General features: G+C 36.5%; 6 protein-coding genes across 9 annotated transcripts; 3 read left to right on the plus strand and 3 right to left on the minus strand.

Moving 5' to 3' along the window:
- Nucleotides 1-15,153: 15,153 nt before the first annotated feature.
- LOC144999928 (Thioredoxin superfamily protein) lies at nucleotides 15,154-16,321 on the plus strand. The gene is made up of 3 exons (XM_078959076.1): nucleotides 15,154-15,517; nucleotides 15,616-15,705; nucleotides 16,101-16,321. Exons 1-3 carry the CDS (start codon nucleotides 15,233-15,235, stop codon nucleotides 16,182-16,184), a joined length of 459 nt encoding a protein of 152 aa, XP_078815202.1. The 5' UTR covers nucleotides 15,154-15,232; the 3' UTR covers nucleotides 16,185-16,321.
- Nucleotides 16,322-27,111: 10,790 nt separating this feature from the next.
- Nucleotides 27,112-28,275, plus strand: LOC145001284 (Pleckstrin homology (PH) domain superfamily protein). Its single transcript, XM_078960653.1, has 2 exons — nucleotides 27,112-27,541; nucleotides 27,791-28,275. The coding sequence occupies exons 1-2, from the start codon at nucleotides 27,221-27,223 to the stop codon at nucleotides 28,148-28,150; spliced, it is 681 nt and encodes a 226-aa protein (XP_078816779.1). The 5' UTR covers nucleotides 27,112-27,220; the 3' UTR covers nucleotides 28,151-28,275.
- PPK1 (putative protein kinase 1) lies at nucleotides 28,159-31,412 on the minus strand. The gene is made up of 5 exons (XM_078960652.1): nucleotides 31,015-31,412; nucleotides 29,484-30,613; nucleotides 29,168-29,368; nucleotides 28,917-29,078; nucleotides 28,159-28,826 (listed from the first exon to the last, which is right to left on the minus strand). Exons 1-5 carry the CDS (start codon nucleotides 31,169-31,171, stop codon nucleotides 28,281-28,283), a joined length of 2,196 nt encoding a protein of 731 aa, XP_078816778.1. The 5' UTR covers nucleotides 31,172-31,412; the 3' UTR covers nucleotides 28,159-28,280.
- An 8,850-nt stretch (nucleotides 31,413-40,262) lies between these two features.
- Nucleotides 40,263-42,695, minus strand: FBP7 (F-box protein 7). The gene is made up of 11 exons (XM_078961531.1): nucleotides 42,577-42,695; nucleotides 42,307-42,393; nucleotides 41,916-42,028; nucleotides 41,699-41,815; nucleotides 41,517-41,613; nucleotides 41,337-41,410; nucleotides 41,191-41,244; nucleotides 41,002-41,103; nucleotides 40,838-40,896; nucleotides 40,539-40,752; nucleotides 40,263-40,458 (listed from the first exon to the last, which is right to left on the minus strand). Exons 1-11 carry the CDS (start codon nucleotides 42,584-42,586, stop codon nucleotides 40,399-40,401), a joined length of 987 nt encoding a protein of 328 aa, XP_078817657.1. The 5' UTR covers nucleotides 42,587-42,695; the 3' UTR covers nucleotides 40,263-40,398.
- Nucleotides 42,696-46,307: 3,612 nt separating this feature from the next.
- Nucleotides 46,308-49,662, plus strand: LOC145003327 (Intron maturase, type II family protein). The gene is made up of 3 exons (XM_078962460.1): nucleotides 46,308-46,428; nucleotides 47,024-47,165; nucleotides 47,253-49,662. The coding sequence occupies exons 2-3, from the start codon at nucleotides 47,063-47,065 to the stop codon at nucleotides 49,514-49,516; spliced, it is 2,367 nt and encodes a 788-aa protein (XP_078818586.1). The 5' UTR covers nucleotides 46,308-46,428; nucleotides 47,024-47,062; the 3' UTR covers nucleotides 49,517-49,662.
- Nucleotides 49,663-53,160: 3,498 nt separating this feature from the next.
- On the minus strand, nucleotides 53,161-56,416 carry LOC145000572 (filament-like plant protein). Of its 4 annotated transcripts, none has more exons than XM_078959818.1 (6): nucleotides 56,205-56,416; nucleotides 56,015-56,118; nucleotides 55,362-55,516; nucleotides 55,097-55,283; nucleotides 53,758-54,986; nucleotides 53,161-53,638 (listed from the first exon to the last, which is right to left on the minus strand). In XM_078959818.1, the coding sequence occupies exons 3-6, from the start codon at nucleotides 55,467-55,469 to the stop codon at nucleotides 53,249-53,251; spliced, it is 1,914 nt and encodes a 637-aa protein (XP_078815944.1). In that variant the 5' UTR covers nucleotides 55,470-55,516; nucleotides 56,015-56,118; nucleotides 56,205-56,416; the 3' UTR covers nucleotides 53,161-53,248. The 4 variants fall into 4 exon arrangements, with proteins under 4 accessions (XP_078815944.1, XP_078815943.1, XP_078815942.1 ...); XM_078959817.1 differs by having other exon boundaries at nucleotides 55,362-55,519; XM_078959816.1 differs by having other exon boundaries at nucleotides 55,362-55,519; nucleotides 56,015-56,416.
- Nucleotides 56,417-57,653: the final 1,237 nt, after the last annotated feature.

The raw sequence follows: 57,653 nt of genomic DNA on the forward strand, positions 1-57,653 counted from the left end.
ATAATAATAAAAAAAAAGTACATGAACTTTTACATTAATAATCATTCAAAGAGTCGATATTTTTTGTACATAAATAATCAAAGTTACTTGTTTATTGGACCGAAGATTTGAGCAATACAATTGGTATGAAAACTTGTTGGTTTCTTATTAACATAAAAGTTGACTTCACTAAATATCGATCAACTAAAAGCAAGCACTAAAAATCTTTATAAAAAATTGCGATAACCATATCTCTTATATAGTGATGGTTTATTCAAAGAGCTGAAATTGTTACAAAATATTTACCAACAAAATATAATACAGCTAATGCAATACTAAATTTCTTAAAAAAGAGAAAAACTTATATAGTTTTTGTGTATCATACAAAATTTTGTTGATTGCTCTCAATAATAATGCATTAGCGGAAAGAACTATTTCAAAACTAAAACAAACTAAAATGTTTAAAATCTTATTTGCGATCTATATGCCTCAAAAAATGATTAAATATTTTGATTTTGATTTTGAATGAGAAATATTTTCTTGAAAATATTAATTATTAAACTATAATCAATGAATTTTTTAAATGTTAAAAGATTGATAATTAAAAAATAATTTTGTTTGTGTTGAGGTTTCAATTTATTACTAATCAATAAATACATGCAAATAATGCTAATATAATGCTCAAGTAGGAAATGTATGATATGTTGGTTATCAATTTTAAGTTTTAAACTTAACAGTAAGGAATAATAATAATAATAATAATAATAATAATCTTGATTTCTGCATAAAACCTATGAAACGTCAAGGTCAAACATGTGTAGTAAAAACTAACAGCGTAACAAACATAGGTAATATACTATAACACTTCCTCAACTTAAGGTTAGAAAATCAGGGTATAGATATACTTGGATCAATGAGAACTGTGAAACACTTTCAGATTAAAGCATTTCAAAGGTACACTTAAAATCTCTAATCAGATGAAACCCACTATTTTCTAGAATTGAAAATGAAGAAGATGTTATGAAATTTGTACCCAAAACTGATTTCGAAGTTGATCATATAACAGGAACTAACTTCCCGTCTTAAAACTGTCATATGGTAGTTGCAAGAAAACAACTTCATGTCCAAAAACTGTCACATTACCTATCACTAACTAAACTAAAACCCGGGCTAAAAATGGATCCCGCAAATACGAATTCATGTCCAAAAAGTTGTCGCCCCTTGGACCCCGCACTCAGGGGCGCTGCCCCCGAACTCCCGTTAGTTCAGGGGCTTCACCCCTAAATAGCAATATACTTTCAATAAAGACAAAATTAAACAAATGTGCACTCCGTACTATACCGATTTGTTCAATAATTGTCAAAGTGATATTGATCAACAAATTAACCCCATTACACTTAAATAATATTAGTGATGTAAAATCACCATCAAACCTCCCCTATTTAAGTGTAATATTGATTAACTTAAAATTAAAATCATAACAACAACAAACCGATACAAAAATGAAATATCGTGAAGATTGAATTTCACATTACTATATTACTCATTCCAAATATTCGAATATCATGGTGTTACTATGGATTGAACCCTTTCTATTCTAAGTGAATACATGAAGATAATATGCACAACAATTTACATTCTCAAAGTTCTAACTTGACACTGTATTTTACTAGCTTATGTCCTATCCTTCATAAGCATATCAAAGTCAAATCCCAACTTCTTGAAGCAGCAAAACTTCATGCTTATTTAAGTAGTTCTTTTGTTTTTGCACCTGCAAATGCAATTTTTAAAGAACTATTAAGAAATAAAATTTCAACCTCCTTAACTTGTAGTACTGAACACATACATTGGGATGATGATAATAATGTGTTCCAATCTTCAAATATAAAGATTTCCACATTGAATTTAGCATCTAATATTGCATTAGATGGGAATTAGGTATCTTAATATAAAAGATTTTAAGTGGAATTTAAATCATCCCTACAGCAGCCTTGTGCATAAGATCTCTAGCTAACCCTTTGGTTAAATGATTGGCTAAGTTCAACTAAGTTTTCACAAACTCCACAGATATCACACCAGTCATGATGAGCTCACAAATCATGTTATTTCTAACACCTAAATGTCTAGACTTCCCATTATACACTTGACTATAAGCTTTATCCAAGGTTGCAACACTATCACACCTCATAGATATGGTAGATATTGGTTTTGGCCAAGTGGAATTTCAAAAATCAAATTCCTTAGCCACTCAACGTCTTTACCGGCAACAGAAAATGCAACAAACTCATATTTAATGGTTAAGTTAGTAATACAAGTTTGCTTCTTGGATGCCCAAGAAATTGCACCTCCTCCAAGAAGAAACACCCAACCACTTGTAGAGGAGTGATCCTGTAACGATCCAAAAATCACAACTAAAAATTTCCTTTAAAACATTACTAAAACCATATTTATAAAACCATAACATAAGTCATATCATAAATTCGGTGTATCAATTCAAAACATGTTCTTATTATCAGAGTAAACATCCCAGGCTGACTAACTATGGTGTGTGTCATGCGATCACCCCGAGCTCTTCCCTCCGCAGGGCCGACCCAACTACATGGGCAAGTTGGGCTTAGGCCCAGGGCATCAAAAAAAATGTGGGCATATTTTTTATACAGTTAGTCATAATATATGTATGTAATTTTGGCCCAAAATTAAACCCAATTACTCCAATAGTCCAATCCAATAATAATCAACGTTAGGGCATTACCGATTCAGCAATTCTTGACCTTGAGCGCCAAGTGGATTAGCACAATCGTCAGTTGAAGACTTGAAGCAGTCGGGAGATGAGGAGACGGTCGACCAACGTTCAAATGGATTCAACGTATTTGTTGTGTGGGCATCACCGATTCAGCCGATACGTTCAATCAATAAATCTTGACCTCTCAATTTCTTATTCAATCTTCTTCTCAATTTCTTATTCAATCAATCAATCTTCTCTAAAACTCATAGCCTATACGTTCAATCGATCTTTCAACATCTGATTTTTGATTCGATAATTTCTAATTACCGACAACAAACGAAGGGCGGAAGGGAAGTAGGGAACCAAGAAGGCAAGAAATCAAGCACAACCCGTGAGGCCGTGACCGGAGATACAATCTGATTGCAATTTCTATTCTTCATTCTGATAAACTCAAATTTTGGGTGAGTTTTCTTAAATTGACTATGAGTCTGTGAGTTTTCTTCAATCATTGTTTCTTTTTTCTTAATAAGATTAATTGAATATTGTGATTTGTTGTTTGAGTTGCAGATTTGGAAATTGGAATTTTCAATTGTTTTCAAATAGAAAACGAAGTGAACCACAGTTTCTGAATTCTCTTTTCAGTTCTCATTTTGTGCTCTTTAACTTATTAGGGTAAGATCTCTATTTTTCTTTAAATGATTTTTTTATTTCTGTATGAACATCAAACTTGTTGGGTGCTGCATCAATCTGTCAACTCTAAATATGGTTTTTACCGTTTGTTTTAGGAGTTAGGAATTTTTTTTCTTACCTGTTGGATCTGCTTGATTACAATAAAAAAAAGGTAATCTTTTGTTTGTGAAACAAATAAAGGCATCAAATTCTGTTGTTGGTATATGGGATTTATGGAATTATGGTTTACTTTAGGTATAGTTTCTGATTACTATAGTCTATGGTTTGTTTATGATACAAATTTCTGAAATAATTTTCTAAAGTTTTGTTTTTGTTTCTGTGATGTGAATCAGGACTTGGGACTTGGGAGGCTGATTTTTGTTTATATTGAAATCTTGAAAGGTATATATTTATTTCATTGTAGTGTTATTAGTTAGTAGTTGTTGAAAATGGATTTGTATTTCTAATTGTATGTTTTAATTTTCAGATTATCGGCATCTTCAAAGTGGGAAATAAAAACGAAAACTTTGGCCAAGTTGTATCTTTCTTTGCTTAGCTTTTATAACTAGAATTATTGATTTTTTTTTTTGCTTAGCTTTTATAACTAGATTTCCTGATTTTTAAATATGTTTCCCCGAAAACAACCATCGGGTGCTCAAAATAGAAAACGAAAAAGAAAAGAACAAGAAGAGGCTAATCAATTAAGAGGGTCTTTAAATAAAAATTTTGTTAGAAATCAAAATTCTAATGATCCGGTTAATAATTTTAATGTTACACCTAGTACTTCCAATGATTCGGTTGATATTTCCAATGATTTTGAAAAAAATGATTTTTTTGATAAAGATAAACCAAGTGATTTTAATATTTTTGATCCTAGAGTATGGGATGATTTAGATTAAAAAATAAAAGATTTACTAATAGAAAAAGGGTCAAATAGAGAAGTTGATACCAACACAATTTTTCCAAAAGATTCACTTGGTAGACATTTTTCATTTGATTTTTTCACTCGGAAATTAAGAAATGGTGATTCTTTTGATAGAAAATGGTTAGTGTATTCAAAAGAACTTGATAAAGTTTTTTGTTTTTGTTGTAAGTTGTTTAAAACCATTCGAACTAAAAGTAGTTTGGCAACCGAAGGAATTAAAGATTGGAAGCATCTTAGTGAAACATTAAAACAACATGAAAATAGTTCCGATCATATGGATAATTTAAGAACATGGAATGAAACGCGAATTAGGTAAATAAAAACGAAACAATTGACAAAGAAATTCAAGAAATGATAAATAAAAAAAAAAGATACCGAACACTGGAAAGAAGTTATGGTTAGAATTATTTCTATTGTAAAATGTTTAGCAAAAAATAACTTGGCTTTTCGTGGTACAAATGAAAAAAATTATGAAAACTCAAATAGCAATTTTTTAAGTGTAATTGAATCAATTGTGGAGTGGGATCTGGTAATGAAAGAACATTTTCGAATGATTCAAGACAAAGAAACACATAATCATTATCTTAGTCATAAAATTCAAAATGAATTAATTGAAATGTTAGCATCCGAGGTAAAATGTGCAATTATAAAAAAAAAAATCAAAAGGGCAAAATATTTTTCTATAATTCTTGATTGCACTCCGGATGCTAGTCACCAAGAACAAATGACTTTGATTATAAGATGTGTAGATTTGGAAAGTGTTCCATTAAAAGTTGAAGAGTTTTTTTTAGAGTTTTTAATTGTAGAAGATACATCCGGTCTAGGTCTTTTTAATGCTTTACAAGATGCCCTAAAATCTCTTGATTTGGATATTAATTATGTTCGTGGTCAAGGGTATGATAATAAGGCAAATATGAAAGGTAAACACCAAGGTGTTCAAAAACGATTGCTTGATATAAATAATAGAGCTTTTTATATGCCTTGTGGATGTCATAGTTTAAATTTGGTTTTGTGTGATATGGCAAATTCTTGCCAAAAGGCAAAAACTTTTTTTGGTACATGTCAAACGATTTATAATGTTTTTTTCCAATTCAACCAAAAGATGGAGTGTTTTACTTGAGTTTGTTGATGATCTAACACTTAAATCATTATCAGCTACTCGTTGGGAAAGTCATATTGAATGTGTTAAAGCAATAAAAATACAATTTTATCAAATAAGAAAAGCTTTAAAATAACTATCTATAATAAGTGATAATGGACAAGTGTGTAGAGATCCTGATTCACTAGTAAATGGTGAATTTTCTAGTTTTGAATTTATTTTAAGTTTAGTTATATGGTATGATATTTTGTACAAAATTAATCTGGTAAGCAAAAAGTTACAATCCAAAGAAATGCTTCTTGATGTTGCTGTAAAAAATTTAGAGGGGTTAGTTAATTATTTTGAAGAATATAGGGAAAGTGGGTTTGACTTTGCTATTAGTGAAGCAAAAGAAATAGCAAATAGTGTTAAAATTAAACCCGAATTTCCTCAAAAACGCAATAAAAAAAAGAAAACAACATTTTGATGAAATTCCAAATACTGAAAGAGAACACCAATCTTCTCAAGAAGCATTTAAAAGGGATTATTTTTTGATTCTTGTTGATATGGCTCTTGTTTAAAAGGGATCATTGGGCCCACTAAAGCCCAACTACCAACTGGGCCCTTTAAGGCCCAAATTCAAAACTGGGCCTACAAAGGCCCAAACCCAACTCCTTGGGCCCAACTGGGAAAATTCAATCAGATTTGTCCACTCATGGCCTAAAACAGAATGCCCAAACCCCAAACCAAGTCCAAGACCAAAAGCCCAAAAGTCAACTGGTGACACGAACGTTGGGCATTCCCTTGTGGAGCGTTGGGCGTTCGTCAACGGACCATCCATCGGGACACTAGGCCAGAACGTGCGGCGTTCCCCATCCCTATGGATGATGTTCCCGGCCAGAAACCAAAAACACCCCAAATGACTTAATTCTTAAGTCCAAAGCTCAAATCTTCAAAATAGCTTCCTATTAGAGTCTTAATGCATAAAGTCCTTGACTTGGCATATTTGCATGGCCCCAAAAGGACCCAAACATCCATTAAGGCTTCTAATCCATAAACCAAGACCCAAAACCTTTGCATGGTTGGTCCTCAACTATCAAGTTGCCATTTTTATGACTCGAGCAACTCAAAAATGTGAGGATCTTCAATACTAGGCTCTTGGAGTAGCTCAAACTCCCAAAGAGCATCCATATGATCATAAGAAGCCCAAACCAAGCCCTAATCTAGATCTTAAGCTATAAGATAACAAGGTAGAAACTTTATACCTTCTGAGGCTTGCAAATGAGCTGGAGAACCTGGATCTAAAAGCTTCTCCTTGGGTACAGAGGCTCCAAGATGGTCACTCTCATTTAAGAACACCAAAACACACTCAAAGATGGTCTTCCAAACTCACACACTCACAATTAGGGTTAGGGTTTCGAAAAGAGGCTTAGGGTATTGTAGAGGCTGAGATAATGAAGAGCCTGATGGGTTTTGAGCATTCTAACACTTCCTAAGTGTACATGCAACCCTAATAAACCTTGGATCTATGTTTGTCTAAGATACATGCAAATAATTATTTTTCCAAGGTTCATATCCTAATTAGCATGGCATGGGGAACATGAATCAAATAAAGCTAGTAGAAATACTTACCTTGTAGTAGTAGTAGTTGATTGCTTGGAGTTTTAGAGCCCAGCACCAATAGTGTGAATGCCTCAAATGGAAATCACAAATCACCACAAACTTGGAACTTTGAGAGAATAGTCACTACTATCTTGAAATCGGCCCTCACCTCAATAAGTGTCAACTAGTGTGATTTCAAGAACCAAAGCCTCCTTTATATAGTGTGGTGGATTAAGGTTACATCCATGTAAACCCTAATACCCATGTCTCTTCATTTCCATGAGATCCATGGGTTAAAGCTCCATGGAGTATCCATGGACATTTCCATGCAAGCCTAGCCTATTCCAAATAAGCATTAGCACACACTATATAAATATAGAAGCCCATATTTAATTAGTAATATCTTTGATCTCTAAATTAATCCTAGATTAATTATAGATCAATACTAATTAAATAATATGATATTATATTAATATATTAGAACTTATAATATATTAATAAATCATAACTTGTACTATTCTCAAATGTTATCCATAAATTGTTCGGGTGAAGTGCAACCCAAATGGACCATGCCGGGTCGGGTCAAGTACATACCAAATATAGTTATGGACTTAGACACTATATCCAACAGAGCCTTGGGTCTTAAGTTGTTTAAATAGTTCACATTTAGGGTTTTGAGTGCAGACGGCGAACACGATGCGTTCCTCCTAGGAATGCCCTACGTTCGTCTTGGCATCCGCGTCCAACTTTATGCACTGAACGTTGAGCGTTCAAGATATGAATACCCGCGTTCGAGCCTTGCCGCCAACACCAACCTAGCAATTAAAGTCCTAGGCTTGAAAAACTTACATACTTAGTTGATTCAAGCTTATGCATGCCCTATGAAACTTATAATTCCCGAAATGTTACAAATCTCCCCCACTTAAACTAGACTTCGTCTTCGAAGTCTGCCGCCACAAATCCATTCGGATCCCACTCACATGTCACTTCTGCAAGCCTTGCTACCTTATATCAGATGTCACCCCTACAAGGTGAAGCCTAAGGAGTACTATGACCTTGATAAAACTTTGGTACATAACTCCCACCAACCAACGATGATTCTGCACAGAAGACAATCTTCCCGAGATAATCGAACCCGAACCAAAATTCCAAACTGGAGAAAACAAGCCTTGAACTCCGGAAAAACCACCTCTACCTATCCGAAATTTGAAATCTATAGTGGTCCGTGTCCCTGACAGATTGCCCACGCATAACCATCTACCCATGTTTTGAAAACCGGACCGGACCGGCCGGTTCGACCGGTTCAACCGGGAACCGGTCCCGGATCCGGTTTTTAAATGCCAAAAAACCGGTATTCATTTGAACCGGTGAAAACCAGTAAAAACCGGTTGAACCGGTCAAAACCGGTCCGGTTGAACCGGCAAAACCGGTCAAAACCGGAGATTTAAAGAAATATATATTTTTTTTATTTTTTGTATTTTTTATATAATTAAATATAATTATGACATCGTCCGGTTTTCCCGGTTTTTGAGACCGGTCTGACCGGTTGGACCAGCTGAACCATCGAACCAGTAAGACGACCGGTTCGGTCTCCGGTCCGGTTTTCAAAACATTGCCATCTACAGGACAATTATACTTGACAGAAGGCTCAAATAATCCTTCGAGTAGAAGATTCATCCCTGCAACGGTTAAACTCAGACGAGAGCTACGCAACAGGGTCAAATCAATTACTCTGAGATTGTTTAATCCAACTATAAGTGTCTTCGCTCTTTTGATCCACAAGCTACCCAACACACAAGAATCCTCACATCACTACTTCTGCCCGAACATCCCACTGCCTCCTATCTACTTTCCGAAGGAACCAAGACCTCCCAGGTCCAAAATTATCTGTCATCTATCTGGAATACTGGATTCCTGCCCAGTTGCTGAACCACTGAACACGAGTCCCTCCCCGCAACTTCTGAAGAAAACTTCAGCTACCGAGACTGCCCTATCCGTATTGCCACTCTTGGCTCTATAAAACCTGGGATCCTTGACCCCATTCCTTGACTCATCGGTCACTTCCAGGTCCCTCCTGAAATGATATCAGCACACGGGCCTCACCCACGGGTCCCACCTAAACTGTACTACGGAGCGGCCTAGCCCACAGGTCTCACCTATCCAGGGCTGCACAAGCCCGACTCCACCTCAAATTCCCACTACCTATCCTTTCGTAAATCTGATCTTGTTGTGGCCTTTCCATAATCCTAGGAACCGACCCACACAAACCTAGTTAATCTGACTTAACCTGTAAATTATACGACTTATCCCATAGTCTAACAACACTTCCTTACACTATCTGCGTGTACGAAGAATGTTATAGTTTCCCCACAGTCATACAACACTTCCATGCTATCTGGCTTATGGTGAACGCTATGGCCATCCCGCAGTCTTACAACACTTCGCACGCTAACTCAACCGTTGGCCATGGTCTTACCAAGGATTACCAATCTGAACACATCCAAAGTCAAGCACTCATGTGATTTAGCATCATGATTAAACCCGCATCCTGATAGGAATTCACAACCTGATTCCCCAACACCAGTTATCAAACACTAAAAAGACGTAAACCCAACGTTAGGGGAGTTTCCCAAACTCCCAACCTACACCCCTCGACTCAAATAGGCACTTGGGTCATCGTCCGCCCCAGTGGGAATATAAACTCATCCTAGTTTCGCATCTACTTCTGTTCCTAGATACCTAAAAGATTCTCCCCTACTTTAATTCAACTAACATCTTACAACACACCAGACTGGAAGGATTCCAAACCCTTCTTACCAACCAATGATCAATCTACTAGAAACCAATACTTACCTCTGTTAGTGTTCCCAAAACTAACCAACACTAAACCAGTACGACTCTTGAAGACTAACAGAGCACCTCTCGAGTACCAATCATACTTGCTACAACTACAGCATCTTGAGAAACCATTATATAAGGAGGCGACCTCATACTACTACTCTAAGACTCATGGTATGCAGATAGCATATAATCCAAATACAAGCAACCAATGCAAGACAATAACACTAAAATCATAAATAAAACTGAAAATAAAGTAAAAGATACAAACATGTAACATCGGAAGCTGCTCGTGCCTCCTCCATAATCAGTTAGAAAGCCCTGCTCCTTACCGTATGCACCTCTGCCCAACCCTGATGGCCGTCAGTGATCCTCAATGTTGTAGGGCAGGTGGTATCACTTGTCCTACTGCAACCAGACTCATACATTGTGTAACAACTGAAAATTTCAACAAATTTTTAACTTTTCAAAAACAACCCATTTTAAGAATGTTATTACAAAAAGTTTTTCAATACATTTGTTATCAGAGTAGTCCCAGATCCACATCATAAAACACAAACACGAGGAGCGGTACGATCACGCCTTTGCCTTGCCACAGTCTCCTGAAGAACCTGAAAAACATTAAACCACAACTGTAAGCCCGAAAGCTTAGTGAGGTACCCCCAAAATACCAACCACACATAACATACTATATCATATCGAATCACATAATAGCCATGTATATCGGGTCTACTGTGTGACTGGTCCGCCGTACTGGCCAACAGTCCACCTAGTCCACCCTTTGCGTCTAGCCATATACATCGAGTCTGCAGTATGGTTGGTCCGCCCGCACCGGGCCTTCAATCCACCTGGTCCACTCTCTGAGTCTACAGTATGATTGGTCCGCCCACACCGGGCCTTCAGTCGGCCTGGTCCACTCTCCGAGCCTCGGCACGTCTGGTCCACCCTCGTGGGGCCTACAGCCTATTCGGACCGTTCGCTGGGCCTTCGGAATAACCGGTCCGCCCTGGGTATGTTGGCCTACAACACAAAGCAGGTCCCGCCTCAACCCAACCCCAGTCAAACAACCATGTGCACATAAACATACATTCATATAACAATTCATATTCAATTAAACCGATCTAGCAGATCACGTAACACAACATACTCTAAGCAGGATACCGCCCTAACCGGTCACTAGCATAACATCATCCTATATACCAGGATACCGACCTTAACCAGGTCTCTAACGAATACCATCCTAACTACCAGGATGCAAACATAGTAAAACAGCAACATAACAACAATACACGGATTACAATCCGATAAAGGGTCGGCCTTGGTGCCTTAGACCCTGTTGATATAGTGAGGATAACTCACCTCGCAACTGCTGACTGGAAAGATAAGATCGAGATGCTCCGACCACTGACACGATCTCCACCACTGGCTAGCACCAACACTGAACTCAAAACAAAAGCCAACAATTACCAAAATGCCCTTAGAAGTCAACTGGTCAACTCTTGTTCAAAGTCAACCTTCTGGCTGACCCTACTCGCCGAGTCCCCCAACACTGAAAAGGACCCCCTTCCAACTCACTGATTCATTCCTTGACTCACCGATTCTTAGCTTAACCAGGAAAGGCTAAGACCTCAAGAACAGACTCGCCGAGTCCAAGGCTATCTTCAACCAACTCGCCGAGTTGTTCTTCAAACTCGTCGAGTTCCTACCCGCCTTCAAGCAACTCGCCGAGTACACCCTTGTGACTCGCCGAGTACCACTTGTTCTTAACCCATACAGAAGCCTTTCAGGCCATGCAATTGATCCAAAACGTAGATCTACCCTTCTACAACCCTTCCATCACGTAAAGTGGCAAACTTTACGTGAATCCAAAGAGATCTAGGCATTTTACACTCTAGGGCTAGGGTTTGGGACAAGATGGATTCACCAATCATTCAATAACAGGGACTTTAATGCACCGTATACCTTCTCCATTCCAGATCTGAGGTGGCAACCTCAGATCTACCCTTCAAACTCTAAATACCACAAGCCAAACTTTCCATACAACCCAAAAATGATGGATCTAGATGAATAGCAGCCCACAAAACGAGATAATACCTTAAAGGGGAGCCCCAACAGTAAGGAAATCTGAATCTAAGCAAATCCCTTTGCTCCAAGCCTCCTAACTCTCCAAGATCTTCCTCCAAATCACTTTTCCAAGGCTCAAAAGCACTAAAATCCTTCACAATCACGCTTCTAGGGTTTTATGGACTTCAAGGGAAGGTAAGGAGGCTGGGGAGAGGGTATAATGTCCTTTATATAGGGCTCATTCCCCGAAATTAGGGTTTTCTTCACACAACGCCTACTCGCCGAGTCCAGGTTTGGACTCACCGAGTTGGCCACTTAACATGCGACCTGAGTCGCGACCCTACTCGCCGAGTCCACCCATGGACTCGCCGAGTTACCCTTCAAATTTACACTTTGAACCCCGAACTTGCACTCCTGGACTCGGGATGTTACACATTGGGCATTCTTGTGGCCCCGCTGATTGCAATGAGAGCAGATCAAATTTGATCTCTGGGTGGTGGTAGCAGTACAATCCATGTTGTAATGACCAATCCGGTGGCACTTGAAGCAACCAGAATCACCACCACTACCAATCCTACATGCACATCGTGTGTCCTACTGCACTTACCACAGCGGCTACTATCCTGATGACCCATCAATCTTGAATCTGATACCTTGGGCCTCTTGCCTGACCCCGTAGATATCTGAACCTCGTTTGGCTTCATTTTCCTCTCTACCTCTAAGTCGATCTCCCTCCCCCTGGCTCGAGCGATCATATTCTCCAGCATCTTTCAACTGGACCGACTCACAAGTTGTCTGATGTCTCTCCTCAACATCTCATGATATTGGGTCTTCTTCATCTCCTCATCTACTACATATTGCGGAACTAGAAGGGCCCTCTCCCTGAACTTGGAGGTGATCTCCGCCACCATCTTCGTAGTTTGCTGGAGGTCCTAGAACTCCTATGCTAGCTACTGCACCTCAATCACTGGTGCAAACTTGGTGTTGAACCTAGCTGAAAAGTCACTCCATGTCATCACATCAATAGCAACATCGTCTCCAATATATATATATATATATATATATATATATATATATATATATATATATATAATACCCATGCATCATCGTCTCCGATATATGAATCTTGCTATATATATATATATATATATATATATATATATATATATATATATATACCCATGCTCTGATAAATACTTGTATTATCTGCTCGAGCCGCATCCCATACAATCCTTCGTCGTTTTTGTCATAACTTTCATGTTTTAAGTCATATTAAGTCGACTATTTTGGATTTAAATCATTTTAGTCTTAAGTTCAAACCAAACTAACTTAAACATTTAAATCTTGCACCGAAATAGGACATAGACTGCCAAATAGTATGCTACTTAGAACATAAATAACATTCTACTTTTAACTTACGTCAACATAACTTGCATGTTACTATTACATCATACCATATATGTTTTGTAGTGCATACATTCACCTTAAACTTCTCTAACAGTTTCAAAAGTTACATACAAACGGGTATCACACCTAGGAATGGCAATGGGGCGGGTTCGGGGCGGGGCATGGATTCCCAAACCCGCCCCGATAACTTTCGGGTATCTTATCGGGGCGCCCCATTGGGTTTCGGGTTTCCCCGTCGGGTTTCGGGTATCTTATCGGGTTTACACTAACTGATAACGAAATCTTTATTCTCTTTTAGGGTACCCTAATGTCTTATAAAATATACATGTTCTAGCAACTCTTTTAAATTAAAAACATGATGCATCACTTTAATAAAATAAATTTGACGTTATATAAAAAATTATTTGATTTAAGTTTTGTTTAATACGTCAAAACACATAAAAATGATCATTAACACCAGATTGTTAATAACTAAAAAAATTATCTACGATAAGTATTTTATATTTGAACGTGTACAATTAACAGCAAAATTTTTTGAACATATTATATATATATATATATATATATATATATATATATATATATATATATATATATAATCGGGGCGGGGCGGGGCGGGGCGAGGATAACCCACTCCCTGCCCCGAACCCGATAAAAAACCCGATAACGACCCGTTACCCGACCCGAAATGATCGGGTTTCGGGTTTCCCCGTCGGGTTCGGGTTTTTTTACCATCCCTAATCACACCAAGCGATATAAAAAAAAAGTTAAGGTTTTCAAAATGGTAGTGAGGACTTCAACTATGTATCTAAGAGTTCTTACAGTGTAATAATATTCATTAGTGATATAAAGTTTCTCTTTTGATTATATTTGTTAGTGCAATAAATTATTGTTTGTATTTCTATTATGCCACTAACTGATTTCTAATCGGGTAAAACATTATCCAATCCTATATGACATCTATATGAAATCCAAAGTGACAAAGTTGTTCATGTACATTGTGTGCCCTAAATGGGATCCTAATGGTTAGGAGTGAAACTTCAAACGATAGCACACCCACAGTGTTACTAGTGTTCTACAATTAATCTTTTACGTAAGCCTTGTGACGTGTTGACATAAATTATTAATAAGAAGGTATAGTTTATATTTTTTTTAAATGTGTCCTTTATTTTTCTTAAAAAAATGAATATTATGATTTTAACCATTTCTTCTTATTATTATAACAAATGATTATGTTTTTTTTTTTTTAATTGAAGCGTTGAAATTGTAAAGAAGATAAAAACCCATTTGCATTTGGGTTTTCAAGGGTTGATTGTTGTTGGGTGTTCACGTGATTGTTGTCATTGTATTTAAGCTTTTATTAATTTATATCATCTTCACAAACAAAACCTTAATTTCGTTGATTCTATAACTATTACGATAATCATACTATTGAATTTTATAAAAATCTACATGGAAGCCAAATAGACATTATATGTGCACATTTTGTCATACTGGATGTTGTATTGTTTTATCCAATTGAAATCGGTACTTATGAAAGACAAACCGGTAATTACTAAAAAATATTTTATAAGTTTAATTCGTTAAAATATACATGAAACTTGACGATTACTAAAAGACAATTTTGTAACATAACGGGTTAAAATTATAAAATATGCATTACTAAAAGACAATTGTGTAACATAGCGGGTTAGAATATACATAAAGCTCAATAACAAGTTAAACTCAAACCTTAACCTAGTATATATTTGGGGTCGCATTTGTTTTCTAATTTTGAACTTGAAAAAAAAAAAAAAGTTAAGTTGTGGGTACAAAACGAGCATATGCAAGAATTGGGGGGCGTTGAGACTATTTTAGACTTTCGTTTTTGACAGTTTTTTCTCCCTATCAACAACAGCATTGGAAAATTGGGCGTTTTCACGAGGGTAGAAAAAACAGAAGAAATATGGCCGCCGCGGCGATTGCACTGCTACCAGCAAGACATACATTACCGGCGACCATGATGAACTTTACTCGCAGGCTGAATGTCAAATCCGGGAGCCCCACCACCTTTTCTGTTACCTCCTGCAGTTACTCTTCCTCCTCCGAATCCGCATCAAGAAAGCAGCTGATACTTTACTCCAAGCCTGGCTGCTGTTTGTGCGATGGCCTCAAAGAAAAGCTTCATTCCGCCTTCTCTCTTTCTTCTCCTTCACCTGATTCCTACTCCCTCCATGACGTCGAGTTGCAGGTAGGTACCTGGTACCATACCTCTTTCTCTCTAATCCCCCATGATTGCCGTTTCAATAATCCTTAAGCTACGTCTTACCATTTATGATCGTGTATCAGATTAGGGATATAACTAGCAATCCTGAATGGGAAAGCGCATATCAGTATGAGATCCCGGTCTTGGCAAGACTCCGTTCTGATGGCACCGAGGTTAGTCGATTTGTGCCCTAATTAAATACAAAGATACCACACCTTTAACAGGCTAAGTTTTCAACTTCTGAATTGATACATCTTCGATTACAAGTAGTCGTTTATGTTTTAATTAAACGCATATAAGGGTTTTCTATTAAAACAGGTTCTTCAAAAGGATCCATGGATATATTTGCACTGATATATGAAGAAGAGATTAGTAGTTTAAGATGATACCAAAGATAATGCTAACAACTTTAGCTTGTCATTAGAACAGATTTGACATTGATACACAGTGTATCAGACACATTGTAGGTTGCAACTCATAGATGAAGAAGATGAAGTTAGATTTTGGTTTAATTTAATTTTGTATCAGTATTAGAAATTTGTGGTTGATGAAGTTTGTGGTGTTGCAGGAAATAATTCCTAGATTTTCTCCTCGTGCTGCAGTCGACCACATCCAAACGAAATTGGCAGCTGCTTTGAGTAAAGACAATTAGATAATAGATATTGTTATGCTTCCAAGTTCCATCTCATTTCATAAAGATAATGAGAATACACAAATGTCAAAAATATTGATTGCTGATCATATTGTTATCAACTCATTGGTCGTAATATAAAATGACTCTTTTATCCCTGTTTACTTGTACATTCGAGTTTTATTAAACTCAACCAATGAAATTCACTGCATGTTATTTGTGTTTTTGGTAGTTGCCCCCACAAGTGTTTGAGTCTTTGCATTGTGTACATGATTAACATTGCTTTTGGGGAATATAATGAAAAAAAACTATATAAATTACTTTTATTTGTATAATCTTCACTATATATTCATCTTTTTAAATTTTCAAAGCTTCAATTGAATATATATTTTTTAAAAATTTAAAAATATAAATGTTGACCTGATAAAAACAATCTTCCTAGTACACAACAAGGCAATGAAGAAGGAAACACACAGTTAATCACACTTGTGTATCTAATGAAGAAGGAAACACACAGTTAATCACACTTGTGTATCTGATTAACATAAAAGAACGGATTACAAAGGAAGCCATAAAAAGGCATAACTGAAAGAAAAGATAGCTGCTACTACACTACCACTAACTAGAAAACATGAAACTACAACTTAATAAGTGGCCACTATCTAGAGGAGAAAATACTAGACAAATTAAAATAAACAAAAACTAAAGTAAGGATAGTGGCAAGCACGTTAGCTGCTTGCTTGAATCTAGATGTTGCTCATTTAATATTCCCTCTCAACATCAACTTCTACCATACCCATCATGTTGCTGAATTCAATAAGTTTTTCACTTGCTAGACTCTTGGTTAGGATATATGTAACCTGCTTAGTAGTCTTCACATATTGCAAGTCTATTTCGCCCATTAAGACCTTCTCTCTAATGAAGTGGTAGTGAACTTCAATATGCTTGGTGCGAGCATGAAAGGTGGGATTCTCAGCTAGTTTGATAGAGGACATATTGTCACATAAAAGTGGAATGTTGTAATCAACTTCCTGGTTTAGATTCTTCAACAATTGAACAAGCCAGGTACACTCTTGAGCTGCCATGGCAGTAGCTCTATATTCCGCTTTAGTTGTGGACAAAGACACAGTGGGTTGACATTTGCTACTCCATGATATGATGCTAGACCCAAGCATGAATACATAGCCAGTTGTTGACCTTCTTGTATTCAAGTCACCAGCATAATCAGCATCACAAAAGCCCATCAATTTGCAATCAGGTTCCTTCTTGAACTGAACACCATAGTTCAGGGTAGCTTTGATGTATCTTAATACTCTGCATGCAGCTCCAAGATGAGGCTTTCTCGGATTCTGCATAAATCGGCTTAAAACACCAACTGCAAATGATATATCTGGTCGCGTCAAGGTGAGATAAATCAGGCTTCCCACTATCTTTCTGTATAGTGTTGCATCTTCTATCTTACTTCCTGACTGTGCACACAGTTTAGCATTAGTATCCATGGGTGTCACTGCTGCTTTACATTCCAACATTCTAAACCTCTTCAACAAATCAGTACAGTACTTTCGTTGATGCAAAACTATGCCTTCATCATCATAACTTAGTTCGAGTCCTAGAAAGTGTCTTAGTCTTCCCAAGTCCTTCATATGGAAACGAGTGCTCAGATTCTCTTTGAGTTGACTGATCATATCTTCCAAGTCACCTGTAATTATCAAGTCATCTTTGGTTCCAACCTTCTTCGCAAATAAGCTAGCATCTGCTGGAGTACTTATATACCCGTTATGTTCAAGGAATTCAGCCATTTTTCCAAACCATGCCCTTGGAGACTCTTTTAGCCCATACAAGGCTTTCTTAAGTTTACACACATAACTTGGATGACTTTTACTCTCAAAACCATGAGGTTGATCCATATGAATCACATGGTCTAAGTCTTCATACAGAAAAGCGTTGCTCACGTCCATTTGTCATAGATTCCATCTTTTACTTGCCACCAAAGCTAGCAAAACTCTAATTGTAGTTATCTTAGCCACTAGGCTAAATGTGTCCTCATAATCCAGTACGGATCCTATGCTTTCAGTAGTACAGATCCCGCTCGGACTCGCCGAGTTCATCATTGGACTCGCCGAGTTGCCCTTAAAATTAGGGTTTTCTTTCCTTTCTTGGCCTTCCAAACTTTGGGTGTTACAACTCTCCCCCACTTAAACTAAACTTCGTCCTCGAAGTTTGCTATGATCCACCGCCTGTGATCTGCCTTCAATACCCCACCATTCATTCTAATAGCAGCTGCCTACCTTTGTTGGCCTTCCGCTCAGTCATTCAGACTAACGTCAATCCTTACGGATAATAATCTCGGGTCCATCCTGACCCTGAACATTCTGGAAACACAACTTACTCAACCGACAATTCTTCTGGTACTCTCCGAGTACTGCAACTAAACCCATAGGGGTTCAACCCTTCTTTCCTTGCGTGATTTCCTTGCCTTCCCAAGGCAATGCTCCATAACCATCTATCTCCTCTGCCACTGTGAAGACCCTGTCCTCACCCAATCTATTACTCCCGTTACTCCGAGTACGGGTCATTGTCGCCAGTATCCACTAGGCATTCCTTCTACTATCCTTTGGTGTCGAGCACCCCCGCGATCAACTAATTGAATTCCACCATACGCTGCATACTCGCACTGCTACTGACTAGAAATCTTGCTATTCCTTATTTGGCTTCCGGATGAACTAAGACCACCCTGGTCCCTACCAACCTATCAATATCTGGACTACCGACTCCCACCGATCGCTGGCCCAACACAACCACTAGTCACTCCCAGCGACATTCGAAGAAACTTCAACCACCTATACTAATCAGTCCATTCTACCATGCTGGCACTACAATTTCCTGGGATCCCCGATCCCCTATCTAGACACTAAGATCCCTACCAGGTCCCACTTGTGCTGCTAAAACTCATGGGCCTCGCCCACGGGTCTCACCCGCCCCTATCCTTCTAGTCTCGCTTGCCTAACTACTCTCGTAAGGGCCTCCCCCACGGGTCTCACCCAACCATACTACTGAGCATCCCTGCTCTCAGGTCTCACCTACACTGCTTATTCTCATACGGGTCTCACCCAAATATATCCTAGAACGGCTTCTCCCAAGGTCTCACCTCTCAAGGCTATACAGGCAAACTCCTTACCATTCTCATCCATTACCCATTCCTGGTCCCTATCTGAATGCTAGGAGATAAGGGCCTCCCCCCGACTCCGCCAACGAAGCTACTACTGAATGCTACGGCTTACCCGCAGTCTTACATCACCTCTTACCATCGTCTGCTAGTGAATGCTACGGCTGCCCCGTAGTCTGACAACACTTCCCACCACTGACTGCTAGTGAATGCTACGGCTGCCCCGTAGTCTACATCACTTTCCACCACTGACTGCTGCTGAAGAAAGTCGAGGCTCTCCCGCCACTCTTCCATGCTCTACATGCTGCTTCTGCCACTGACTGCTAACACGAAAGCATCCCATGCTATTTGACCTCAAGATCTCCATTCTGACTCACACGAGTCCTACAGGCGAGCCTTCACCGGAATCCGAACCACATACTCACCATTACCATTTACACGCACGGACTGATGGGGAGTTTCTCAAACTCCCAACCCTGAACTATTCAATCCATCCAATGTTGAACTACCTCTTTTCCTTCTCAGAAATCGCATACTCGTTCTGGATTTGCGTGCTCTTACCCTTGTACACTCGGAGGATTCTCCCCCACTTCGATCCTGCTTACACCTCGATGCTCAATGAAGAGAAATCCCAATCCTTGCTACCATTCCATAATCAATCTGCTAAGGAATCCCACGCTTACCATAGCTAGGGATCTAACTAGTCCATTTCTAAAACTTATACGGCTCCGAACTAGCGAGACATACCGAGTCCCTCCAAGACATGCTACAGTTACTGCACCCTAAGTAACCTTCTTTGATAGAACCCATCCCTTAACTACTAAGCAGATATCCAAGGTATGCAGATGGCATATAACTCGATCACAATCAAACCGCTCAAAATGAAATGCTCATACCGATAATGATGCAGAAACCATAACAATATAACATCATGCACAAACAAAAGAACTGAAAACGGAAATCGCATACCTGCAACGTCCGGCGCTGCTCGCGTCTCCAAGGTAGCCATCTGAAAAGCCCAGCCTCCTACTGCAGGCGCCTCGGCACGGCCCTGACGGCCGTCTGTGATCCTCAAGGTTGCAGCGGCAGGTGCCATCATCTGTCCTGCTGAAAAGAAATTGGGGCACTGGGCCTTCTTGTGGCCCCGCTGATTGCAGTGAAAGCATATCAAGTCTGATCCTTGAGTGATGGTAACAGTACAATCCCTGCTAAAATGACCTGTCCGACCGCACCTGAAGCAGCCAAACTCACCACCACTACCACTCCTGCACGCGCCCCCGTGCGCCCTGCTACATTTTCCGCATCGACTGCGGTCCTGATAATCCCTCGATCTCGAATTCGATCCCTTGGGCCTTTTGCCCGAACTCGCGGCTACCTGAACCTCATCCGACTTCCTCTTCCGGATCTGTTCCAAATCAATTTCCCTCTCCCTGGCACGAGAAATCATATCTTCCAGCGTCTTACAACCGGACCTGCTCACGAACTCCCTGATGTCATCCCTCAGCATCTCGTGATATCGAGCCTTCTTCATCTCCTCATCCGCGACATAGTGCGGAACAAGAAGGGCCCTCTCCCTGAACTTGGCGGTGATCTCCGCCATAGTCTCAGTGGTCTGCGTCAAATCCAGAAACTCCCGGGCCAACTGCTGCACCTCAATAATTGGCGAAAACTCCACCCTGAACCTAGCTAAGAAATCACTCCAAGTCATCGCGTCCAACGCGGAATCATCACCCAAGGCATGCCCAATCTCTTCCCACCAATCCCTCGCTCTGTCCTTCAGAAGACATGAAGCGAGTCTGACCTTGTCCTCCTCAGGACACCGGCTCATACGGAACGCGTTGGCAACATCAGCCAACCATCTGCTGCTAGCGATGGGGTCCCTAGCCCCATGATAATCTGGTGCCCCGCAAGCCCTAAACTCCCGAAATGTCAAGGTACGCGCTCCCATCAATGCCATCATCTCAGTACGGAAGGCTCCCAGCCTCTCATCCAAAATCTCCAATATACCCTCCTTGACCGTGCCAAAGATCACAGGAGTCTGAGCTAGAATACTGCGCGTAACCTCAGCTGATATCAACTCTCTCATCCGCTCCTCGAGCTGCTCGCCCCCTGAACCCGAGCTCGATCCCTCTCCGGCGCCTGATCCGCTCGCTGGTCTCTCTCGCAACGTCACCATGCTGAAACATATAACATAACCACTATAAGAATACTCCTCACTGCTGCCAGACCAAACATACTCACTACCAGGTTCCCGGTCTTGTCTCGCCCTTTCCCGAATCGAGTACAGATCCTATGCTTTCAGTAGTACGGGCCCATAATACCTTCCACATCTATCCGTACTTTCCTCAAGAACTGCTTCGACTCCACCAAGTCCCTTTTTCTACTACTACTGCTCCCAGCACTACCTCATCCTAGGCTTACCCTAGGGAAACCTCTGACTCAACTCAAACCAACCCTCAGCTGCTGAAGGTCTCCTTGTGATTCCAATTAGCCATCACCTGGATACCATCACATGTGACGAGGCTCAGATAATCCTTCAAGTAGAGGACTCGTTCCTACAACGGCTGGACTCAAACAAGAGTTGTGCGATAGGACCAAATCCAACACTCTGAGATTATCCAACCCTGATCACATGTGACGTACCGTATCCACCTAATGGCTAACTCCCATCAATCAGAATCCCACAGTGCACAAAGCAAACAACATTTAGACAAAGGGAAAATCTAACCACAACATACTCAAGCAATCATATCCACATAGCAAGAATCTGAACTAACATGCAACACAACTCATTACCTCAGGCATAACCTAGACAGGCTATCTTACTACTATCTAATCAGCACTATCATGCAGATCAAAAGCACATATAATAGGCACATAAGGCATCATCCCTAGATCCTCAGTCCTAATCTAGCATGTTGTTCTATTAACTGATAATCAAAACATAGACTTGTATGGGTATTTTGGGGTACTTACTTGAGCTCGGTTGATTACATGCACCACACCTCTTTTCTCTATTCAAAGTTCTTTTCTTTCTGAATTCTTTTTGCTTTTCTAAAAGTGTTTTCTTTCTCAAAACTCTCTTTTTAAAAAACTGTCTTTTCATTTTGAAAACTTCTATACCAATTCCTCAGTTTGAGTTCAGACACACCCGAGAGCACGTCCGAATCCCTCAAACCAAGGCTCTGATACCAACTTGTAACGACCCAAAATTTAAGACCGAAAATTTCTTTTAATAAAACATTACTTTAAGCAAAGCCATCATTCCAAAACATAATCCGAGTATACGTTTTCAAAACACATGTTCATTATCAAAGTAAACATTCCCAGATTGTCTAATCTATGGTGTGTGCCATGCGATCACCCCGAGCTCTTCCCTCCGCTACTGGAACTACCTGAAACCAAAACCGAAAACCGTAAGCACGAAGCTTAGTGAGTTCCCCACCCTACCACATACCATGCATAACCACATACTGCATATACTGGGACACGCCCGCTATCTTGGGCCTCGCCCCCTACCTCGGGCCTCGCCGCTCTAGGCCCCGCCTGGCTTCGAGCCCCGCTCGGATACAGATCTGTTTTACTTAGGCCTCGCTTGTCACAGGGCCCCGCCCGCCAACAAATAATATCACAACACATAAGCTAAACTCATATGACTGATCTTGTCCTAAGGCCTCGCCTATCCTGGGCCTCACCCTTGTCCTGCTACTGATGAGTCATGGAACCCGTCCATCCTCCTACTGGTAGTGAGATACGGGCCCAGCCCACTCTCACTCCTTTTCTAGTTTGGGCCTCGCCCCTGTTCTGCTACTAATAAGATATGGAACCCCATCCACACTCTGCTATTGGTGAGATACGGGACCTCGCCCACACTCACCTCCCTACCAGGCACATACATGTATCACACAGACAACAAGTATAAACTATCATATAAACAAATCCTGGGGCACCCGCCCACTATTACTGGACCTCATCCTGAATATCATACTAGCATACTATGCTTAGGGCTAACCCCCGGGTCTTCTACCCGTAACTACATGGGCCGGCATTGTGGCCTTAGACCCATTCACACAAAAGGGAAACTCACATGCACCGGCTGAACTTGCTGATGAACTCACTAGTTGCTGCCTGACAACTCACTGAACTCCTGCTCCCCTTGCTCCCCGAACGACCAATATCAATGCAACACTGAGTCTAACTGACCCCTGAAAGACAACCAAGTCAACCCTGGTCCAAGTCAAAGTCCTGGTCAAGGTCAACCTTCCAGGTCAACCCTACTCGCCGAGTCACCCTACTGACTCGCCGAGTTCATAATTTCAGAATCCTTCTTTTCGAGTCGGTCCATGACTCGCCGAGTCTACCGATTTCTGAGTCCTGACCTGTCCAACTCACCGAGTCTCCATCCGACTCACTGATTCGAGTCTCAACTCGAAGGGTTTGGGGTTTCGCAACCTGACTCGCCGAGTCCAAGAACAGAGTCGCCGAGTACAAGGCAATCTTCATCTGACTTGTCGAGCTGTTCATCCCACTCGTCGAGTTGCTCCTCACCTTCATGCTAGTCGTCGAGTCCATACAAAGGACTCGTCGAGTCCATTCAAATCCCTTTACATGCAGAGGGCTTTTGAGTCATGCAGGGGTTCCAACTCATAGATCCATAGTCCCAAAGCTCAATCCTCATGTAAAGTTGCAAACTTTACGTATAACTAAAGAGATCTAGGCTCAAAACACTCTAGGGCTAGGTTTTGGGACAAAAGGGCTTCACCAACTCCTCGTCTTTTAATGCTTTATGGCATATTAGACCATCCCAATACTAGATCTGAAGTGGCAACAACATATCTAGGCCCCAAACTCGAATTAGGTCTCAAACAACCATAAAACCCCCCAAATCTTATAACAAAAGTAGATCTAGATGTAAAGGAGGGAAGATAGCAGCTTGTTACCTCCAAGATGAACACAACTGAAGTAGATCTCGGATCTACACCTCCTCCTTTGAAGCAACCTTCTTGATCTTCAAGTTCCTTTCCAAAGTTTCCTTCCTCCAAGCTATTTCTCTCAAATGATGGAAGCTCACACGAAATCAAGGGTTTACTGGTTCTCTAAGATGATATGGGGGCTGAGGGAGGGACATAACACCCTTTAAATAGGATACAACTCCCGGGATTAGGGTTTTCCTCGTTCAGACCAGACTCGCCGAGTCACATTGGCCGACTCGCCGAGTCGGTCACTTACTCCTCGACCCGGATCCCGCTCGGACTCGCCGATTTCATCCTTGGACTCGCCGAGTCGCCCTTAAAATTAGGGTTTTCTTTCCTTTCTTGACCTTCCAAACTTTGGGTGTTACATTCTTTATCTAAGATATCCCATTTTGTTGTGGGGTATTTGGACAAGTCAACTGCCGTTTGATCTTATTTGTTTTTAAGTACTCACTGAATTCTGTTGCGAGATACTCCCCTCCATTATCAGACCGGATGCAGCTGATTTTGTGTTTTGTTTCTCTTTCAGCTTCCGCTTTAAATTCCTTGAACTTGCCAAATGTTTCAGACTTTTCAGCCATGAAATACACCTAAACATACCTTGAGAAATCATCTATGAAGGTTACCATGTACTTCATACCTTTGATAGAAGGTTTCTTTACTGGTCCAAACACATCGGAGTGTACAAGTTCTAATGGTGCTCGAGACTTGTACTCTGATCTGCCAAATGGTTGCTAATGAGCTTTACCAAATTGACATCCGGCACATACAACATCTTTTCTGACTTCGAGTTTTGGAAGGCCCTTAACCATTTGTTTCTTCATCATGAGTTCAAGATTATCATAACTCACATGGCTCAGCCTCATATGCCACAAGTCTGCATTTTGGTGTCTTTTTGTTTTCTCTACATAAGCTGATTTTGCTGACATTACATAGATAGAATCTGATCTTCTACCTTTCAAAATGGGTTTTGAGGGGGTCTCAAATTCTTTAAAAATCTTCACATCATCCGGTCCAAATAACACATAATGGCCAGTGGAAGCTAACTGTGAGACTGAAAGAAGGTTCTTCTTCATACCTGGGACATGGTACACATTCTCGAGTGTTAGATCTTTGTTGTTATCTTCTGGACAGAACACTACTTCTCCAACATGTGCAATTGGAAGCTTGGAATTATCAGCAATTACAACCACTTTGCTGCCACCATAACTTACTGAACCTTGTAGCTTCTCATGTTCCCCTGTCATATGATTAGAGCAGCCCGAATCAACAATCCATTTCTCAAAACGGTTTCGATTGTTCTCGGTGGTTGCTGTAAGTGCTAGTGCATCATCAACATCTTCAACTTGTGCATACATCGCTTCTGCGTCCCACACCTCTTCCTCCTGTGCTGTTGCAGCATTCCCTTCTTCCACTTTCTCAAATCTACAGTTATGTGCCATATGGCCTTTTTGACCACAGTTGTAACACTTGTAAGGAAATTGTTTATTGTGACGGTGGTTCTTTGATCTTTCTTCAGTTAACTCTCCTTTCTCATGCTTGTAAGTCTTCTTTTCTTTTTCTTGATTCTTATTTCTGTCTGTATCTTTTCTGTATCGGTGATTTCCTGAAGATCTTTGTTTTCCTTTACCTTTCTCTACATACAAAGCTTCTCCATCATCCTTGATAGTTACCCCTCCCATCTGTTTCGTAAAAGCCTCCTGTCCAGCCAATAGATTTTCGAATTCAACAAGGGAAGGTTGAGTTGCCCAACCTTGAATTGTTGTTACAAAACTTCTGAATTCAGGTTTTAGCACATGTATGATTATTCTTTTCATCCTTGCTTCACCGATTTTAGAGTCTGGATCAAGTTCCACAATTTTTCTGCATGTAGCTTTAACCTTGTGAAAGTACTGTGGGATTGTCATATCTGTCTGGGAAACAGATAAGAGTTCATTCTCAAGAAGTTGCAACTTCGTATCATTCTTCTTTGAGAACAAGGTTGATAAGATATCTCATGCTTCCTTTGGGTTTGATGCATCTCTGATGTGCTCAAGTACATCTTCTTCAACGGTTATTTTTAGAACAAACATAGCTTTGCCAGCCTTGATCTTCTACTTACGTAAGATCCCATTATTGTCTTCCGCCTCAGGTTGCTTAGTTTCAGTCCCATTCACGACTTCCCACGGGTCTTTCCCTTGCATGTATGACGTGATGCAAGTAAACCATGTGTTATAGTTCTGATTGTTTAGCTTCTTAACACCACCAACGACCTGAAGTTCATCCATTGATACGCAAGCTCTGACACCACTTTGTTGACCTGATAAAGACAATCTTCCTAGTACACAACTAGGGAACACAGCAAGGCAATGAAGAAGGAAACACACAGTTACACACACTTGTGTATCTGATTAACATAAAAGAAACGGATTACAAAGGAAGCCATAAAAAGGCATAACTGAAAGAAAAGATAGCTGCTACTACACTACCACTAACTAGAAAAGAGGAAACTACAACTTAATAAGTGGCCACTATCTAGAGGAGAAAACACTAGACAAATTAAAATAAACAAAAACTAAAGTAAGTATAGTGGCAAGCATGTGAGCTGCTTGTTTGAATCTAGATGTTGCTCATTTAATAATAAATACTATTTTTATTATAATTATATTTTAAGGTTGCATGGTATCTAGCTCTTTTTATTTTGTAATTTCGCTTAGATCATAGATATTTTTTTAAAACTATTAACGAGGAAGGAGAAAATTAAAGATTGATTTATGACCACGAATAAATATGAGAAATACATTAATGGCGACAGTGGATATAACCTATCCTTATCCTTAGATTAACTGTTAATTCGCCTAAATAACCGCACACCATTTCTCTTTCTATTCTCTCTCCGACCAACCAACATCCATGATCCATCCACCATTGCCATTGCCATGTCCCCGCCACAAACCATGCCTCCTCCTTCTTCCGCCATCAACAACCACCATGTTCATCCTCATGTTGCAGAGCCACCACCAAATCCAATGGTAGGCACAAGGGTGGCAGGGATATTACTTAAATGGATAAACTGTGGGAAACGTTGGCGACCAAGATGGTTTGTGTTACAAGATGGTGTGCTTTCCTACTACAAGATTCATAGCCCCATTGCCACCAAAGAACCCGATAAAGAATGCCGGATCATTGGTACTCATAATCACAATCCCCGCCATGTTAATCCTCACCACCGCAAGCCCCTTGGTGAACTTCATCTCAAGGTTGTATCATAGGATTTGCATGATGCATTTGATCATATATTCATTCTTTTGTCGAAAAATTCAACTTTTGGTTGTTAGGTACAAAAATTAAGGTGTAGAATTCGTTATATAGCTCACTTCACAAGCGTGCACATGTGGTTTTATTGGGATTATAAAACCGTTGTTGGCTTTATTTAAACTTACCTGTAGATACATAATAGCCAAATATTTTTAAATACATAAGATATTTATACTGTATTTTTTGTGTAGGTATCATCTATTTGTGAAAGTAGATCGGATGATAGACGATTTTCAATATTTACGGGAACAAAAGGGATGCACTTGAAAGCGCACACACGGGAAGATCAAATGGAATGGATGGAAGCTTTAAAGGCAGTGAAGCGGATGTTCCCACGAATGTCTAATAGCGAATTGTTGAACCCTATAAGCAGTGTTACAACAGTGTCTACAGAAAAGCTAAGAGCACGACTATTGCAAGAAGGTGTAAACGAGGCAATCATTCAAGATGCCGAAAGGATTATGAGGAATGAGTTTTTAGCAATGCAAGATCAACTCGCACTTGTTCGGAAAAAAGTCGGACTTCTCATTGAAACTTTAGATATGTCATAGAGTAGGTGTTATCATAATTCAAATTCATATATATCTTCTTTTTTTTTTTTTTGAGAAAACTTTTTATCACAAACCTAAAACACCAAATTGTTGCTCAATACAAAAATACAAACTTTTACATACATATCAACTAATTAGATTCCGGTTTACCTAACAACTCCTTCAATTGAATACAAAGCCTCGACATTTCATCAAGCAACTTACATTTTTCATCAACCGATCCCAAACCGACCGGATCCGTCACCAATTCTTGAAGCCTCGAACACATCAACATCGCATTCCGATCCTCACGACAGGAATCGGAAACCAACTGAATAAGATTCCGGTCGGACACCGGAGCCGGAATCGGGGGGACAAGGAAAGGGTGTTGAAGGAGTTGAGGGATAGTCCATCTTTGTTTGCGGTCCCACGCGAGGCACTTCTTGATTAGGTCAAGAAGCCATGGATTTGGTGGAGGTGGTTGGTAATGGATTTCATGATTTGGATCTGTTATGACTTTGAATTTTGCCCAAAAAGTTGTGTAATCAGCAAATGGTGTTTTTCCATATACCATTTGGTAAAGGATACATCCGAGTGACCAAATGTCTGAGGGTCTACCGCATTTTATGGTGTTCCCATTTGCATCTGTTTCATTGCACATGAATGCTTCAGGGGACATGTAACTTAGTGTCCCCACCTTATATACATAAAAACAGGGTTAATGTCTGTCATATTTTGTTTACTGGACTAATTAAGTAAAAAATAAAGAGAGAGATGATTGAGTAACCTGAGAATCGCGTTGAATGTTTGTGGTGTCACTTAAAATAGCTTTTGCAATACCAAAATCTATAAGTTTGAGGGAGCCTCTTACAAGGAGAAAGTTGGCAGGCTTCAAGTCTGAATGCACAATGCGCTCCTCATGAATGGTTTTAACAGCTAAAAGTATTTGCTGCAAATACCAATGTACTTTTATTCATTTGTAAGAAATTGAAAAATGTAAAAACTGGAAGATGAGGGAGTGAAGGTATTGATAGAAACCTGCCAATAAAAACGAAGCCAGTTCTCATCAATGGTGGAGCTGGAAGTGTCAAGTTCCCTCCATTTGTGTGAGAGCATGTGAGCTAAATCTATTTCACCATATTCAAGTACCATGTATATACACCCATCTTCCTTCACTCTTCCATCTTTATTGCTCATACAACCACTCATCACTTCCTTCAGCAAAGCCTTATCTGTCACCTAAGAAGAAGATGAATGTTAGAAGCAGTCAAGACTCAAGACTGAATGAATGAATGAGAGTAAATGACAATTTTAGCCTTCTGTGTGGAAGTGATGCTACAATAAAATCACGTACCTCATAATCAATGAGTTGGATAATATGGTCCTTTCCCTTAAGTTTGTTTAAATATTCAATTTCCTGACAGAACCCATATGCAGTTGCATAGTCACGACCTTTAAGCTTTATCTTTTTCAATGCATAGATAGTACAATCTTGAGAAATTACTTTATGGACCTCACTACTTCCTCCACTTCCTATCTTTCCAAGCCTTTGATAGAGTTTTCCATTAACCTTAAAAAACAAATCCGGATCATAATTTCTCTTACGAGGTGCTGAAGCATCTTTCTTTGAAGAAGGCTTTTCCTGCTTTCCAGACTTCAAAGATGCTGATTTCACATCATTCTTTAAATCAATAGGATCAACTGAAAGTGGGTCCCCCTTGGTTGACTTGTCAGAAACAGGAGGAGGATCTTTAAGCATGCTAGAAGAAGAAGAAGACCCTGTTTCTTTACCTTGCTGATTTCTAGGAAGCTCACATTTGTTTTCAGGACAACTGTGTATTGTTGAATTAACCATGGGAGCATGAACTGAATTCACTAGTGTTGTGGCACAACAAGTTGAGCCAAGGTTTGAAGATGAAGTCATGTGGTGTCCAAAGTCACTTTGTAGGAAGTTTCTTTCATCATTAGGCCTTGAAGTAAGATCAGAATCCAAATTATGAACATTCTGGAGATTAGGATCATGATCGAGAACAGCTGGGGCATTTAGTTGATTATTTGTGTCACATTCCATTTCTGTCAATGCAAGTGAACCCATATGAGATCTTGCATCATTTTCCAATGCAAACTGAACCTTCTTTGGAGCATCAACTGGTAGAACTTGTTTGCATTGTAAGCATGGCAAATCAAAAGAATTTTTGTTTTTACAGTCACAGTTGAAACTAGGTTGACATCTCTGAGCATCAACTGATTTAAATTTCCCTTCTTCGGTAGGTGTGCCTGAAATCGAAGGTGGTGTGACTGAAGCAGATTCATGATTATAAGTGGTAAGAGTCGTCATATTCTTGGCCAATGGTTTTGCTGAAACATGATGAGATTCATCCGTTTTGGAATCTAGTATTGGGCTTGAGCTATTTAATGTTTCCTGTCGATGAGCCACTAATCGTCTAGGTTGGAAGTTGTTCAAGTTCATCCGAGGCATCATACCTGCAATGTGAAGAAAACCCTAAGTTGAAGGATCTGCAAATCAAATAAAATTCCCAACATAAACCAATAAAGAGAATCCGGATAGATGACACTGAAAACCCTAGGTTGGTGACCCGTTGAAAATTTCCAGCCACTAGGTGACCGCGAATTTGATGTATCAGCCAAGCAACAGAAGGACGAGAAGTGAGTCCTCTATCTCTAAATTAAGTCAAAGGAAACCCTAATTTTTACTAATAAATTAGACCAGTTGCTGAAGCCCTCGAAATTTGGACATGGGTAAAACAAAACCCTAATTTCATAATCTCGTGAGAAGCGAATAACTAAGATTTGAACTGCAACTATAAAACCAAAGAGAAATAGCGAGAGAGAGAGAGAGAGAGAGAGAGAGAGAGAGAGATTACGATGGCGCTTGAAGGCGGCTTGTACATTGCGGAGGAAGTCAGGGGGAGAAGAGTTGAAGGAAGATGAAGAAGAAGACGTGCTTGCGTTAAATGTACGGTAGAGATTGGGATCATGGTTGTGGTCTGCCGGAAGGTTATCCTCCTCCCTGCTGTCCATGGACGGATTTCACAGGCATTTCTGTTGCATATATTACACAGAAGGGAGACTAACTGAAGTTGAAAGCGGATGCCATCAAAGCTCTACGATCATCCATCGACCATGGCGGAGCAACTCATGAACAACGCCTCCACGAGCGTGTGTTTGTTTGTGTGTGTGAGGGGAGACTGGAGAGTGAGATTCCAATTTCAAAACATATGTTTGGCGCTCTCACTACGTCTATCATTATTTTTGGGTTAGTCGTATTCGTATATGCCTTTCCCCATTCCCATTCAAACTACTACCATATCAGTTTGTTTTTTTTTTCAACCTAAAACTTACGAAAAATATATCATTTTCAATCCATTGGATTAAAAAAAAAATACAAAAAAACAAAGATGTAAGCCTTAATTAGAAATAGAGTTACGCCTAAACGCTAGTACCTCCAAATTACCACTTCCTCTTGAGTGGGTTGGAGGGTTGAGAATGATGAGTTGTTTAATTGGTTTTACTAACCCGTTTTATTATTTCTCTCGTTTTTCTCTTGTATCATGTGTTTTATGATTTATACCTAAGATGTTTTGTATTTTATTTTTTAATTTAGTGAGTTGAAAAAGATAGGATTTTTATGTATTGTGGGTTGAGAAATATGAAAAAAAAAAAAAAAAAAACTAATGTGGAAGTAGGTTGGGAGGGAATGACTCGTTCCTCTTTTAGGGATGAGCGTAGTACGGTTCGATGCGGTTATTGGTCAAAACTTCACTGCTAACCGCAAATGCGGTTAATCCATTTTCAAGATTGATTGGTGCAGTTATTTTAATTTGTGGTTCGGTTTTTAACCGCATGGATTTGGTGCGGTCATTTTATGTAGTTTTTAACGGCAATTAACCATTTATAATTTTGCATGACTCGTTTGAATAATTAATATTTTTTTAAAAGGTTTTAATAGTTCTAACATGTTACTTGTAATAATAAAAACAGTTTAAGATAATTTACTTAAATCACAAACAATTAATATCTTAAAAACATCAAATCATTAGTAATTAACAATAAATACTTTAAAATTGTCAGATTTCACAATTTGAATATGTTAATAATTAATAAAAAAATGAATACAATATTATGATATATGCGGTGCGCTTTTTGAAAATTAACTGCACCGTAAATTTGCGGTTTTTGGAAAATAGAAAAAGCATACCATCGGTTTTCGTTACGATTGCGGTTTTTTCAGTTATTTTTAGTTGCGGTGCGGTTTTTATCCATCCCTACTTTTATACCATGATAATATTATAGGATAATTGACTTGCAAAAGTTTTTATTTAATCTGTCATTTAATTTTTTTTTTCAGATATTATATTTGGTCCTTTAACTTTTAGTTTTGTATTTATTTGATCATTTAATTCGTTTTAAGTTTTAAAATATTATTTTTTTTAAACGACAAATGATATATTATAAACAAGAAACAACTCAAACGAGAAGTTCCAATAAAATTACATGAAACACTTTAGGATATGGGATGAGCTCCAAGCAGCTCAATCAATATAGTCATTTTTAGATCTACATTTAATCTAATTAAAGGTATTAATATTGATATCATCTACAGTTAGCATAGTCGCTCGTGTCTCATTCCTAAACATAATATCATTGCGTGTCTTCCAAATCATCCAAAGAGTTGTGTAAACTAATGCAACCGCAACTTTTGCATCCTCTTACTTTCGACATCTGTCTTAAGTAAATCTAACAACTCTTCACAAGAAGAAGATTGCCCCTGAAGGCAAGAAAACCAAGTGATCAACCATTTCCATATAATCTTGGCAAAAGTGGAATTGGAGAAGAAAACATGGTTTGTCACTTAACTTTTAAACTTTCGCTAAAATGGTCACCATGACCGGAAATAATAGGTTTCAATATATATATATATATATATATATATATATATATATATATATATATATATATATATATATATATATATATATATATATATATATATATATATATATTTTTGCTATCTAAGGTCGTTGAACTTATTTTTTTTCACTAAATTTTTTTGAGCTATAATTAGTACTAAACTTTTGAATTTATGTTCATTCGGTTTTGTAATTTTTTTCAACAAGTCTTTTTTTATAACTTCATTTTTTGTTTCGTTTTTACATGATTTTAACAATTTGTTTTTACAACTTTATTTTTTTACTTTCATTTTTATATGTTTTTTATTTCATAAATTCCTTTTTACTATTTTTTTCATGTTTTTCTTCACAATCTATTTCTACAGCTTAACTTTTTTATTTCGTTTTCATGTTTTTTCAAAATCCATTTTTGGAATTGTGGGGCAAAGCCACGTACGTTGGGCGTACAAGGTGATGTCCCAAACCCTAATATTTAGGTTTTTGACCCTATTTATTCTTCATTAACTCTAATACATGGTTCCCTTCATCAGCATTCATCCTTTCAAAACGTTTTTGCAAACCTTAATATACATTGTGATCATTTTTGAACTTGTATATGTGTTTTGTGCCTTTAAAGAAGAAGGAAGTAGAGACCATCTTAGAGGAGTGAAGCACCTTAGATCCAAAATCACATCATCATTTGACATCACTTGGAGGTATAAAGTTCTAAACTTGGTGAATTTATACTTAAATCTTGTTTTCGGCTTGATTTTATGTTCTTTTGGTCCCATAAGTTTAGTATTATGAGTGGGGGTTACTCTAATCCATTTGAGTTGCCCTTTCAGAGGTTTTGGAGCCTAAGTTGTCTTACTGGATTAAGAGGTTAGGATCTTTTGCGTTGGGCACTTAATGGCCATGCAAGACCATAAAGTTGGAAACTTTTTGGTCAAAGGACATCATTTTGGACTTGGATCTGGAAAATGGACTTAAGGGCATAATGATTAAGCTCTTAATGATTGGGTTAGCAGCCAAGTGCGTACGCTGGACATACAAGGCGTACGTTGCGCGTATATGATCAACATGTAACAACCCAAATTTCCAATAAAATTTTTCATTTTTAAGTAATAGAATCATTTCTATAAAAATATAAATTCCAATCACATTTGTTTTCAAAATCCATAACATCAAACAATTTATTCATAATATCAGAGTGTCCCCAATAAAACGCCATAGAGTGCATGTCACACCATCACGTCGGGCTCTTTCCCTTAGATCCTGAAGTACCTGAAACAACCAACAAACTGTAAGTTAATGTTTAGTAAGTTCCCCATAACATACCCTACATAATCTACATAACCACATACACCATATCAGCCATATAAGTTACATAAGCCATGCATATAAAAATATAAGGATGCCATGGAAACCCTCCAAGGTCTTACATCGAATGCCACTGGAACCCCCACGTGGTCTTAACCTACTGGCATGGAAACCCCCACATGGTCTTCACTAACTGTCATGGGAACCGCTACATGGTCTTCAATAACTGTCATGGGAACCCCCACATGGTCTTAGCTAAACAAGGAAATATCATATAAGCTAAACATGCGAACATACTAGGTTGCCATGGAAACCCTCCAAGGTCTTACACCGAATGCCATGGGAACCCCCGCATGGTATTATTCCACTGCCATGGGAACCCCCACATGGTCTTCATATAATACTAACACACTAATAACACGTATGCAATAACATCCCAACTAAATAACATGGGTCGGCCTTAGCGCCTTTGACACATTGGTATGATGAGGAGACTTACCTCAAATGTGAACTATAGCTGAATAGATCCAAGCTTCGAGTATCATCTTTGTCACTTCCCTGATTTTGAACAACTCCTTAGATACAACCCAACCCTTTAAAGCCTCAAAAGTCAACCACGGTCAAGGTCAAAGTCAAAGTCTGTCACACCCCCAAACCAAGGATGGCGGAAACGTCCGGGGGTGGAGGACTTCATGTATAGTATCATAACCACAATTGCAATAGTAATTTAAGCAAACACAACCAACATATATATAATTGAAAGAGTTACATCATTATATGAAGTACATGTTTCAAAATCAATTACAATATGTTGACAACATATGAAATGTTGACGCCTTAACGTCCCATCCTCAAAATGCACTTGGTTACCTGTTTAGTGATTTCCTGAGAATACAAGTTGTTTGAAAAAGTGTCAACACAAAGGTTGGTGAGTTCATAAGCTTTTGTTTTTAAACTTGATAAAAGTCTTTCTCTTGTAAATGTCATGTTTGTTCCAGAAGAATCTGATATTTTCCTTAAAATGTATAATGTAGTCTTATATCCAAAGACCGAAATGTATAAGTAACCTTCCTTACTTATAGAAAATAATGTAAGTTTAAATAGACATAAACGCGTTTGAATTCAATGAAATTCCCGTAAATTCTTATATTTGTTAATACTTTCTGTGAGTTATTATAACCATGCTATGACCTAGTTGGCCCGAAGCGACGTTCTTCAGGCGTCGGAAATGTTATGACATTTGTCGCCCTAGACCTACCGGTCTAACTGTTGCATGCAGTTAAGGTGTGGGTTTGTCAAACCCAATATAAATCTATATACAACTATCACGCTCTCCCTCCAGGAAACTCTGGTTACAATACAGGACTTATTAGTAAAGGTGAAGCGAATGTTTCACAAAGTTATTAACGAATTTACGTGTAATGTAATGAAAATCCCTTTTTGTATAAATGTACCCTCTTTGTATGAGTGTGTTATGCAATGTATCATAACTATACCTATTATAGTTTATCAAAACAAGGGTAGTAATGGTAATGTACGTAAACTATATTCAACATAGTTTATTCAAGTGTTTGTGTGAAATGGATGTACTTTGATTATAACAATTTTGTTATCCTTTATATTCCATATATATATATATATATATATATATATATATATATATATATATATATATATATATATATATATAAATACACACACACACACACACACACACATATATATATATATATATCAAAATTCATTTATTAACTGATGGATATCTATATACCAAGACAAAATGTCATTTATTTGCAATAACATACATTCACATAAAGATATACACCTTGCTCAACATGTTAAGGTGAAATGAAATTGTTAGCATTTTTCTGTTATTAATAGTTTTTATTACTGTTTTTAGAAAATTTATAGAAAATTCATAACAGATCCAAATCAGAATCTGTAAATTCTGAGAGTTTGGAAAATGAGTCTAGTTTGTTCATAAAGTTTTCCATGATTTTTAGTGACCTTCAAGCTAGGTGAAAACGTCCATAAACATAGACTGGTCTAGATTGGTTCTTGAAATGATAGGCAGTTTTGTAAAAATCACTATAAATTGTAGAAAAATCGTATGGAAATGTGCAAGTAGCCATTTTAAAGATAAAAACTTGAACTACTTGCAACTTGTACAATTTTTAAAACTTTAGTTGACCAAAACAGTCCGTGAATGGAGTCCAACTTTTCTGATGAAAGCTGTTAGAAGCATTTACTTGTGTTCTTGGTGATTTAACTTGTATTCCCCCCTTAAAACTTAAGAAAATACGAAAATGTAGGGGTATGAACTCACCTTGAGTGATTTAAGTAGATGGATGATGGAGAAAGGTAGTGTTCCACTCAAGAACACTAAGAAGATGTCTTGAAGGTTCGAAGATCTAACACTAATGTGATGGAATTTGTGTAAGCAATCTATGATTTTGAGTAAAAGGAAGTGAAATAAATATATGGAGGATGAATATACTTACCAAAAGTGGGAGAAAAGCTTGGAAGAAGGCCCTTGAATCTCAAATTTTAGTGAGAGGATTGAGAGAGAAAAAGTGTTTAATCTTTGGTGGAAGAATGAGAAAATGAGAGAGTGTGATAGGAGAGAGGATAGATTTCAACCTTGACCAAGAGTATGGTTGGTCAAATGGTGGGTAAAGACTCTTGATTGACCAGGTATGGTGGAAGGACAATAGCTTGTCATGGAGTGGGCATGGGAGGGGTTGTTTATGTTACACACTAAGGTAAAGTCAACACTCCACCACAAGATCTTACTTAATAGATTTTAGTCTAAAATAAGGATTTCCTTCAAAATATGTTCAAATTATGAATATTTAGGGTCTTATATGTTAAAATATGATTTTTGGAGAAAAAGCCCGCGTTAAAATAATTAAAAACGGGATTAAAACGAAATTGTGGTTGAAAACCGGGTGAAAAATGAGAAATTATGCAGTTCTGGGTGAGGGTGCGGTCATCAGCAGCCTTGGAACCGGAGTGGCTCGGCTGCTGATGCGGATCCGAGGAGGAGGGATTGCGGTATGAAGCGAAGACTCGATGTGGTCTAAAGGCGAGGCTCGCTACGGCGCTTCAGGCTAGTCACTGCGGTTCGGCGTTGCGGCTGGACGACTGCGGTCTGGTCTGGTCTGGTTCGACGGTTGCGGTCTCCTTGGCTGCGGCTTCGGATGGCGACTTCGGCCTAACTCTTTGACCTCAGTTCAAGAAGGACTTGGCCCCTATAGAGAGGCTTCAGCCCTAAGGGGCTATTTTCCTATGTATCACTCCTCCTTGAGTGATTTTTCACCAAGATAAGTGTCGGGATGCCCCAAATGATTATAAAACTCGAAAGAGGTTTTTGAGAGAGATTCCAAATTCTTGGAGAGATTTCACATACAGAGAGAGATTTGGGAGAGATCTGAAATAGAGAGAGATAAAGTGAATACGATTGAGGGAGGTTCCGTTTGTGACATTTATGAGTGTCTGGCTTCGCAATGCAAGGTACGTAGACCCCGTTAAGCCATATTTTAGTGTCCTACACACTCCCGATGAGTGTGTAATAGTGTTTTATCGCTTTGGTTCAATGTTTAGCATTATCACAGCTATGGAAACTCAAACATACGAATTTTCCTATTGATGTTTTCTCATTAAAATAACGGGTTGTTTAGTAAATACACAATGTAAACCCTAATATACAAGGCTAATTGAGTCGTTCGGTTTGACTTGTTAACTTTGTTTGACTTTGACTTGACCCGAAATTGACTATTGTCACATCATCCCCCTATTAGAGGGAATTTTGTCCCGAAATTTACGTTTTGGCTGGGACTTCAAGAGTTTGGGAAAAGATGCGGGTATTTTTGTTTCATATGATCTTCGTGTTCCCAGGTGAACTCAGGTCCTCGTTTAGCATTCCATCGGACCTTCACGATGGGAATACGACTTTATTTTGTTCTTTTGATCTCCCGATCCATGATCTCGACTGGTTCCTCCACGAAGTGGAGATTTTCGTTAACTTCGATTTTGTTGAGTGGTATTACGAGTGTCTCGTCAGACAGACACTTCTTTAAGTTTGATACGTGAAATGTGGGATGTACCTTATCGAGTTCTTGAGGTAATCGAAGTTTGTATGCCACTAGCCCAATCCTGGCAAGGATTTCGAATGGCCCAATGTACCTTGGATTCAGTTTCCCTCGCTTGCCGAATCGTATCATTCCTTTCCAAGGGGAAACTTTTAGTAGTACCTGGTCCCCCACTTGGAATTCCAAGGGTTTGCGTCGCTTGTCTGTGTAACTCTTTTGTCGATCATGAGACGCCTTCAATCTTTCCCGAATTTGGACTATCTTTTCCGTGGTCTCCCTTATGATTTCATGACCAGTGAGGGCGCTATTAGGGACTTGCCCCCTAGCCAGCTGGGTATCCCCCACTTCGTCCCAACACAGGGGTGATCTGCACTTGCGACCGTAGAGAGCTTCGAATGGAGCGACTTTAATGCTAGTGTGATAGTTGTTATTATAGGAGAATTCGATAAGCGGTAAATGGGTATCCCATATCTTACCAAAGTCTATCACACAGGCTCTCAACATGTCTTCTAATGTCTGTATGGTGCGCTCGCTCTGCCCGTCAGTTTGTGGATGGTAGGCCGTACTCATATCTAACCTAGTTCACAGAGATTTCTGTAGGGACTGCCAAAATCACGAGGTGAATCTACTATCTCGGTCGGAGATAATAGATATTGGTACACCATGCAGTCTCATAATCTCCTTGATGTACGTTCTGGTTAACTTCTCCATCTTGTCGGTTTCCTTTATTGGCAGGAAGTGCGCAGACTTGGTCAACCTGTCTACGATTACCCATATGGTGTCAAGCTCACCCGATGTCTTAGGCAGCTTGGTTATGAGGTTCATGTTTATTCGTTCCCACTTCCACTGAGGTATATCCGGCTGTTGTAGTAGTCTGGATGACTTCTGGTATTCTACCTTGACCTTGGCGCAAGTCAGACACTTGCCCACATAGGGAGCAATCTCAACTTTCATGTTCGGCCACCAGTACAACTTCTTGAGGTCTAGATACATTTTATCCGAACCTGGATGGATGGAATATCGTGTCTTGTGTGCTTTGTTCATGACGTCTCGAAACCCACCGAACTTCGGTGTCCAGATCCGGTTCATGAGGTAGCGAGCTCCGTCTTCCTTGACTTCAAGGTTTTTATCCATCCCTCTCAATGCCTCACCTGTCACGTTTTCTGGTTTCAAGTCTTCAAATTGAGCTTCCTTGATTTGTGTGAACAGGTGCGAATGGATCGTTATTGTTAATAAGTATTGAAAAAGTTACAATTTATGATTTTTTAGAATAATTCATGACTTATTAAAATAAAAAAAAACAAACAAAAATCAACAAATTAACCACACCTTTTAACTTTTGCCATTAAAAAGCTAATTTAAACACTTTTTCAAAAATCTCCTTTCACAAGTCATTTTGAGTAAAAGTATTTTTAATTTCAAAATAATATCCCAAACATCCTCAGTAGACTTTAAAAAATAATTTTTTGTTATTACTGCAGACGTTTAGCACTTTAGCTCATCTATACCTACCTTTTCTACTACAAAGATTTGCAGACTATAGAATTTGCCTCTCCATCATCTTCTCTCTCGTGCGACTTCACCAACGGCTGCTTTTTCACCCTCAGGCCTCAACTCACAAATACTAATTCTTTTTACTTCAAAGTAATTATAAAAGATGTTTGTGAATAAAGAATTATTAAAGAGGGGCACAACTTAAAAACAAATCATCTCGCACAAAGTCACAACCAAATAAGAGGGGCACCACTTAAAATACATGCGTTTTTTTTTTTTTTTTTTTTTTTTTTTGTCTATAAAATACTAACAAAACCCTTCAACTGACAACTAACATTATTATTATAATACAACATTTATAACATACAAACTTTCAACAAATATAACAACAGATAAACAATTTTATTTACAAATATCGGTCGTTTTTGTCTTCATTTCCCAATTCCAATACCATTCAACCAGGTACATAATAATCCATGCGTTCCACAGGCAGATTTAAAACCGATGTTTCCGCCTATAAAAATAAAAATAACAATATATAAAAAAAGAAAAAACAAATTTGAGGTGATATATTAAAATATATTATATATATACCTCTTCAAATGGAACAAAGACAAAAGGTGTTAGGCCTCTTGTATGAGAAATGGCAGGAACATCTGCATTGTGTGTTTCATCATCTTCCCAGCCTTCAACCACTGCAAGAATGTCTCCATCGGGTCCCCTTGGAACCTCATTCTCGTGGACCCCACTTGTCACAATTGATAGAAGATCCATCCGATTGTTTGCCCCTGCTATCGTACCTCTTAACCTTTCCAAAAAAAAAAAAAAAAACACCTTCAAATTTAAACCCATCTTTCACATATCATTCCAATTATACCCTTCGGCTACCCTACCTCAATCGGATCCTCCAAATCGTGGGACGCATTCCTGGATACAAAAGAGCCCCTTCCACCTGCAAAACACACACACACACATTCCATTTATATTTATATTTATATTTACATTTATATGCAACAACAAATGATGAAAAAAACATATATTTATTGTGAAGTAAAACCTTATCTTCAGACATTGTGTAGCGCCCACTATGACAAATCTCAGCTTTAGTAGCACGCAATTTCATGAATTTCACAACATCCTTAATCTTCTCAGAAGAATTCTAAGCATTTCATAACAGAACAACATGTTAAAAAAATAATATTTTTATTATAATAATGTCATACAAGAAAACAGAAATTTGGCTAACCTTGTACAAAAACCTTCCGGAAGGATAAAATCTGAGGTACCGATAATAGCATACCTACAAAATTATATAAAAAATAACATTTTATAATATATTTCCTTTCCATGCTAATTGTATTTCATTAATTTAAATAGCAAACATATACATACCACATGAACTGGATTTGTGACTTTCCACTCTGCAACTCCAGCACGAATATACGTGTTCCTACTCACATATATACCTGCATCAAAAATCAAAAATCAAAAATAAAAATAAATAAGTTTACAATCTTATTTATTAGTATGCAAATATAATGTTATATCAACCAACAAACATTCACAACTTACCATCCATGCGAACTCTAGGCCTTGAAAGCCACATCTTTCTCCATGAGGAATCATAATTGCATTGCATAAGCTTATAGTTTTCCACAACACCAGAGATCTTGAAAGAATTTGATACACATACAAATATTTTTTTAGAGTATTATCTCAAATGAAAATTAAAAAATGTAGAATAACAAAAATACCTGCCAGGCTTTTAAGCATGCATTGCGCCAAAACACAGGGTTACGAACGGTATTTCTCCATTTTCGACAAACACAGGCTGCTTTTCCCAAGTTATATGGAGTCATTCTTGCAAAAATCTACAGAAAAATGTTTTAAGATTAGATAATCATGGTTTATTATTGATATACTACTATGTTGTTCAAACAAGATATTACTAAATGGTTAACATTTACATACCTCAAACAGTAGTTCATCTGGCAAGCATCTATGGATGAGTGACAAATCAACAACTGGTTTATTACATGTGCTACCAAAAGGAGCAACTGGTCTTACATTAACCCCATATAGATCTGTAGTCATTCACATGGAAAAAACAAGTGTGAGAAACTAGGGTTTTTTTCTTCGCTTGAATTATCTTTTAGACAAAACCGCCTACATATGGAAACTTAATTGACATTGACTGATTTTGTTTACGCCTTGACATTAGAAAACCTAAATTGAAACGTAAGGTCCACAATTTTTATGCTAACGAAACCGAAAATTGTCGAGAAAAAGCAAAAGCGACTAGGAATAAGCAATCATAACATGATAATGACATGGAACGATGGGATTAAGGTTTAAGGTTTACCAAGCCATGGTCTTCGTGTTATGAAGAACCCTGCAGCCCTCAACTGCGACGCAGATTCGAGTTCAGCGACAATATTCTTAGCAAAATCTGCAATTTGATTAATATCTCTTAATAACAATCATAACACACCAATTTCAAATTTCAGGATGCGTCTTCAATTAAACAGGGTAACCCACAATTTCAATTTTCTAACGAAAGATATTTATGTGTCGTATCATGAAAATCCTGGTTTCTGTGCAATTATTTGAAAATCTTAGATTATAAGTGTACCTGAAGCCATGATCAATGATGATCTTAAAGTCGATGAAGAAATGAAGCATCGAGTTGGAGAAATTGGAAAGGCTTCGTCATTGGGTATGCAACAACCTAATATACGGGATTCGTGTGGTTGGTACTCGGTAGACCGACTTCATATATATATCGCAGCGGGTTGACCCGGTTCCAATTGTCGACTTGCTCCATATAATAATTACTTTCCTACATTTCTATAAACAATAAACTTTCTTTCAATAGAAATACATAGGGCAATCTACAGGTTATTTGATTTAAGGGTCCTCCTATTCGCCGATTAAATCCGTGTATAAGTCATTGTTAGAATATTGATTTGATTACTGCATAACAGTCCCGTTACTTTTGTCACTTCACATGATTTCAATTGTTTTTATGTCTTTTCAAATTTAATCCCTTTCACTTATATATAAATTACAAAACACACCCATTTATTATCTATTTCAAATATATATGAAAACATAATCTTAAATCTTAATAATTATTAGGTTGCAATGTTTACTTTTATTATTATATAGGCTAGTATTGGTTTATTTTCTTAATAATATTTATAGATCTGAAAAAAATATACAATTAGTCTTATACAAAAATTTCAAAATAATATCAATTAAAACGTTAAGGTACTGTATTTTATTTTTAGTATTACTATGTATCCTAATCATTTTCAGTAAATTTATTTTTATCAAAATGTTAATAATATATTTTATTATTTTCAAAATTCATATTATTAACGACCGACCAATTTATAACTTTCCTAACCCATTGGTAACAACATTTATTTAAGTAAAATTAAGTAAATTAATCATAATTTATGTGTATTAGAAAAACCTAAAAAATGATAAAAGAACTGCTATTAACTCGTTCTAGCAACATCTATTTTTAACTCGTTCTAGCAACATCTGTTCAATTTAATAAATTAAAAATGGCAACTGACATATATCATTTTAATTATCGTGTCAAAATGTGTGCCAATCAATTATCGTGGCAAATACTTCAGGTTATATCATTATCATAACATATCATCACGGTTTGCTGGATGGAAAACTGTTTATGTTGCTCGCCTGAATTTCTACAAATCTCCATTTGCAACACACAGTAACTGTAACAATTCTATAGTTATAATATTTGATAATTAATAAAATCAAGTTTATGTTTTGTTATTTATAATTATTAAGATCTCTATAAATAAAAAATTGTTTTTTTTTTTTTTTTTAATTTAGAAAATAGTTTATATATAAACTAAAGTTTTAGAAAGCATAAGGTTTGTTTTGAAAATCAATATAAATATAAGGGTATTTAATATAAATGAAAAAATCATATCATCATCGAATTTGAATAAATGATTTTGACGAGGGAAAATTAATTTAATATATTAAAAGTGTATTAATATATGTGCCGATAAAATGTATTAATATATGTGTCGATAAAATATATGAATATGTGTGTCGATAAAATAATCATTTTATCGATAAAATGTAATATTACAATTTTATACATTCGGTTTACATTGTAGTTTTAGAGAGAGATGTTCAAGACTAAAACCATTAAATAGTAAAATAAATAAAAAATAAACCTAAATTAGTAACTTTCATTGATTATTAAATGCCTGTAATTCCATAAAAAATGAATAAAAAAAATAGTTGTATGATGTTAATATCCTTGATGTCATCTTTTTTAACAATCGTAATTTAATATATTATTATATATTTTTTTATTCTAATATAACAATACAAAAGATGTATGAATATTGAAAACGTAGAGAGCAAATTTTGAAAGTTTTGTAGAAGTAGGAGGGAAAGAACTGAAATATTAAATTATAACTACTTTTCAATTATAATGATTGATATAATGATTGACGTTACTCCAGTTTCGTGTATTTAGAACTTTTATCGTGCATTTAGAATTACCCATAGGTTTAACAAGGTTAGGATTATTGTATATTTTACTGTCGATTTTTAAAGGTAAGGGAGGGGTTACGGTCATAATGCACTTTAAATAAGATCCAAACCCTAAAAATCAGGGTTTTGAATTTTCATGAGTATGCCCAGTTTACTCATACGTATCTCCAGCGTATGCAAAAGAACCCGCATTACCTTTTAATGAACTACGCTCAGGTACGCCCCACATAAAGATTGAAATAGCCATACTTTTATACTTAAAACCAAAATTTGAAAAGTACCTAAAACCGATGTTAAATATATTAATAGGATTTTTGAAAATAATATTATACTACTAGAATAAAACACCAAACATTAAATAAAATTCTGAAATATATTAATAAAATTTATTATACAAATAGAAGGGCTATAAATGAAAATATATTTAAGTATAAACTGATTTTTGAAAATTTATGTAGGATTTGACTAAATTGAATGTAATCAATCAATTTATTCGTGCCAATGGAAAATGTTTCGTGCATTTAGAATCTCCCTTGATTTAATTTATTGACTTCAATTGACTGTTTTATATTGAGGGTACCGGATTATGTTAGTAATTTTATTATATCTTATTCTAATTTTATAAAATTATTACAAACATAAGATGTTCGACACAAAAAAAAAAAAAAAAAAAAAAAAAAAAAAAAAAAAAACTATTTTAAGTAATAAAATAGTTATTTTTGTAAGCTCTTTCAGTTTTTTAATTTGAATAATGAATTTATTAAAATCTAATAAATTCATACAAACACACACGTATATATATATATATATATATATATATATATATATATATATATATATATATATATATATATATATATATATATATATATATATATATATATATATATATATATATATATATATATATATATTAATTAGAGCGTAAGATAATTTTAGTTTCTTCAAAAGAACTTTTCACACAAAAACATTTATATCATTTATATTTGTCCGGGAAAATATCAATGATACTATTATATTTTCATATTTTTATTGAAAAAATCATTGCTTTTTTTAAAGGTAAGTTACTATTTTAATTAGAAATAAAATAAAAATAACTTTAGATCCATATTTAAATTTATAGAAAGATACTATTTTATTTTGCATAAATAGTTTCGGCCAATGTTGTCGAGATCGGGATCTAAGTAGGATTGTTTTTGGATTTGCAAATCTTAAGATCCCACAAAATAAAACATAATTTTAACTTATAATTTCAAAACATGAAAAATATATCAAATATTTAATTTTACGTTCAAAATGTATAAACACTTCAAAACATTAATCACAACTCACAACACAATATGATGAACGCTAAACTGATAAATGGTAAACAATATAAAATTGTATTTTTTTTTTCATTTAAAGGAAAAAAAAAAGATAAGATTGGATCGGATGACATTCTGATTCTACGATCCTACAATCGGATCAGAATGCAATTTTGACAACTATTGTTTCAGAGATTGATCATCCACTTAAATATTTATATTATATATGTTATAAAATAAGAAATTTCTAAAAGTAAATTGTACATTATAGTATAAGAAACATATTCTTAAAAATGAAAAAGTTAATATGTGAAATTTTCAAAAATATCAATGATTAATCTATAAAATTTTCAAAATTATTATTTAAAAAGAAAACATAAATAAAAAGTTGGGACATATTGTGTAAATTGCTTTTTCTTTAATAAAAGATAAACTCATATTAAAAGTTATAATTTTAAATTGAAGAATATATTACATCACACCCATGCCGCTTTTATTTTTTCCACTTCTGCTTACTACTCCACAGCATTGCTTCTCTCTCGTCACGTCGACTCCCTCCCCTGCTCGTGCCCTGTGAAGCCACCGGCCGGAGACCTTCGATAGCCATAGCTACTCCTTCACATTCCACCCAGGTTCAATTTTCTTCCTTTTATTTTCTGCTTTCTTTCTTCCATTTTGTCTTGCTTTCTTTAGAAATCGCCAATCTTCATATCAATTGATAGTTTGATACCGATTTCAAGGTTATCAATTGATGCCGGTGTTATTATCAATTGATTTTGGTCGATTTCTTCCTTTTTTTTTCTGCCTTCGATAGCCACAGCTACTTGTTTGCTGCTACTGATTTGCGACTTGTTTGTTGTTCATATATGATATCTGCTACTGATTTGCGACTTGTTTGTTGTTCATATATGATATCTGTATCTTGAATTAGATGTTTGAATATGTGTTCTTAAGGCTTGTATGTATGATGGTTTTTTATCTGAGTTGGGATGGTTGACCTTGCACGCAGGCTGTTTGATCAAATGCCTGAGATGGATTTATATAGTACTTTCTTAATATGCATCTTTTCACTTGTTGCACCTCATCTTCAACAGGCTGATCCTTAACATCCATGCCTTTAGTAGTTGAAGATGGCTAAGACAAGAGACTTTGAAAGTGAATGGAGTTTTCATTGAGTAAAAGCTTGATGCATTAATTTTATCCCTAATTTCTCCCTCTTCAATCCAGGATGTAGCTGCTGCTGGTAGACATACATGTATATGCAACATGTGGTCTGTATGTCTACCAATGATTTGCAGGAGAAAACTTATAAACAGGACCACAAATGTTCATCTATGTTTTCATCTCATTTCTGCCAATCTATTAACAGGTAATCTCTCTTTTCCTTTTCTAGCTCTTCACTCAATAATAATCCACTACAGGCATCCATAACTTGGATTCTTGTGTGTCCTTTCAGAAAAAAGATATATCAGTCATTCAGTCGATTCATCTCTAAAATCCAGTAACAATGGAAATAATAGTAGCATTGACACAATGTCATTAGCAAGCAACTTAGCCTGTTTGGTTGAAGAGTCTTCTTTGGTTAATGAAAGGAAACCAAGAACCCGTTTAGAGCTGAAAAAGTTTCTAGAATCCCGCATAAAGAAATCCGTAAAAGATCAATTCAAAGATGGAAAATTTCATAATCTAATTGAGAAAGTAATTGCTAATCCATATACCCTTCAAGATGCTTATGACATTATTAGGGTCAACTCAAACATCAGTTTACTATCAGAATCTGATGATATCAACTTTGACTCTCTAGCACAAGAATTATCTTCTGGAAGTTTTGATATCAATTCCAATGTCTATTCCATTTCAACAAAAGGAGCAAACAAAGAAAAACTCGTGCTTCCAAATCTCAAATTAACCATCATTCAAGAAGCCATTAGAATAGCTTTAGAAGTTGTTTACAAGCCTCATTATTCCAAAATTTCACACGGGTGTCGAAGTGGAAGAGGACACTCATCAGCTCTGAAGTACATCCGTAAACAAGTCTCCAATTCCAATTGGTGGTTCACGGTGATAGTCAACAAAAAAGTTGACGATTCTACCCTTTCTAAACTCATATCAACAATGGAAACCAAGATCCAAGATCCCAAACTGTATTCTTTGATTCACACCATGTTTGATGTTGGAGTCTTGAATATGGAATTTGGAGGCTTTGCAAAAGGCCATGGTCTTCCACAAGAGGGTTTGTTATCTCCAGTTTTAATGAATGTTTATCTTGACCTCTTTGACTATGAAATTCTTAACTTGTCAATGAAATATGAAGCTCTTGATAGTCAACACGACGGGTCAAAGTCAAAGTCAAAGTCAACGCTACGTGGCTGGTTTAGAAGACAAATGAGTCAACAAAACGAAGGAAATAATACATCAGGAGTTAGGATACATTGTTGTAGATTAATGGATGAAATTCTCATTGTTGTAAAGGGTTCGAAAGAATTAAGTTTGACTTTAAAGTCAGAGATTGAAAACTTCATTCGGGAATTTCTACACTTAGAAGTCGACAATAAGTCGGATATTTTTCCATGTAATGATCCTCGAGGGGTTAAATTCAGTGGCAATATTGTAAAAAAGAGCATGAGAGAGAATCCTGCAGTTAGAGCAGTTCATAAGTTAAAGGAAAAAGTGGAGTTATTTGCATTACAAAAACAAGAAGCATGGGATGAATGTATGATTAGAATGGGGAAAAAATGCTTAGGTCATGGATTCAAGAAAGTCAAAGAGTCAGAAATCAAACATCTTGCTGACTGTAATTCAGTTTTGAGCCAGGTGTCACGCTTTCGTAAACCCGGAATGGAAACCGATCACTGGTATAAAGTCTTACTAAAGATCCGTATGCAAGACATGGATTCGAAATACACCGACACCGAAGAATCCATCTTATCAAAGTTAATTACCGAAAATGCCCTTCCCCAAGACCTAAAAGACTCGTTTTACACTTTCCAAAATCACGTTAAAAACTACGTTTCTTCCGAGACCTCATCCGTTCTTACCCTTCTCCCGGAATCGGAATCGGAATCGGTTTCCATTACCGAAGTTCTTGCCCCGATAAAGGCTATAAGAATGTGTCTCCAAAGGTACGGAATCACCAATTCCGAAGGAATCCCACGCGCGTGCCGTATGCTTATTTTACTAGACCACGATCATATAATCGATTGGTTTTCCGGTTTAGTGTCACGTTGGGTTAAATGGTATCGTTTATGTGACAATTTCAATGAAGTGAAACATATTATTAGTATACAAATTAGGAAATCTTGCATTCGTACATTGGCTACAAAGTATAGATTACATGAGACTGAAATTGAGAAGAAATTCGATTCCGATTTGAGTGGAATCCCGTCAACCGAAGAGATTGAAAACGAGAGATTGGAATGTGATGAGGGATTGATGTATGGGATTCCTTTTAGTGGTTTGTGTTTAGTGTCTTTAGCAAGAATTGTGAGTGAATCTAGACCTTGTGGTTGTTTTGTGTTGGGGTGTAGGGTGGATGCACCATGTGTTTATACAATCCATGTAATGCAAAGACAAAAGTTTCCTGTTTGGAAAACGGGATTTTCGACTTGTATTCATCCGAGTATAAACGGGAGGCGAATTGGGTTGTGTAAGCAGCATTTGAAGGATTTGTTTATTGGTCGAATATCTCTTCAATCTGTTTCTTTTGGTGCATGGAAGTGAATTTGTTCAACCTAATTGTAGGTTCAATTTTGTTGTTATTGGGACATTATTATGCATATGAAAGTTTGTCAAATTATAGCAGTGAAAATTGATTTTTTGTATTTGGATGAGAATCATGAGATTGCTAAAATTGTAATGATTAAACAGGTCAGCATGTATCTTTTCGCAAGAATAGAACTTAAAAGTTAAGAGGAAATGAATTTAGGTATAAAAAGATAGGTGGCTAAATCATACATTTCAAATAATTACTTGTTATAAAACATTAATAACATTGAATGAGTTTGATTGTTAAACAGATAAAAAAACATGGGAATTTCCAGTGAGAGCAATCCCACAACCATCACTTTAAGAATGGAACAGATTCTGTCGATTTGCAAACATTGCGTTATGTCCTCTGGCTCTAATGTACTCCTGCAAATCCTTCATCATATCCCTCTAAATCATCCAATTTCATATCTCTTTCCTATCATCCATTTCCCTCTCTGGTTAATCCTACTCTTTGGAACCTCATCACTATCACTAGTCCACTTCATAGTTGAAAAAAAAAAAACCCACCCAAAACAGAGCAACTGCCAGTAGTTCTTATGGGATTCATCATGAGGGTGTTGTGGATCTCCACCATAGCCACATTTTGAACCCAATCCATTAAAATTTCACGAGTGTTGAACACCTAATGAATAAAAATACATACATGCTCAGTTTGAAAACTTGTCATATGATTCAATGTAATTGTTATAAGGACATAGATATTTGAAGAGTCAATTCATTGATGTTGATATATGAAGAGACAATTCACTATTACTACTTCACTATTACTAAGGACATCTCTACAATTCACTATTACTAAATACATCTCTTCAATTTAAAGACAAAAAATAATTTACATAAATGGTCCCTAAAGTTAAAGATAATTTATATAAATGGTCCTTAACGTTAAAGTCATTGTTATTAACAAAATTACATAAACTAATGAACATCATGTTTGAACACATGATGACATTAATAACTCGTGGTCGAACGCATTCAGTCAACAACAAAATTGTTAAAGACGAAGATAATAACTCAAAAATTTTAATATAAAAGACAAAAGACAAAAACAATAATAATTGAAATGGTCTGTAGTAGGCCGATGTTTTATAATCATAGATAAAAAGTATATGGTTAGTCTGAACCAAAAATAATACATTATAGTTTGAATGAAAAAGTAACGTATGGATAGTCCAAACAAAAAAAAAATAACACATGGATAGTCGGTACGAGAAAATAATGCATGGATAGTCCATGTTAATTATCAAACTACAAGAACTATTACCAAGGGGTTGTTTGTTGTTTAAGAAACCCACTTCTGGCTACTATGTACAACACAAACGCAACAATTGGTATTTCACAACTGTTTGTTTTTTTAAAAGATTTCTGACTTAAAAACGGTTACGTGTATGTTGCATGGCGTAGCACTGGAAACTCCTCTTAAAACCACTTTCCACTTTACTTTAAGTTATATTATTCAACATCGATTTGTTTTAATTTTTTTCAACAATATGTGTATTATTTTAATACTGTTATGAAGGATATTATGAACAATTCAAGTCTATTTTATATAATTTCAAAACCATTAGTGTAAATTTCATATAAATATTTTTTAATATTACATTGTCTATAACCAAATATTAATAAACTATAAAGTTAATCACTAAAATTACCAAATTTATTGAAGCTAACCAGAAAAACAATCATCACCTTCGAAAATTTAACAAATTAAACACGTTATTCGTTAAATTAACAATTTTATTTATTGTTATTTAGCAAGTATTATGTTTAATGATTTTATATAAACATATTTAAAAATCATATCATCACAAATGTTCTTTATATTTAATTTGCATATGATTAAACTAAATAAAAATTTGATTTAGAATTATTTTTAAATCAAACCAACTTCTTATTACATATTTCATACGTTGGTCAACATCTTCTTGTTTGATTTAAACCAAAATGATTTTATTTAAATCAAATCAGTAGATTTTAGTATTTAAGTCGAATAAGAGGGTATATACAACAACATCTTATATGAACCGCCAAAAAATATCATATGAAGAGGGTATAAAGATTTATATCAAATCAATGATAGCAATCAAGGTTATAAAAAACTCACCATAACATGTCATAGTTCTAAGGTTTATATTTGTCATCATTCTTTAACAAAATAGTGTCTTAGATCATATATGTATTAATGTATATACTACATAAAATTGAATTATATATATATATATATATATATATATATATATATATATATATATATATATATATATATATATAATACAAAATTATCACGTTAAGTCACACCTTACAAACAACATGACTGATTATCGTAAAAGCTTGAGGCTTAATATTGTTGTTAAGTCACGTTTAACGTTATTTAGAGCATTGATAACAATATAAGATGAAAAATCATTTCATTTTGTTTCTCAAAAGTCAATGAATTTGTTTTTGAAATAAAACATATGCGACCAAATTATTTTCATTGGAACAACCAAAAAAGGACTAAAATCACTTTCCATGAGATACTTCTTGGTTTCCTTATTCTTTTTTATACATTTTAGCAAATAAAGGCTTAATTTGCACCAAATATAGTTAGAAAAACTACACTTGTAACCCTAGAAGAAATGAATAACTTGATTCTAATTCTTAGAATATATCTAAGGACCCATTTGTTATGAACTACATATTATAACAAAACACATCAAACTACACTTGTCATGCATTAGACTTAGGTGATGTTTGATTTTCTGAAGCAAAAATTCATGAAGTCTGCGGACCACCTCTGCAACCTTCTGCAGTAGAAGAGGTGGACCAAACGGCTGCAGACTATAATAAGAAGCGTGTTTGTTTTTTTAACATCTGCATACTGCTGCAAATATTAAAAAATTAAAATAAACTAATTTTATAAACCAAAAATAACTTTTTAATACGTAAAATTTAATAATGTATAACATTTCGGTAAAAATTAATGATATTTTAGTAAAAAAGAATGATATGTCAACAAAAAATAAAGATATTTTAGTAAAAAATAATGATATTTCATTAAGAAATTATCATTATTGAATATAAAAAAATGAAAAATAAATTCAATAAGAATAAACGAAAAAAAAAACGAAAAAAACAAATGTGAAATAAAATTTTAATAACATAATCAAAATTTCAGCAATAAAAAAAAAAAAAGAGGTTGGAAGAGGCAATACAAGTGTTGCGCCAAACAGAGCACACGCAGAGGTTTTTGATTCAGAAAACTTCTAAAAAACAGACAGTTGCGAGATGAAAAGTGTTGCGCGTGTGCTGCGCCACGCAGCAGTAAGAGGTTTGAAGATGTTTTTTCCGAAAATCAAACACCTTAGACTTGGATTGACATTAATGTTAATCAGACAGAAAGTGTAATCTTTTAACACCCAAAAAAGTTGGAACATTGCACAACAGAGACTCATTTTCAATCTAACTGAGTTTATCATCAATGCAAAAGACATAAATACCCTCATAAAAAATAATCCCTAATCAAGAAATTCAAGTAGGAAATATCTATGTTGCCCAAACATATAATGACTTCAATTTTGAAAAAAAAAAAAAAACAATATATGAGTCTAAAGAGGTAGAGTCTAAAAACCTTTCAATAAACTCAGTTTTTCACTAAACACAATTTAATCCACAATTATTACACACTAAATATGTTCTTACTTCTTACCCTTGATGACTTTCACCTTGAACTCCATTCTTACTCCTCAAAAACAGCTTTTCAAAACTGTTGTTACTTTTAGAATGACCAGATGAAGTTGAAGAAGAAGAAGAAGATCCTGGTGACTCATCATCCATTGAAGGACTGCAATTGCTTTCATCTTCTTTTGCAGGAAGCAAAGTCTTCTTAGGCATGAAAGTATCATTTGAATGCAATTTCCATAGCTCAACTCCAGTTTTAGTTTTTGTGACAGATGATCCATTAGAAAAACCAGGGAGATTTGCAGTGTCGATCAAAAAGTCTTCAAGTGTCGCTAAAGATTCCAACTGTCGTGCAAGTGATGATATTGTTTTTTGGCATTCAGATAGCCTATCAGCTGCTGCCACCTCAAGATCCTGTAAAAAATGAATCTTTTTCTTATTTTCAATATAATTCATCATCAACCTCTTTCAAGATCATGTAAAAAAGCATCACTTGCTTAAAGAGAAAAAGAAACAGGCATAAGAAAGCTTACTTGTTTCACTTTTAATTCACCATTTGAAATGGCAGATTGCTGAAGCTTAAACTCCTCACTTTTCTTCATAACTTCCTTCTCTAATCTCTGACATTTTATTGTCATTTCAGATGACAAAATTCTTTCCTTTTTAATATCTTCCTTTATCGAATTATTTTCTGTAGACATGATTTGGGCCTCCATTTCCACATCAACAAGTCTAGATTCAACCGACTTCTTTGACTCATTCACCATCATCAGCTCCTTTTGGAGGTCAACCATTTGACTTTTTGTCTCATCAAGAGTTTCTTTACTTGCATTCAAAGCGTTCTCAAGTTCACCTTTTTCAGCCTCTAACTCTTCTAATTTCTCTTCCAATTCACACACCTTCATTCTCAACACTTCAACTTCACTTTTCATATCTTCAGTTTCAGAATTGCAACGCGATGTTTCATTCTGAGCCTCTGATAAAGAAGCAATTCGCTCCATTTCCAAGAAATCATCCATAATATTACTAATTTCAACGTTTTTTGCCACAGATTTTCCACTTTTGAATTGATCCAGCTCAGCAATTAGCGCCGATGCCCATGAATCATCACTTTCATTATGCTCAGGTTTGTTGACTTTGAATGAGTCAACATCTAACTTTTCTGATCTGTCTGATTGACTGTCTGTGAGAGAGTCAACATAAAAAGAAGAAATCGAAACAGCTTTATGATTATTATTATTATTATCATTAACAGAAGGCAATTTTCGAGTCAATGAAGTCAACTTCCTGCATTCTGCTTCAAGTTTTGCCACTTTCTTTATGCTTTCTAGCTGCTGTTTACTAGCAGATTCTGCTGCTTGTGTGCTCAAATCCCTTTCAATGGTTCGGATTTCTAGCTCTTCTGATTGGATGATGATCTCAGACTTTAGGGCAGAATTCTCTTTCTCTAAAGTTTCAAGCTTTAGGATGATTTTTGGGTCAACAGGGGAGCATTCAGATTTGTTGACCTGTGATTTTGCTTTGAGATTACAAATTTGCATTTCAAGATTCTTTTTTGTTAGTTCCCATTCGTGTTTTTTCTCCTCTAAAGCCTCGTTGATACGTTGTTCTTGCTCTTCTCTTGCTTGCCTTAATTGTTTGACACATTCTTTAAGAGCACCATCAAGATGATTTGTTCGAACCTCAAGAGCTAAATTTTGTTGTAAAGCTGCTTCAAGTTGTTGTTTTAATGTTGTAACTTCATTTTCTGCCTTTTCCCAACCTAAAATTGTTCATAAATTAGCATAACAAGTTAAGATAAGTGAATATATATATCCATGGATTCATAGGCATATAGCCACACAAGTTTAGTATGTAGACATTAATTAATACCTGCAACAGCTTCTTCTGCAACCTTGGCATGTTGTTTGACTAAATCTTCTTTAGCACCAACATTAACAAGAGCAGCCGATAGCTTTTCTGTCAGATTTTTGAAACTGTCATTATTCTCTGTGTTGGGGGTTGAAACTCTTGAGGTGACTTCAGATGATTGTGATTTCTGTAAGCTGTCATGGTCCACCTGAAAATGGAGATGATAAAATGAAGCAAAACGATTCGATTGTGTAGATGATATATGGATTTGAAGGGTTTTTTTTACCTTTTCATCGGAGTTACTCTCGGAATGTGAAGATATTGAAGTGGAACTTTCTGTCTCACCAGGACTCCGGTCAGAGGACTTCCGTTTCCACCAACTCTTCTTCTCCATCTCACTCGACCTCTAAATTGCAAACCAGAATCGCATTTGCTTCTACACTACTAGAATCACGGGTAAATTCCGATTACCAAAAGTAGTAAATGCAGCTTTTAAAACGAGTAAGATCTAACCTAACATAAACAAATCGGTTGTAACTTGTAATGAAAGCAAATATCAGATTAAGAGATTGGAAAGAGAAAAACGAATCTCTAATTCAAAATCAACCATATAAACTAAGTATAGATCAGATTTATCAATCAATTAATCAATAGAACAGTGTTTAGTAACAAGGAAAGGGGGATTAGGTGAAAAATCATGAAATACCCAATCCTCGAACATTTAACCGACCGTCAAACGGGAAGAAGGAACTGTGCTTCTAAGTTACGAAAAATACCCAAAAAATAAACTAATTCTCTGAGCATCATCTTATTATATCCGGGTAATTTGTTGAAGCTAATTTAAGAAGAAGAAGAAGAAGGAAACACCATAGATTTACCCTATAGAATAAGAAAACAATAAGAAATTGAGAAGAAAACAAATCTGAATCGATATAATACCTTTGACCGGAGACCAGATAAATTGAAACTAATGTCGAAGCTTGAAACCCAATAGGAAGCAGCAGTGCAAAGATCTGAGGAATGTCAGAGGCTCAGAGCAATATCTGATGTAAAGAAAGCAACCCCACAAGTTAGACAGAATAATTAATGGTTCCTATTTTATGAAGGTTGTGGTACTAGCTAGTGCTACCATGGCAGGTATAACATGAGCTAAAGACAGGGAGCATGTGATGGTGAGTGAGTATCGAGAGAGACTTTATGAAACCCTATTTTTATAGAAAAAATATAATCAATTTCAAATGTTTAAGTTTTGAAATGAAGATAGCGACTTCATTCCCGCCCATGGGTGTTGAAATTGAGCATTTAAGCTCCCATTTTTGGTGTTAGTTGCAGTGCAGACGCTCCCACCTGTGTTTCGGGCTTTTGGGCTCATATTGTCTGACATTTAGGACATAGGATTCGTTTGAGCTCCACCATGAACTATGGAGTTTGACCTTAGTCAAATATCTATTTTTTTTATTAATAAATAATAATTTAACACAACTTACATTTAAAATAAAAACTATTATTATTTTTTAAGTGGAGGATAATGTATACGAAATCCTTCGGATGCATGGAGACAAAGAGGGGGACCATGGGTGGAGTGTGAGGTGGTGAAATGTTTATGTGAATAGTACAATGAAGTCCTTTTAACACAACAAATTGAATTTTATTATCAATTTAATAATTTATGTATTCATATTTTAGTAAATTATCAAGTTTATATAACAAATTTATGTGTTCATAGATTGGTAAAAATTGGATAAGAAATCAAAGTATTAGTAAATGAATTGGTAAGTAATTCACTTTGTTAGATCGGAAGGAGTGGGAGAGAAGCTTCCCTCACTTTTGGTGGACTATATCCCTCTTTTCCTCACTCTCCTTTTCCTCACCTAAAAACCAAGGAATGAGTGGGAAGCCTTCCCTCACTAATTTTTTTTAAATAAAATTAATTGATATTTATGATTTATAATTTTTATATTTAAAACAGCCAAAAATTTTAATTAAAAATGAAAATCATTTAATTAATTAAAATAAAAATTACATTAAATCTAATATTTAAATTAGTAGAAAATTAAAAATATAAGGTCTATTTTGTAATTTTCGAAAACTATTTTTATGAAGAGAATTCAAAATTAGGTGTATTCTACCATAAAACCAAAACATAGGGGTCAAATATGCTATTTCCAGAAACTTTCATCTTCTTCGTGTTTAAAACCTACAACTCACAGGAAGAGAGAGAAAGCGGGGTATCATCCCCTCACCCATTCCCGCACCACCCTTCTCCGCACCGACGGTGCGGTGTTCCGCCGGGCGGGAACCTCCCCGCTCCCACTCCGTCCGGTCTTATATAAATTGGTAAAAACATACACCTTTGTTATATATATATAAAGTAATCGACCATATCTTGTTAATCATGTTATGTAAAAATCTACTAGTGCTTTTTTTTTCTTTCAAAATATGTGAAGTATTATTACCATTTAAATAAAATGTCAAGTTTGTTAGATTAAATAATCATGAACAAAGATAATATATATTTAAAAGAGAGAGAGAGAGAGAGAGAGAGAGAGAGAGAGAGAGATAATTTTGCAAGATTTAA

The sequence above is a fragment of the Lactuca saligna genome, chromosome 6 (assembly GCF_052625555.1).
Source record: "Lactuca saligna cultivar CGN05327 chromosome 6, ASM5262555v1, whole genome shotgun sequence".
Classification (NCBI taxonomy): Eukaryota; Viridiplantae; Streptophyta; class Magnoliopsida; order Asterales; family Asteraceae; genus Lactuca; species Lactuca saligna.

Excerpts from the sequence above, each read along its gene's own strand:
- LOC145003327 (XM_078962460.1), top strand. The coding sequence starts at position 47,063 with ATGTGGTCTGTATGTCTACCAATGATTTGCAGGAGAAAACTTATAAAC. Across the intron at positions 47,166-47,252 it reads TTCTGCCAATCTATTAACAG|AAAAAAGATATATCAGTCAT; the intron begins GTAATCTCTCTT and ends GTGTCCTTTCAG.
- LOC144999928 (XM_078959076.1), top strand. The coding sequence starts at position 15,233 with ATGGCCGCCGCGGCGATTGCACTGCTACCAGCAAGACATACATTACCG. Across the intron at positions 15,518-15,615 it reads TCCATGACGTCGAGTTGCAG|ATTAGGGATATAACTAGCAA; the intron begins GTAGGTACCTGG and ends ATCGTGTATCAG. Across the intron at positions 15,706-16,100 it reads TCCGTTCTGATGGCACCGAG|GAAATAATTCCTAGATTTTC; the intron begins GTTAGTCGATTT and ends GTGGTGTTGCAG.
- LOC145001284 (XM_078960653.1), top strand. The coding sequence starts at position 27,221 with ATGTCCCCGCCACAAACCATGCCTCCTCCTTCTTCCGCCATCAACAAC. Across the intron at positions 27,542-27,790 it reads TTGGTGAACTTCATCTCAAG|GTATCATCTATTTGTGAAAG; the intron begins GTTGTATCATAG and ends TTTTTTGTGTAG.
- FBP7 (XM_078961531.1), bottom strand. Across the intron at positions 41,411-41,516 it reads GCCTAGAGTTCGCATGGATG|GTATATATGTGAGTAGGAAC; the intron begins GTAAGTTGTGAA and ends TTTTTGATGCAG. Across the intron at positions 40,459-40,538 it reads TCTTTGTTCCATTTGAAGAG|GCGGAAACATCGGTTTTAAA; the intron begins GTATATATATAA and ends TTATTTTTATAG.
- PPK1 (XM_078960652.1), bottom strand. The coding sequence starts at position 31,171 with ATGGACAGCAGGGAGGAGGATAACCTTCCGGCAGACCACAACCATGAT. Across the intron at positions 29,369-29,483 it reads TCCAACTCATTGATTATGAG|GTGACAGATAAGGCTTTGCT; the intron begins GTACGTGATTTT and ends TCTTCTTCTTAG. Across the intron at positions 29,079-29,167 it reads GGCTTCGTTTTTATTGGCAG|CAAATACTTTTAGCTGTTAA; the intron begins GTTTCTATCAAT and ends TGGTATTTGCAG.
- LOC145000572 (XM_078959818.1), bottom strand. The coding sequence starts at position 55,469 with ATGGAGAAGAAGAGTTGGTGGAAACGGAAGTCCTCTGACCGGAGTCCT. Across the intron at positions 55,284-55,361 it reads AGAGTAACTCCGATGAAAAG|GTGGACCATGACAGCTTACA; the intron begins GTAAAAAAAACC and ends CTCCATTTTCAG. Across the intron at positions 53,639-53,757 it reads GTGAATTAAAAGTGAAACAA|GATCTTGAGGTGGCAGCAGC; the intron begins GTAAGCTTTCTT and ends CATTTTTTACAG.